The sequence below is a fragment of the Hippopotamus amphibius genome, chromosome 3, assembly GCF_030028045.1.
Source record: "Hippopotamus amphibius kiboko isolate mHipAmp2 chromosome 3, mHipAmp2.hap2, whole genome shotgun sequence".
In the NCBI taxonomy this organism is placed as follows: Eukaryota; Metazoa; Chordata; class Mammalia; order Artiodactyla; family Hippopotamidae; genus Hippopotamus; species Hippopotamus amphibius.
In genome coordinates this window covers 129364553-129433892 of record NC_080188.1, presented here as the reverse complement: position 1 = coordinate 129433892, position 69340 = coordinate 129364553, and the positions used below count along the sequence as shown (strand labels likewise).

General features: G+C 53.1%; 2 protein-coding genes across 7 annotated transcripts; one reads left to right on the top strand and one right to left on the bottom strand.

Moving 5' to 3' along the window:
• Positions 1 to 18975: 18975 nt before the first annotated feature.
• On the top strand, positions 18976 to 26768 carry LTO1 (LTO1 maturation factor of ABCE1). 2 transcript variants are annotated; one of them, XM_057725986.1, is made up of 6 exons: positions 18976 to 19122; positions 20524 to 20629; positions 21792 to 21862; positions 24714 to 24831; positions 25176 to 25282; positions 25795 to 26768. In XM_057725986.1, exons 1-5 carry the CDS (start codon positions 19073 to 19075, stop codon positions 25242 to 25244), a joined length of 414 nt encoding a protein of 137 aa, XP_057581969.1. In that variant the 5' UTR covers positions 18976 to 19072; the 3' UTR covers positions 25245 to 25282; positions 25795 to 26768. The 2 variants fall into 2 exon arrangements, with proteins under 2 accessions (XP_057581969.1, XP_057581968.1); XM_057725985.1 differs by having other exon boundaries at positions 25176 to 26768.
• Positions 26769 to 35742: 8974 nt separating this feature from the next.
• On the bottom strand, positions 35743 to 51503 carry CCND1 (cyclin D1). Of its 5 annotated transcripts, none has more exons than XR_009052521.1 (7): positions 51268 to 51502; positions 48003 to 48416; positions 46164 to 46379; positions 45426 to 45585; positions 41705 to 41853; positions 38800 to 39018; positions 35743 to 38269 (listed from the first exon to the last, which is right to left on the bottom strand). XR_009052521.1 is itself a non-coding variant. In XM_057725984.1 (7 exons), exons 2-7 carry the CDS (start codon positions 48198 to 48200, stop codon positions 38258 to 38260), a joined length of 879 nt encoding a protein of 292 aa, XP_057581967.1. In that variant the 5' UTR covers positions 48201 to 48416; positions 51268 to 51503; the 3' UTR covers positions 35743 to 38257. The 5 variants fall into 5 exon arrangements, 2 of the variants coding, with proteins under 2 accessions (XP_057581967.1, XP_057581966.1); XR_009052522.1 differs by having other exon boundaries at positions 35743 to 36223; positions 36444 to 39018; positions 51268 to 51501; XR_009052520.1 differs by having other exon boundaries at positions 35743 to 36715; positions 37964 to 39018; positions 51268 to 51501.
• Between the last annotated feature and the right edge of the window lie 17837 nt (positions 51504 to 69340).

Genomic DNA, 69340 nt, shown 5'->3' with positions numbered 1-69340 from the left:
CAGCTGTTTTAAACTCATGTACAGGTGAAACCTCCGGTAAATTTGACTTTACTGCATGTGAAAATTGTTCCAGATCTCAACTCCAAGGAGGACCATTGGTCCTCCCCACACCCCTCCAGCACAGAATTAACTGGATGCAGGCACTGCCCCCCACCCCCACCCCAGGCTCCAGGAGCAGGGGGAGCCCAGAGGCCCCCTCCAGCCTGGGTGGATCTTGAGAACTCCCTGCTGTGGGTGGTTCTGGGATGGATAAGCTGCATGGGACCCCTTGGCAACCCGCCCAGGGCAGAGCAGACAGTCCACCTGCCTCCTGCCTTACCCCCTCCACCAGCACCCTGCACGTGGCCAACACTTACCCGGGCTCAGGCTGGTTTCCCAAAAGTGAACGGCCACACTGCCACCTGCTCAGAGGAATGGCTAGTTCCAGCAGCCCTTCCTTGCCACGGTGACTGGGGTTTCCAGGGAATCCATCTCTGGTTGTGTGGATTTCACCTGCGGGCCCCTTAGAGATGGAACCCTGCAGGCCTCCCCCCACCTCCTAGCTCTCTCATCTCACTTTGGGGGCTGGGATGTTAACCTGAAAAGGGCAGAACGTTGTCTTGTGGGAGCTGCTTCCCTTTTGCCAGCCTGTGGCCCCTGATGCCCAGTCAGTCTGTGAATCCGGACTCGGCAGCCTCCCGCCTTAAGTAAAACCTGAACATTTCGTTCCAAAGCCAGGAAAAGGAAGATCAGAAAGCCCCCCATCTCGCCAGTAACTTGTAAAAGCCGCGTGGAGATCGAGTCCTTTCCCCAGTACTTGGTTTCCACTGTGATATTTATGAGTAATTTATTGTTTCATATGTACATCTCTTTATTTTCTTACTTTATTTATACCCCCAAATGGTATTTATGTATGTACACAAGGTTTTTTTTTTTCTACATTAAAGTGGAGTTTGTATCAAAACTCACTTGGAATATTTGTGCGGAGGGTGGGGGGAGGAGGCCCTGTCTGTTTTCTGTGTCTGGGACTCCTGTTTGGGGGCACATATCCCTGAATGTTCTAGGATGATGAACAGTGTCCCCAGCCTCTGCTCATGACACACCAGTAACATTTCCCTCCCCCCCCAAATCATGATGACCAAAAATGTCCAGAAATTGCTGGGTTTCCTTGGGGGACAAAATCACCCCCGATTGAAAACCACTGGCCTACACATTCAGGGTTTCTTTCGTCCAGTAACAAAGCAGGCGGTGATGTCTGTTCCTGGCTCAGTGATAACCCAGGCTGTTTTCGATGACCCTCGTGGTGTCTGTCACGTGGCTTGTGGTCTCTGCATGGCTGCTGTGTCTTCAGCTGAAACTTTTGTCTGTTCCCAAGCCAGGGACAAGGCCTCATTGCTGCCTTGGCCTCTCATCTGCAAAGTCAAAGCTTTCTTAGAACTTTCCAGCAGATTTCACCTACATCACAGGGCCACCCCCAGCTGCAGGGCAGGCTGGGAAAGCAGGTGTTAAGTAGGGCACATTGCCATTCTGGTCAAATGAGGGGGGTGGTATCCTAGCAAGGAAGAAGAGGGGATGGAGGATGGCATCCACAGGGTGACTAATTCAGGACCTACCTCCTAAATGCAAGTACAGAAATGTGGATTCAGCTGCCGAAATGTGCATTAAAAGTCACAACCAGTGGGCTGCCAGGGGTTGGGGTGGTGTGAGTGTAGAGGTGGTGCTGGGACACCTTTGTATCTCCTTGGTGGTGTTGGCATCACATCTACACATGTGATAACATGCCAGAACTACACGCACCTTTGACTGACCTCAATTCCCTGGATTTGATGTGGCACCAAGGTCACTTAAGATGTAACCATTGGGGGAAGCTGGGCGACACGGGACCTCTTTGTACTAACTTTGCAACTTACTGTGAACCTATAATTATTTTGAAATTTAAAAAATGCCCCCCCACCCACCGCAAAACCCCCAAACTAAAACAACGTGATTTCTGACAACGTAAAAACCACACGTGTTTGTTCCCCAAGCCATCCAGGATGCAGCATGGCTGAGTTTGAAGGCCGGGGAACAGACTGCTCCAGGGCTCAGCAGATTCTCCACCTATTGGCAGTTCATTCTTAGCTGAGCCTCATTTTTCTCATCTGTAAAATGGACCGAGGGTGGAATGAGACTGGAGCCGCAGCACCGTGCCTGGTGTGGACAAGTGTCTGCTTCACTCACTCAGCGGGGGTTACCGGGGGCTTAGGTGGGGCCCTTATGATGACAGATCATTGTTTAAGTCTATGAAGGCCATTTCACCGGGCACCTCCCACCCCACCAGCAAGGGGGCCCCACCCTCTAAACCACCTTTCATATTGAGGACACACCCAAGGCTCTCAGAATTGACCCCTGCCATTTGCACATCAAGAGGCCCCCTCACTCTTTAATGTCCCCGCCATCCTGGGCAGGCAGAACTGCAGGACGCTTGCTGACACAGCATCCTCTAGCCCTGTTTTACAGAGGAGGATGTGCAGGACCAGAAAGGGGAAGGCACTCATTCGAAGCTGCACAGCCCAGAGGCAGCCTGGCGGAAGGGCTGTGGGGTCAGGCCAGCCCAGCAAGGAATCCTCAGGCCATTAACCTGCTGTGTGGCCTTGAGTCAATCCTATAGCCTCTCTGGGTCTGCACCCTGGCACAGAAGGTGAGATGAACAATGTCTGCCTTGCAGCTCTGTTGGGAAAAGCAAGTAGAACTATGTCTGCAAGATCCTGGCACAGAGTGGGCTGCCAGCGACAGCAGCCCTCACCCAGGCTAGAACTCTCCACCCTGAACCATTATTTTCACTGGTTCTCAGATTTGGCTGTGGATGAAAAATGTCTCCTGCCATATCAGTAAGCAAAGGATGTTGTGGCCATCAAGCCCTCAGACACTGCAGCCGCCCCCGTACTGTGTTCCCTAAGCAGATTCAGGATGGAGAAAAGCAGGATACTGGCCCTAGATAGCTGAGATGCACATCAAAGGCGTGATTTCAATCAGCCACAGACCGTTGCATCTCCCCATTCAGAGAAATCCTGCGCTAAACTCATTAACTTGAGATGTCTGGTTTTTCTTTAACTAACAGTACTGTTTTTAAAATTAATTAATTAATTAATTGGCTGCATTGGGTCTTCCTTGCTGCGTGCGGGCTTTCTCTAGCTGCCCTGAGCGAGGGCTATTCTTTGGTGTGGTGTGCCAGCTTCTCATTGCAGTGGCTTCTCTTGTTGCGGAGCACGCGCTCTAGGCGCACGGGCTTCCATAGTTGCAGTACACAGACTCAGTAGTTGTGGCTTGAGGGCTAGGGCTCTAGAGCACAGGCTTAGTAGTTGTGACGCACGGGCTTTGTTGCTCCTCGGCATGTGGGATCTTCCCAGGCCAGGGCTCGAACCCGTGTTCCCTGCGTTGGCAGGCAGGTTCTTAACCACTGTGCCACCAGGGAAGTCCCCACAGTAATCTTTTGGTGTCTAAGGCTTTGATGTGACTACCTGGCTTTTGTGTTTTTGGGGTTTCTTTTTTTTTGGTTTGTTTTTTGTGGTTTTTTTTTTTTTTTTTTTTTGGAGCAGTCCCTCAAAGTTATCTGAGAGGCTCAAGTCCTCAGAAAGTCCAGAGAATAAAATATAATTCTCAACTTTTAGGTAGTGCATTTTTTCAGTCGACAGGCTGCCCAGTGCAATCCTCTGGGGTGGGAAAACTAGACCCCACCCCTGGAGATTCTGGTTTAACTGGAATGAGTGTGGCCTGGACATAGGGATTTTTTTTTTTTTAATTGGGGTATAGTAGATTCACAATGTTATGTTAATTTCTGCTGTACAGCAAAGTGATATTTTTTAAAATATTCTTTTCCATTTCAGTTTATCATAGGATATTGAACATAGTTCCCTGTGCTGTACAGTAGGACCTTGTTTATCCATCCTGTATAAAATAGCTTACATCTGCTAACCCCAACCTCCCATACCACTCCTCCCCCAACCTCTCCCCCTTGGCAACCACCCATCTGTTCTTGGGGACAGAGGGATTTTTTAAACTCCCCTGTGTTTCTCCTCTGCAGCCTAGGTTGAGGACCACAGGGAAACAGTTTACATCCCGTCCTCTGTGCTCTGGAGACAAACACTCTAGGGGAAAATGAAATGCTTCCCTCCCTGGAACCTCCTCCCTACAGCATAGCTGACAATGAGTAAATGCACAATTTTGTGAACTAATTCATGGTAGAGTGTTGATGGTTGATATGCTTTTTCTCCAGGTCACATTTTCACTTGACCCGGTGGCCAAAGAGTCGTGATGACTATCTCTATAGATGATGTGGGCACTCTGGCAGGAAATGGGGAAGATTATTTTTTGGAGCCTGTCTCTTAGCATCAACTGCCCTGCCCTATATCCTCCTGGGAGGGTAGCCTTGCCCTCTTGCTGCCTTTCCCTTCCTGCCTTAGATAGTGTTGTCAAATTCAGCATGCCCAGCTAAATTTGAATCTCACATAAGCAACGCTCTGTGTTTTTTTTAGTATAAGTATGTCCCATGCAATATTTGAGACATACTAAAACATTATTCATTATTCATCTGAAATTCACATATAACTGGTGTCTTGTATTTTATCTGGCAGTCGATGCTTTAGCTGCACACCACTGACCTGGGGTCAAATACGGAGGGAGGACCAGGGGCAGAAAACGGTTCATGTGGACAAGCCTGTCCAGTGGTCAGAGCCCAGAAGCAGCATTTGAAAGACCCCAGGGGCAGGGCAGCCTTGGGAAGATCCCATTCTTTCTCTGGGCTGGTTCCTGTCTGTAAAGTGAGAATCCTTACACCCACCTCAAGGCCTGTGGCACGCTGGCTCTGGGCCCAGACAGCATCAGGCATCTGTGTCTCTGTTTCTGTTTCCAGGCACCTTCCCCTCCATGATGACAAGACAGTCCCCAGTAGCTCCGGCTTTTCTTCTGTCCTCCTGCAGCCTCGGCAGGGGTGACACACAGTCCTCTCCTGTCATCAGCTCCAGCAGGAGTCCCAGAATCGGGTCTGGTGGACCCTTATCACGTCCCATCTTCATTCTGCACCAGATCTCTGCAGCCACAGGCCAAGATGCTCTGACTGGTCAGCCCTGTGTCACTTCCTCCAGCCCCCGCAGGAGTCAGCCCCGCAAAGCTCTGGGATGGAGGGGGTTGGTTCCCTAGGGGAAAACCCAGGTGGACAAGAATTCTCTCTAAATGCCTACATTCGCCATTTAGGGCTAGATTGGGTGAACTTCCCTCTTCTGGATCAGGACATGCCACCTAGAAAGGACCCCAAAGACCAGGAGGTCTAAGGGGTGGGTGAGTACAGGTCCGCCTGGGATGCAGAAGCTTCTCACCCAGTTACAGAGGGCAGGACAACCTACCCCCACACTCAGACTCCCCTCCCCCACTATCAAGGCACCAGAAAGGAGGCTCAACTTTGGGAATGGGGAGAGGATGTGTATCACTTGTAACTGGGGGGAGAGACAGAGACAGAGAAAGATGGGGAGAGACCGAGGGGGGAGGGAGAGGTGAGGGAGGAGAGAGAGAGAGAGGGGAGGGAGGGAGGGAGACTGGGGGACAGAGAGTGTTCTTAGCAGCTGTGCTGTGAGTGTCACAACACACATACATAACTCCTCACTGTCTACTGATATCGGACCCTTAACACTCTGGGTGGAGGGGAGGAAGCTTCCTTTTACCTAGATCTTTTGCTCCCCCACCCACTTCCTAAGCACAATCGTCATAAGTATCTCCTCTCCAAACATTGAGTCCTACACCAGATGTTACCATTTTTGATTCACCTATCAAATAGGATTTTAAAAAACACATGAGAAGAATAGTCTCATGTATTTACCGCTGGTGTGACCAGTCCGATGCTCTTCTCTCCTCTCTGAAGTCCCAAGCCTTCTTCTAATTTCTTTCTCTTCAGAGAACTTCCTTTAGCCATTCTCTATTGGTAAAGTTGCTGTCAACAAATTTTCTTAGTTTTCCTTCACCTGAGAATGTCTATGTTTCCTTCATTCTGGAGCTTCCTGGTCTTTGAAATTCTGTTATGGGGCAGCCCTGCTGGACTAAGACAGAACTCAGTCTTCCCTCTTTCTCTCCCTCCCTCCCTGACTCTCTCCCTTCCTTCCATTTATCCAACCATCCATCCATCCATCCATCCATCCATCCATCTGTCCCTCCCTCCATCCACCTGTCCATCCATCCATCCATCATCCATCCATCCATCCAAATTTCCTTCCCTCCTTCCTTCCATCCTCTCTCTTAACTTCCTTGATAACCTTAAGCTTCCTGTTTGCCTCTCTTCCTCCCATCTAGGGTTTAAGGCAAATGTCACCATCATCCTTCCCAGGAGCTTCTGTGTGCAGGGGGCATCTCTGGTGGGAAGTACAGGAAGCAGGTAACTACTGTAGGATATATATATATAGTACATATATCTGTGTGTGTTATGGACTGAATTGCATTCCCCTAAATTCACAACTTGACACCCTAACCCCCAGTATATCTCAGAATGTGACTGTATTTGGACCTAGGGTCTTTAAAGAGGTTAATCAAGTTAAAACGAGGTCAGTAGCAAGGGCCCCTCATTCAACATGACTGGCATCCTTATAAGAAGAGGAAGAAACACCAGGATGTACACACACACAGAGAAAAGGCCACGTGAGGACATGGAAGACACTGGCTGCCCGCCACAGAGAGAGGCCTCGGGAGGAACCAAACCTTGGACCTACAGCCTCCCGAACAAAGACCATACATTTCTGCTGTTTAAGCCCCCCATCTGTGGTTTTCAAAATTTTTATTGAAATATAGTTGATTTACAATGTTGTGCTAGTTTCAGGTGTACAGCAAAGTGATTCCGTTATACATACATACATAGCTATCTATTCTTTTTCCGATTCTTTTCCATTATAGGTTATTACACGATACTGACTTAGTTTCCACTGATCTTCTCAATAACATCATAAAGGCCATTTATGATGTGTGGGAAAAAAAAAAGATATTGAGTATAGTTCTCCGAGCTATACAGGAGGTTCTTGCTGTTTATCTATTTTATATATAGCGGTGTGTATATTTTAATCCCAAACCCCTACTTAATCCCCCTTTTCCCTTTTGGCAATCATAAGTTTGTTTTCTATGTCTGTGAGACTATTTCTGGCTTGTAAGATTCATTTGTGTCATATTTTAGATTCCACATATAAGTGATATCATATGGTTCTTGTCCTGACTTATTTCGTGTAGTGTGATCATCTCTAGGTCCATCCATGTGGCTGCAAATGGCATGATTTCATTTTTCTATGGCTGAGTAAAATAATATTCCATCATATGTACATATCACATCTTCCTTATCCATTCACCTGTTGATGGACACTTAGGTTGCTTCCATGTCTTGGCTGCTGTGAACAGTGCTGCTGTGAACATTGGGGTGCATCTGTCTTTTTGAATTAGAGTTTTCTCCAGATATACACCCTGGAGTGGGATCACTGGATCCTTTCATTATGGTACAGTTAGCAAACTAGTACATGTCTCCACATATGTTGCTGAGAATGAAGTCCGGATGAGAGAATGTAACCTGGACTTAGCCCATCTTTCCTAGCATGTAAGCCCCACGAGGCAGGTTTTAATGTTCACTCCCCACTGCACCCCTAGCCCCAGGACAGCCACAGCCTCACTGATGTGATGTCAGCCTGTGTCCCTCACAGAATCACACACTCTGGACCCGGCACTCCTGGGGAGGCAGGATCCGGGTCTTACCTAGCATCCTGCCTCCTGGAGGCGCTCACTCATGGGTGATGGAGGGAAAACCTAGGTAAGGAGGGCTCCTTTTTGGCCAGAGGAAGAAGAATTACTTCATCCTGAGGGCATGGAGGGTGGGTCACAGGGGGATTTGGAGCCCTAGGGTCCTGCGGGTTTCTTGGAAACTCCATCTGCTTTGGGGTGCAGAAGAGAATGAGGGGACATCATCCCAGGAGTTCTGTCTGCCAAACCTGCACCCCTTTCAGGCCACATGGGTGGGGGCGTGGTCTCTCTGCCGGTGGGGGGCTGATGGACAATTGGGGGGGTGGGGAAGGGGAGCCTGGTAAGGACACCTCACCAGCCACAGCTCTGACACCAGCGGCAGATCCCCTTGGTCCTTTCTAGGCCTTCACCATCCCCCCTGTAGAATGGGGATTGTTTCTGGGTGGTTGGATTCCACATGAGGTTCCTTTTAAAAGGTGTGTATTTAACTACACTGATAAAGATGCATGAGTTATTCTTGTGAAAAAGCAGATTCTATGGGCAAAGAAGAAGTCTGTCTTCCTCCTTCCCCAACCCCGCCCACCGTCCCACCCATCCTGGGCTGTGTGTGTTGCTACATACGGTTTTTAAAAATTAATTAATTAATTTATTTATTGGCTGCCTTGGGTCTTTGTTGCTGCTCGCGGGCTTTCTCTACTTGCAGAGAGTGGAGGCTACTCTTCATTGTGGTGCGTGGGCTTCTCATTGTGGTGGCTTCTCTTGTTGCAGAGCACGGGCTCTAGGCACACGGGCTTCAGTAGTTGTAGCATGTGGGCTCAATAGTTGTGGCTTGTGGGCTCTAGAACGCAGGCTCAGTAATTGTGGCGCACAGGCTTAGTTGCTCTGCGGCATGTGGAATCTTCCCAGACCAAGGATCGAACCCGGGTCCCCTGCATTGGCAGGCGGATTCTTAACCACTGTGCTACCAGGGAAGCCTCTACATAAGTTGTTGGTACCACCGCCATCCCAAGCCAGCGTTATCCCCTGTTGCACCCTCTCCTCTCCCTGCCCTCACCTCCCCCCTTCTCCCCATCCCCCTCATCCCTCCACCAGCCTCTCTGACCTTCTCAGGGTTCCTCCGACCTGACCACTCACCCTTAGGCTCTGCCTGGAGTGATCTTGCCCCTCACTCTAATGCAGACCTTCCTGACCATGCCAACTGAACTCGCCCGCCATAACCTCCACAGGATTCCATCCCATGCATGGGCTGCTCTTGGCACCATGGCCTGTGGAGGCACACAGCATGCTGACATGCTTTCCTCTTATCAGCAGGGCTCTAGAAACATCCTTGAACACGTCTCCATGCTCATCAGCAGGCATCTTCCCAGGGTGCTGTGTTCATTTCCTAGAGCTGCCATAACGAAGGACCACAAACCAGGAGATTGAAAGCACACAGATTTGTTGTCCTCCCCCAGTTCTGGAGGCCAGAGGTCTGAGACCAAGGTGTGGGCACAGCTCCGCTCCCTCCTGGGCTCTGGGGGAGGGGGGGTCCTTCCTGCCTTTTCCAGCTTCTGGGCTTGTGGCCGCGTCCCTCCAGCCTCTGCCTCATCTTCACGTGGCCTCCTCTTCTCCTCTGTGTGTCTCCTCTTGTGTGTCACGATATAACACTTGTCACTGGATTTAGGGCCGCGTGGGTAACCCAGGGTGTTCTCACCTCAAGATTCTTATACCTGCAAAGACACTTTTCCAACGAAGGTCACAGTCACAGGTTCTGGGGTTAGGACTTAAACATATCTTTTTGGGGCCATTATTCAACCCATGACAGATGGACAGACACATGTGGAATTGCTACGTTGGAAAGGGCAGGCCCATTTCAAACATTTCCAGAGGCTGCCAGACCGCATTCTCCAGGTTTCTATCCAGCGACAATTTTAACACCCACTTGGAAACAGAGTCGGACCCATCAGCACCCCCTGACCTCAATTTCCTTTAGGGGAGACTGAGAACCGGTGGTGATGGTGCCATGCCTAGAGTTCCACCCACTACGGACACCAACTCGGGCTTCCCCATACATGAGGGCGGGTGGGGCCTGGGGCAGGCTGGGGGCTGTGGGGGTCACCTCCTTCCTTGTTAGCTGTTCTGCCCACAGTCCCTGGGCCCCAGGTGGAGTGACTGATGCTGGAGCCTGGACCCCAGCACCACCCCCCGTGAGGAGTCTGAGACCTTGGGGGGTGGCCGAGCCCAGACTCAAATGGCCTGGCAGGGCAAAGCTCCAGGACAGGGGTGCACCCCTGGGGGACCTGGAAGGTGGGGCTCCGAAGCCCCTCTTCTCCCATCAGAAGTGTCACCTGTCACCTGGGCTACATTTTCTCCGGTATGTGATCTGAGGGCTCTAATCCAGCAGGAGCGGTGGGCCAGGCCCTCCCCACCCCCAACTAGTGGGGGCTGGGTTGGCAGGGGCTGAGTCTAGTTGTAACAGAGGTGGCTGCCCCTGGACCGGGCTGTGACATTTGCCTGTTAAAAGCCGCGTAGCCTTCCAGAGCCTCTGTGAGTAATGCTGATAAAGTCCATCCCCAAGGCTGCTTTTTAGAAGGACGGCGATAACCTAAGAAGAGGGGCTGACACACAGCGGGTCCTTATCGTCGCGATGGTGTCCTGGCTGGGGGAATGGATGCTCGGGGTGGGGGGGAAGAATGTTCCAGCACCCTTAGGAAGGCAGCGAGGAGGGGGTACCGAGCCCCGGCTGCAGGGCCCGAGTGTGGCGGGAGGCGGTCCGAAGCGCAATGGCGCCTCCCGGTGGCGGGTGCCCGAATTGCCCCGCGCGGCCTCAAGACCCGGAGGGGCGTGTCCCGGGCTCCCCATCCTGGGTCTCATCGGTGGTTGATCAACCACCGCCCACCCGCCCTCTTTCGCAGACAACCCCCGAGGGAGGCGGGAGATCCTCGGATCGTGGGCCCTGGGAGAGTGCGAAAGGAGAGGAGAGCTCCATCCCTTCTGCAACCCGACATTTAAAATGTATAATGTTTATGGTATTTATGGATTTAGCCTATTTCCTGAGTGCCAGATACTCATCCTCTTATCAGCCCTGCGAGGTGGGTATCAGTATTCCTCACATTGTACAGATGGGCAAACTGAAGCACAGGCGGGGGGGAATTCCACTAATGCCCAGGGGGTGAGACCCCATTTCAGATGCTGCAAAAGCTGGTTTCCTGGACCAGAACCAGCCACCGGAGCAGAGGAGGGAAGCAAAGGCTGTTGAGGGGTCTGCCCACCCTTCGTCGCCGGAGACCCCACTCTCGGCCTGACTGGGGTTCTTCTGGGTGCGGCCTTCCAGCTGGGGAGGAGTAGGGGGATGCCTGGAGGGGGAAGGGCTGCCATCAGAGGAGAGGAAGAAACCAGAGACGGGTCCCTGGCCAGAGGGGACCACAGCCCTCGGAGGCAGACATTGGAGGCCCAGAGCTGAGGCCCTTCTGAAGAAAGAAGGGGTGTCAGGCCCCTGGAGACACTCAAGAGCCTCCACACGCGGGTCATGAGTCTTACATGGCCCCTACAGGAGGGGATGGAGCAGAGCTGGGCTGTACCTTCACCCCTCACGTGGCCTTGGGAGGACCCCTCTCTCTCTGGAAGACTGGGCCAGGCCTGGGCTGGTCATGGCTTGGTCTGGGGCTCTACTTCCTCAACTACAGGCGTAGTACTGCTCTGAAGGGCTGTCTCCCATCCTGGCAAAAGATCTCTGAGCTCTGGAAAGAAAACCCTTTATCTGGTCACCCTCTCTTTCGGGATGACCCTGCAGGCCATGGGCAAACACAGCCATGGTGGCCTCTGGCCCCCTCCTCCCTCCAAGGCTGGGGGGAGGGCTGCTTCTCAGACACCCCCAGTCCCCTCATCTGTTGGGCATCTGCTCTGTGCTAGACCCTGTGCAGAGTAATCTCTGAGGTTTTGGTATCTGCTAACACTCAGATGTTCATATTGTCTTTTCAATCTTTATTTACTTTGAGAATCATGGTTTTGGAGAAACCGCTGTCTGGCCCATACTGGACTCTGCGTAAGTGGGAAATAGCTTTTCCCGGGTTAAGCCACAGAGACGGCGGGGGGTTTCTTTGTTACCACAGCCCAGCCTAGCCCAGCCTGACTAATACGAGGGTAAACAGTGGAAAGTCTCCTCTCCTACTTCCACGTCCCCCTCAGTGGAGGTCATGTGGCCACACCTCTGTGCTACTTTCTCCAAATCCTCTCTCCTCTGTCAGCATGCGGCTCCCCTGAGTCTGGCTTGGTGTTTAAGGAGGCAGGGAGTCTGGCCCTGCCTGCCCCGACTCTCCTTCCAAGAAAGGAAGTGGCAGTCGCTACCATTTTTCCTTCCTGCTCTGGGAAACGATGGTTCTGTCCCTGTGGATCCTGGAGTAGAGCTAGAAAGGTGAGTGATTAGGAGCTGGGGGGCTGGGGGAGCTGGGGGGCCCGGGGTCACACAGTCTGGCCCGCATCTCAGAGCTTGTCCTGCATGGCGCTGCCCTATGGCATTCAACCACCCAGGGGTCCCTTCTGCTTTGGGGGTGGCGGGGCAGACCTGACCCCTGCTGGCCAAGGCCCTTCTTTGAGGGTGGGTGTTCAGGGGACCCCTGCTTGTGGTCACTGGTCACAGCTCAGGCCCCCACCCCCACCCCAGGTCTCCTGCTTTGTGGCTGCCGAGGGTTCCTGGGGAGGCAGGTGGGAAATGGCCTTGGTGGGCAGGCTCCAGAGCGCCTCCTGCAGGAAAGGAGCAGAAGAGCACCCACCAGAAAGCCTGCAAGGGTCTCAACCCTTGGATTCTCCATCCCCTGCCCCAGGGGGTCAAACGTGGATGAAAGCCTGAAACATGCCTCTTTTCCCAATTGCCTTTTCACTTATGTAGGATGAATATAGAAAAACATGGAGGTTTGTTTCCTGGAAGTGAGTTGTCATTTAATGACTTCCTTTTAAGAAATTGAAATCCTTTTTCCCCCTGATTATGAAAAGCGATGTTACTTTGTGATAAAAAAAAAAAATTCAAACTCATAAAAACATATAAAGGAGAAAATAAGGATTACTCATAATCTCATCTCCTATCCTCCGGAGAGGAGCTCTGTAACTCTAAGACTTGGGTAGAATTAATCTGCACTAGGAAAGGGACCCTGTTCTTGAAGATTATTATTATTTTTTTAAAGTAGTTCTTTTTCTTAAAATTTAATTTAATTTATTTATTTTTGGCTGCATTGGGTCTTTGTTGCTGGATGTGTGCTTTCTCTAGTTGTGGAGAGTGGGCTTCTCATTGCGGCAGCCTTTCTAGTTGCGGAGCGTGGGATCTAGGTGCACAGGCTTCAGTAGTTGTGGTTCGAGGGCTCAGTCGTTGTGGCTCGAGGGCTTAGTTGCTCCTCGGCACGTGGGATCTTCCTAGACCAGCATCCGAACCAGCAGTGTCCCCTGCATTGGCAGGTGGCTTCTTAACCACTGCGCCACCAGGGAAGTCCCTAAAGTAGTTCTTTTTATTTTATTTTATTTTATTTGGCCGCATGCAGCATGCGGGATCTCAGTTCCCCAATCAGAAATCAAACCCATGCCCTCTGCAGTGGAAGCTCAGAGTCCTAACCACTGGATCGCCAGGAAAGTCCTTCCTGCAGATTATTTTTGAACATATATTAAGACCGGTCAATAGGCTTGCAGGTTTCTTCTGCAACCATGATAGAAGCAAATGACACATTTTGTTTTTACCTTGGTTTTTTTGTCCTAATAAAATGAATGTGTTTCCAGGTCAAGCGCTATAGAGCTACGGATCACATTTGGTTTGGTTAGTTTTGGAGGCTGGCCAGTATTTTATGTGAATATAAAATTTAAAAAAAAATCAACTCCAATAAGTCAGCCCTTTCTAATAAACTTTGATGAAGTTTGTTTTTCATTTTAATTATATCCACCTGGTTCTCTTTGAATTTGAACAAGAATATACAAAACATTTCTTTTTTATAAAAAATAAAAAAATAAAATAGGTAACTAATAAGAACCTACTGTATAGCACAGGGAACTCTACTCAATACTCTGTAATTGCCTATATGGGAAAAGAATCTAAAAAAGAGTGAGGGCTTCCCTGTGGTGCAATAGTTAAGAACCTGTCTGCCAATGCAGGGGACATGGGTTCGAGCCCTGAGCCGGGAGGATCCCACATGCCGTAGAGCAACTAAGGCTGTGCGCCACAGCTACTGAGCCTGTGCTCTAGAGCCCCCAGCCACAACTATTGAGCCCATGTGCCACAACTACTGAAGCCTGCACACCTAGAGCCTGTGTTACACAACAAGAGAGAAGCCACCACAATGAGAAGCCTGCACACTGCAACGAAGAGTAGCCCCCTCTCGCCACAACTAGAGAAAGCCTGTGTGCAGCAATGAAGACCCAATGCAGCCAATAAATAAATAAATAAATAAATTTAAAAAAGAGTGGTTGTATGTATATGTATAACTGATTCACTTTGCTGTACACAACTAACACAACGTTGTAAATCAACTACACTCCAATAAAAATTTTAAAAAAATTATGACAAACCTAAAAAAATTTTTTTAATTTCTATTTTTAAAAAAATTTTATTGAAGTATACTTGATTTACAATGTTGTGTTAATATCTTCTGTACAGCAAAGTGACTCAGTTATACACACATGTATTCTTTTTCATATTCTTTTCCATTAAAAACTTTTCTATTTTTAAAAGTGTGTTTATTTGTTAATATGGTAGATCCCTGGGAGTTGGTTATACCATCTCCTTTATATCTTTTGTTATAAATTAAGTATTTAATATTAGTGTTTTGAAACCACTAGAATAAGTGCAACCAAGGCAGCTTTCAGAGGAAACTAAAAATTGAAGCTTAGAAAGTGCTGTACCTTTGAAAACCTTTTTAGATAGTTTTCATTGTACCCATACTAACCATTTCTTACTCCAGTCAAGTAGATGGAGACATTTCAGTTCCTAAGATAAACGCAGGCAAATATCACGACGTTTTCTCAAAAACTAACATAACGAGGAGAGAGATTAACGCAGATTTTTCCTGCCTACTTTTTACAGGTTCAGTTGGTAATCCGGACACCAAATTTGAAGTTTAGTTAAGGATTTTGAAATAAATTATATGTGAACTTTAAAACGTAGCCTTTTTCTACTTTCAAGGCCCTCGTTTTAAAGTCTGGTGCTTATTGGAAAAGGAAGCAATTTCAGAATCCAGTATTGAAAATCCAAGATAACATAATCAAACGCTTATCCTTCAATGTGAAGACCATCTGTGTTTAAAACAATATTTTACGAACACAACTTGGGAAACAAATGTGGCAGGGATGGGTGGGGAGTATCCCTCTAAAGCTTTAATTTTCAAACTAATAGTTTGAAATGAATAATGTTGATTTTTTAAAAAGATTATACATGCTACAAACTTTTTTAAAGCTTGAAATTGATCGGTGCTCTTCAGTACAAGTCTTTATACCCGCGAGTTTTACCTTCTAATTGATCTCTCTCTTTTTTTTAAATCTCATCACATATGTTTCCCTATGCCAAGAGATGTAGCTTGTTTTATTTTCTTTCAGCTGATAAGATTTATGCTTAAGACATGTGTTTTATGTGTGTGATAATAAGACAACAGTTTCCTTATTTGGGACATGTTTGTACAATAATACAATGTGAAGTGGGCGGGGGGAAAGGATATAAACTTGTACATATATAAAGATTATTTTCCTGTGGAAATTCAAAGGAAAAAATGTCACAAAATTAGCAAAAATGAATCGGTGGCTAGAGTGGTGGGAGAGTGGATTTGTTTGCTTGTTTTGCTCTTTTTCCTACATTCCAAATGTTTTGCGATTTCATTTGCTTCCAGGAAAAAAAAAAGCTAAAAATAAAAAGACATTTAAAGGACAAAATAATACAAAGTCTGTTTCATCTTCCCAAAATATATTTTATTGGACTTTTTTATTCTTATAAAAGTAACTTGTGTTCACTGTGTGAACATGGAGTACTTAGAAAAAATATAAAAGGAAATTTAAAAACTACTGTCATTCCAAAATCTAGATATAATCACTGCTGACATTTTGGTGTACTTACTTTAGTCTTTTTAAAAGCATAATTGTTTAATGTCATTGGAATTGGAGTATATGTGAGTTTTTTCTTTCTTTTGTTCCCTTTTGTTTCAATTTTTTTGATTTTTTAATTGAAGCTTAGTTGATTTACCATATGGTGTTAGTTTCAGGTGTACCAGAGGTTTTTCCTTTTTCCTTAAACACCACGAGCCTTCTCCGTGACATTACTCTTGTTTCAAATGTTCTTCTTGGCGGTTGCTTAAGAGTCTTCAGCATGAGTGTCCTACCATACATGTACCGTCATAAGCGGGTTTCTCTTTCTGGCGTTTACAGATCACGCTATCGTGCTGCACTGGACAGCGCTGCACAAAAAAGTTTCACTTTTCTCTGTTCATTTCCTTGCGCTGAAGTCCTAGAAGTGAAATTACTAGGTGGAAGGGTAAAAACATTTAAAACGACCTTCCTATCTTTCCAAACTGCTGGACCAAAAGGTAGCTTCAACTTAGGCATCCTTGGGCATTGATAATATCTTCGTTCTAAACAAGACGATTTTTTTTTTTACGATTTTAAAAAGGTAGAAAATGCAGCTTGTTCTTTCAATTCACATTCTTTTACTAATAGTAAGTCTGTCTTTGCTCTGTTTTCGTTTGCCAGTCAGTTGTTCTTTTCTGTGAATCATGTATCCAAGTCCTTGGCCCACTTTTTTCCTTGTTAAGATGCATTTATTTCTTATCCATTTTATTTCTTATTTATTTATTTTTTACTCTCCCAGCCACACATTTAAAAAGGTGTCACAATTTACAACTTTTTATGTTGTGTATCCATTAACAAATTATTGTAGTTACAGTTATTTCTGCTACTAAAATATAGTGTATTTTACTACTTTCACTATAGCTATTTTACTACTTTGTCTGTTCATCTTCAGGCTATATCTATAAGTGATTACCCCACCACCATGACATTAGATTATTCTGAATTTAACTATACATTTACTTTGCCTGTGAGATTTATATTGTCATATTTTTTCCTGTTACTAATTAGTGCCCTTTTGTTTCACCTTAAAGAAGTCCCTTTACCATTTGTTGTAAGGCTGGTCTAGTGCTGATGAACTCCTTCAACTTTTGCTTATCTAGAAAACTTTATTTCTCCTTAAATTCTGAAGGACAGCGTTTCCAAGTAGAGTATTCCTGGTTGGCAGGTTTTGTTTTGTTTTTTTCTTTCAGCACATTGAATATTCTTATCCATTTTAATAAGTTCTTTATAAACCAGAAATATTATTCCTTTAGTTATAACATTTATGACCAATATATCCCCGGATTGTTCTTTGGTTTTTAATTTTGTTCATTACCACGTTTGGGCATGCATAAATTTGCATTGGCTTTTCCCTTCGTGATTTCCTCTGTAGGTTTTCATGTGTTAAAAATGCATCTCCATACTTACCTGAATGTTCCACCTAAATTTTTTTAAATGTCTTTTTTTTTTTGGTCTTTAATTCATTTGGAACTATTTTGATGACTAGTATGAGATGTACGTGGAACTTGACTTTTCCCAAACCACAAATTTTCCCATTTTAGTGACTGATGAATATCCTCTTTCCCCATTAATTTGTGGTGCTTTTCAGCATGTGAGAAGGTTTTACATTTCCTAGAGTCCCCTTCCAGGCCATTCCACCCTTATTTCATTCATCTGTCTCTTCTTGAACCGATATGCTACAATATTTTTATGGAGACTTTTTTTTCATATATCAAGTCCTTTGTATCATTCTCTCTTTCAAAAACATCTTAGTTATTCTTATCAATTTATTCATCCAGATGAAATTTAGAATCTGACACATTTCCCCCAGATCGTGTGGAAACTGATTGGTATTGCATTTCTTCCCATCCAGGGTGGTGGTATAGCTGCAGTTTTCTTCATATAGGTAGTGCTCAAATCTTGTTATTTCTAAGAAATTTGTTGTGACCAGGGTATCGTGGATTTCCCCAATCATCTCTGCTCAGGCTTCTACTAATTATTGTTAGAATAAGAGAAAGCAAGTGTTTATTTTTTATTTTTTTAAATTTTTTGGTGATTCTACTTGCTGAACTCTATTATGAATTCTGAGAGTATCTTAAATGCTTATTTTGGGAATTCTAGATGGACCATCACACCTACATAAAACGGCACTTTGTTGTCTTTTTCTTTTTCAATAGTTAGACTTTTTGCTCAATTTTATTGCATTGGTTAGGCCTCCTAGATGCGTTCAATGGGCACGTGATAAAGGCATTCTTGTTTTACTCCCAATTTTAATGGGAACTCTTTTGGTATTTCATATCCATGTTCTCTTGTGGTTCTCTTTTAAAAATCGTGTTCAGGAAGCATCTGTCACAGACGTGACAAATGGGAGGACTAAAGCTAGAAGCTCTTTTGTAAAGGGGGGGATGCCTCCAGCTGGAGTGAGGGCACCAGGGACTCTTAATTACAAACACTTCTCTGCTGATTCTTGACTCCCTGCGTGAATTATGAATTACTCTGCTCTGGCTTTAAAAACAAACAACCGCAAGGATAAAAACACAAAACCTTTTTATTTCCAGTTTTCAAAGAACGGATGCCAACATTTATAATGCCTTTCCCAGCGAGTGTTGGGGCGGCCAGGCTGTTTCCCTGTCACCTGCTGTTGTTTCAGATTCCCTGGGGTCGGGTCAGCCCTGCTGTTTCTTGAACAAAGGCCTGCAGTCCATGGATTTGGTGGCATTTTAGGCGGGGGTCTCAAGTCTGACGTCGTCCTGGAGGATGGCCCCTGGCTGTGGGTCGGGGTCGGCGGGGGACCGGCCCACTCTCCTCTGGGTGCTGTCTCCACCCCCGGAATTGCCCTGCCTGGGACTCTTCCCCCTCAAAACCGCATGGGCAGAGAGCCTCCTTGCCGGAGCCTCGGGGGCTGTTGGTTCTTTGCTAACTTTTCCAGTTTCTTCCCTGGTCCTTTTCGAGCCGCTTCCGGCGGTTCGGCTGCATCTGCTCGGTTTTGTGACAATGAGATTACAAGTCACCCGCACGCGGCCAGGAGGATGCTCCAGGCAGGGGACCCACCCGCCCCAGGCTGCAGCCAGGGGGCGGGGCGAAGGGGCCCTCGGGGCGGGACCATGTCCCGGCCCAGCTCCGCCCAGCTCCGCCGCCGCGGCGCACGCGCCCTGGCCCCGTGCCGGCGCGTGCTGAGCCCTCCCGCGTGCCGTCCTTACCCGGCCTGCACCGCGCAGCCGCCCCCGGAAGTGGACTTCGGCTCCCCAGAAGCTGGGCGTCTGTGCCCGAAACTCGCGGGTTCGCGGCCGTAGTGGGGCCGGCTGCAGCCATGGCCGGGAGTCAGGACCTGTTCGACGCCGTCGTGATGGCGGATGAGAGGTGGGTGGCGGGCCGGGGCCGGGGCCGGGGCCGGGCCGGGGGCCCCCCACCCGGGCAGGTCCCCTCTCAGCCTCTGGGGCCCTGAAGGCAGCTGGCGCCGGGAGGGCCCGAGATGCTGTTGCTGTTGCTTCACTCGCCGGCCTCTCGGGCGAGCGCCACGTGCCCAGCTGCTCGCGGCAGACCCGCCTCCCCCCACCCCCCTGACCCGGGTCTGCCTTACGCATCTGCTCGGCCTGATGCCTGCCTCTCTCCAGGGACGCCCCTTCCGCGGCTGGGACGGACCTTTGCCATCTGGGCCGCTGCCCGTTCTCCTTGTTCCTCAGTGGGAGGACGTACGGCAGCATTCACGGAGGCGCTCATAAATATGTCAGACGTCATCCTTTTCCCTCCTGAGCCCCTCCGGGGAGCGCCCAGGCCTGTGACAGGCGCGAGCTGCTGGCTGCTTTGTGGCTGTCTTCCAGTGCCCGGCCCACTTGAGACATCCATAGATGTCAGCTAAGAAAGAGAGCGAGCAGTGGAGAGTCAGTCGCTGGCGTTTCTGTGGAGCTCCCTGTGAATGGGACGCTGAGCTGAGCGTGGTACCCCTGTTATCAGTTTTAGCCCTACTTGGGAAGTAGATCCTACCCTTCCCTGTCTTTCAGGTGAGGAGGCAAGGTCACTCCCAGGGCCACACAGCCAGTAGGTGGGAGCTGTCCACTGGGCCTCACTGGCGGGTGGTGGGGGGGGGCGGGAGATGGAGGGATGCGGCTCTAACAAACTGCCTTCACTTTGGTGACTGCAGGTTACAAGGGTGCCAGTTCCACTGACGGGCCCTCAAAGTCAGAGCCTTTATTCTCCTGCAGGCCCCACGGTCATGGCACATTTTGTGATGACCTGATGGCATTTCTCCCTGCTCGGTCTCCTTGAGATGTGATGGAGTTTTTTGTTTGTTTTGTTTTTGTAGCAGTTGCCCCAGCAGTCTTAGCTTACAGTCTCGCAGAACTGGGGCTCGATGACCCGGCTGTGGACTAGCCACCGGGGAGATTTCAAAGAGCAGATTCCTGGGCCTTACTCCAGACTTACTGAATACGAGGGGTGAGGCCCCCTGAATTTGTATCTTTGGAATCTTCCTCTGTGTTTCTGATATCCTGCCAGGTTTGGGAATCGTCAATTTAGCCCACCATTCCTCTTTGTAGAAGAGGCAAATTGGGCTTCCAGAAGTACAACGACTTGCCAGAGGAGAGGCATAGGGAGGGGTGGAGCTGAGGTTGGAACTCAAGTTTTCTGGCCTAAATTCTGTTCTTTTTCTACGATACTAGGTCTTGACTTGCTGGGTCTGGGTAATGTGGAAGAGGAAAGTTTCTGCAGGAAGAGCGCTCTTTCTCCTGTTTATTTGCTCAAAGTTCCTCTTCTCTGTTGCAGGTTCCACGGGGAAGGGTATCAGGAAGGCTATGAAGAAGGAAGTAACCTGGGTATGATGGAAGGACGACAGCACGGCACATTGCATGGAGCTAAAATTGGATCCGAGGTAAGTGGGGACCCCCCTCCCCCCACACACACACACTTAGAAAGGAATCCGTTCCTTTTACCCTTGACAATTTGCCTTGAGGGTCAGTGTGATTGAGCCGCCACTTCAGGCCTCTTAGGGTGGCGGTAGGCTAGATAGAACGCTGATGGAGAAATAGTCCCGGGCCGGAACCTGCAGAGCATGCTGCTGTGTGGAGATGATGAAGGCGGCTGGGCTAGAGAAAGAGAAGACAAGTCCGCCCTTACCTTGCTGACGTCGAGTGTTGTGGTCCTGTCCGGTGTCTTAAGCCAGCTGAATCCCCCCCCACCAGAGAGTGAGCACCCTGTGTCATGTGAAAATATGTCATTTATATTTATGTTGAAATTCCGTAAAATCCCTGGTTTTCCTTTGCTCCTGCCCTTCGTCCTGGATGGGCCCTTACTTCTGGATAACTGGCCATGAACAGCAACATCTGAGGCCGTCAGGACTGTATTAAGTGTCTGTGGCTGCGAAACGAATCAGCACAAAACGCATGGGGTTAAGACACCCAGTGTTTATGATTTCACGTGGATTCTGAGGGTCTGTGGTCCCAGAACAGCTGAGCCAGGTGTTCTGGAGCAGCTGATCCGCGTGGTTCTGGCCTGGGGTCTCTTGATGCTGGAGTTGAGAGTCTACCATCCTGCAGTCACTTGAAGGCTTGCCAGGGCCGGAGGAGCCACTTCTCAGGTGGCTGCTCCCACGGCTGTCCTCTCCACGTGGGCCTCTCTGTAGGGCTGCTTGAGTGTCCTTGAGACATTGTGTGGGTGATGCAGGTCGGCAGGGCAGAGGTGACATTGCCTGCTAATGCCCAGATTCAGAGGTCACGTGCTGCCGCTTCCTGTGTGTTCTCCTGCTCATCAAGGCCGCCCCAGTCCAGTCAGGGGAGAGCACAGGGCATGAATACCGGGGGGCGGGGAGCTGGGGTCCAGTGGGGCCACCTCGGAGGCTGGCTGCCCCACTGGTGACTTGACCTCCAACTCCTGTAGCCTGGTGCCCAGCGGGTGCTTCCAGAACAGCAAGAGAAGAAGCAACACTGCCCTCTGTACCCTGCCCGCCCCCACCTTTTGTTTTGAGAGGTTGATATTTAGATCAAGTATGGCTGTTGGCTACTCATTTTACTCTTGAATGTTCCGTAAATTCACAGATTGGCTGCTACCAAGGGTTTGCATTTGCTTGGAGATGCCTCCTGCATGAGTGCTCCACAGAGAAAGACAGGTAAAGCCGAGCCTTCTTTCTTCTCTGGTGTCTGGACGGGGAGTCCCGGCTGTGTAGCTCGCTCTGCCCCAGTGTCAGTCTTCTCACCTTTAAGACGGAGAAATGACCAGGCCGAACCTGGATGCTGTTATGAGGTTTACAGGAAGTGGTAACTAGAAAGTGCCAGGCACGTTCCGGGTGTTGGATGAACATGTGTTGTCATGACTCCTCAGCTGTCCTCGGATCCGCCTGCCTTTTCCCCGGGGGCCTTAGGGCATTAAGTGGCTTTTAGTTACCCTGCCCGTCAAACCATATTGGAAGTGATTGTATCATCTTGTTTGTCTTTCCCCTGAGCTTCTAATAAACAGAGCACAGTAGTCTTGGTATGGTAGGGCTCAGAAATGGTTACTCCATTGTCACTGGATTTTTTAATGTAGCTGAACGGTCTGTTAATGTATTGACCCGTTTCACGTATTCCACACGTGTCAGGTGCCTGGAAGCACTAATAACCGTTAGCTGTTATTTGTAGTGTTTGTAGCCTTTTGAACCTGCTCTTACTGGGTGCCGCACGGGGACCCTCTCCCCCACCCCCACACCCTGGGCTTCACTTTTAAGCTGGGAATGCACCCTTATGTGAAAGGCCGTCCTACTGCCCCTGGGAGCCGACACTGGGCTTTGGTGGCTGTGCTGTGTCGTTCGATGCCCAGTGGCTTTGCCTGGCCTGGGAGGGGCGCCAGGAGAATGGGTAACAGAGCCGGGAAGCTGGCATTCCCCTGTCCGTGTGACTTGTCGTCTTACTTGGAATGTTCTGAATTTCTAGAATTTGGGCCACTGCCATATTCACTTGTCAGAGCAGGGATGCTCAAGACAGAGTCCGGGTGGCTCTGGGGTCGCCTGCTCTCTGACTTGTCCTGTTGCTGAGCAAGTGGGAGGTGACCAGATTCCTCCATCAGCCAAGGGCTACTTTGGGGAGATTTTCCTCTGAGGACTCAGCGACAGTGGTAGGGTAGCCGGCGATCCAGTTGGGATAGTGGTTGGCAGCCCGGGGCGCCCCTGGGTGGCGGTCAGAGCTGAGCGTGGCTCCCCACTCCCCGTCCACGAAGGCGGGCGTGGGGCACATGGTCTTGGGAGTCTCCAGCAGCCTTCCCTTCTCCCTGCACTGGCATCTGCGGCTCCTGGAGGGTGCTGCACTGGGCGTGGAGGGTCCCACACTGGGTGCTGCCAACCCACGCTCCAGGGCAGGGGGTCCCTCCCTTCCTGAAGCCATGCCCCCAGTGTGTCCATCAGAGGGGGGACCACGTGGGTTGGCTTGGGGCTGGTGGAAGCCCCATGGCCCGCCACTGCGCCATCCCCACCCCACCCGCAGTGCCCAGGGAGGGGGTCTCTTTGAAACACAACCTAAATCCCTTTATCTTAGAGCAGTGGTTTTTGGATTTTCTAGGTTTGTACAGTTTTTAAAAAAATGCTAGAAGGCGGACAGAGGGTCTTCTTCATCATGTTTCAAGTCAGGATGTTAAAAGAGACACACCTGCCATGTGTGTTATCATTCAGTGAAATAAGCGGCTTTTAACACCAGAGAGACCACGTGAGAGCGGTATCTCAGCCTGAAGGATGGGGCTTTCCCATCAGGTGACCCAGCCTGAGAGGCTCCTCTGTCCCTTCCGCAGCCTGGTGCAGCCTCACGCGGGCCGGTGCTCAGTCAGGGCTGAGCCGCTTGTCCTGCTGCCAGCCGTGCGCGGGTTGCACCGTCCTGAAGTGTGCTGGCTCTGACCGGGCAACGGGCTGGATGTGTCCGGAGTGGCATCACTGCCCGGGGAAGGAGGGCAGGCCCCGCGTTGCCTGCAGAGTTGGGAGTGGGCAGTAGGCTTCACATCGTGGCAGGTACAGCTGTTTCCCGAGCATGGGCCTCTGCCTTCCAGCTCCCTGGAAACCAAGTGCTTTGTTGCTTTAATTAACTCACTTTGACTTTTCGCAGTTTTGTCTTTTCTCTGAGAGTCGGCCATCATAGTTCTTCTAAACTGGTTTAAAAACAGCGAACGTGAGCAGGTCCTGGTCACTTTGAGTGGCTGTTGCTTCACCCTAAGGATGAGTCCTTCAGGATTCCCCGGGGACCAGATATCCAGCATGCTCCCGGCGCCGTGGTGGTCAGATGGGGTCTGGGGGCGGTGGCCTGCAGGATCGCTTGCCCATGACCCAGAGGGCACCCACCCTCCCAAAGCAAGCGAGGAGGCTGACGTTTATCTCGCCCCTGCTCTGTCGCAGGTTTTGGGCTTTTTCCTCCTGAGAGCCCGGGCAGGGGCCGTGAAGGCCCCATTTTACAGATGAGGCCCCAGAGGCTCAGAGATGGTGGGGTGGTGGGGCTGCAGGCCAAGCTCCTCGACGTCCTCGGAGAGGGAGCCGGACTCAGACACCAGACCCTGGTCTCCGCCCTGTGGACAGAGGGGGCTTATGGGTTTACCTGCTGGTAGACTCCCGGAGGCTGTGGACGTGGAGATTCCAGATTCCGGAAGATGCCCAGATCCGGGGCAGGCGTGGCTGCACCCGGCGCTCTTTCCCGTGTGGTTCTGTCTGCTCCGGGCTCAGGCCTGGGGCTCGTGGTTGGCCTGCTTGTCAGTGCTGCCTTGGCTGCTGGGCTGGGATCGAGCTGCCCCTGTGAGGTCGCCTGCGCTTGCCGTCGGGGCGCGGGCCTGGACGGACGGACGTTGCCCGGTGAATAAGGGTTGTGGGTGTCATGAGAGTTAGTCACCAACTCCTGGAGCCAGGCGTGCCCAGCGCCTCCACCTTACAGCGAGTGAGCGGGCGGCACCGGTGTCCCATAAGCTGAGCCTGTCGTCTGCAAAGGACTCAAAGTCTTTATTTCTGTGCTTTACAGCAAAAAGATGAAGGTCTTAGAATCCTTGATTGGAATGATTCAGAAATTCCCTTATGATGACCCAACTTATGATAAACTTCATGAAGACCTAGACAGAATAAGAGGGAAATTTAAGCAGGTTTGTGTCCTGTGTGTTTTTTGTTTTTGTTTTTTTTTCCCAAGATTTGTAAATCCAAATTTATTTATTGTAGTACTGTGTGTTTCTTTTTGATCGGGGTACCTTTCTCCGATGTTGTTGGGGTGGCCCCAGGGGCTCACTTTGCTACTGGTTTGGGGGCTGCCTGTGTCATTTAAATGGTCAGTGAAGCACATCACTGTGTGTCTCGATGTCAGGAAGCCGAGGACTGTCTAGGGGGCAGGTGGGAGAACTTGTGGAAGGGTGATGACCTAGGTGAGCAGAGCTGCAGTTGGAGACGGTTCTGTTCTAATTTAAAAAGCCCTGTTTTTCTTTTGTGTTCTCAGCTTTGTTCGTTGCTAAACGTTCAGCCCGACTTTAAAATCAGTGCGGAAGGTTCTGGACTTTCATTTTGAGGATGACAGACGAACAAAGACAACATTAAGGAACAGATGTTCGTATGTTAAGTGTTTACAAATGTGGTTAAAGGCAAAACAGTGGTGGAATAGTCATTGTTTTGCAGGGAGGGTTCCAGTTTGGCGGGTGAAAGGGCTTCCTTCCCCTGAGGTCTGCCTGTGTCGCCTCGGTGCGCCCGCGGAGCCCCCCCCCCCCAACAAGCCCGCCCTTTGTTGGGCCCTGTCTGCTCTGCAGTCTGAGGGTGGCCCTGGCGGAGCCCTGGCAGGGCTGCTCGTCTCTGGTCCAGGGGCCAGGCTGCTGGCTCATGGGCTCCCGCCACCTGGCAGGCCTGGCTGGATCTAGACTCAGGTTAGCTCTGGACAGGATAACCACTTCCCCTTACCCCCTGGGCTTTGGTCAGGGCTCAGAGGGACAGTTTTTTGATAACAGAGCCACAGGGTTGACATGAAGCAGGTCAGTGGGAAGGAGTGATGGGTACTGTGACATTTATTGACCTTTGAGATGCACCAGCGCTGTGACTTGCTTCCTGTGTTTTTTTGGTCCCTGCAGGAACCCACGAGGTGGGCGTTGTTGCCATTTTATAGATGAGGAAACTGAGGCCCAAGTGCCTGCCTGGTCCAAGGGCAGTGGGTGGTAGAGCTGGGCCTCTGACCCCGTCTCCTGGTGCTGGCTCTGCAATGTGCACTGGCACCCATGGGCTTGGGGTCCCTGCCCCGCTGTGCTCTGGGGAGCCCTGGGGCGTCTGGCTGAGAGGAGGAGAGACCAGCCCTGTCCCCAGGGACCGGGAATGCCCTTTGTGTGTCCCCGGGTGGGTGGGGCTCTGCAGCATGAGAAACGGTCAAGGGGAGGAGATTTTAAGGCCACTGTTCTATGTGCAGAAGCTTTGGGTCCTTACTGTATCTTTCCTTTTTGTGTGAGTTCTTCCGTCTTCTGCCCAGACTTGTCTGTATGTGGTGAGGTCCCGGCAGGCCAGGCGTTTCTCTGCCGCGCACGTCCAGGCCTCTTGGGCATTGCGGCCCCAGGCCTCTCCCCACCCACTCCTGGCCCAGGGAGCAGGTCTGGAAGCTGGGAGTAAGATGAGCCCAGGGTAGCTGTGAGTCTGCTCAAGGTTTAAAATCATTCCAGAGCGTCTGGGTAAACGGTGCTCCCCTGGTAGCTGCTGGGGGTCCCTGTGGGGTCTGGGACACTGGCCCTCACCGCGTGCCGAAGAGGGAGAAACGGCTTCTGGTTGTTGGAGGACAAGACGTGGGCTTTATCCTGCTCAGCTGTCTTATGTGTCTCGCTGTGTGTTCCGCCTGCAGCCCCACCAGCTCGCGGGGGCCAGGGCTGGGCGCACGGCCTCAGATGCGCCTTCATCACCGGGACCAGCCACACTCATCTCTGGCCGGTGGGATGGAGGGGCTTTTGTTGTGTTCCTGGGTAGATTTTTCTGTTTCCTAAGCTGCCTGTTTGGATAATGTATTATTTTTATAATTGGGGAAAAAAATAAATGGCATATTTTAAAACAAAAGGCCACCTGGGACAATTTTTGATGCGACATCTAGCAAAGTCATTCCTTCCTCCATCATATTTGGGGTTGAGCTGCCAGGGTCGCACAGGGCAGCCTTCTGTTGCATTTGTGTCCACGTGTTTCATTAATATATGTGGAGAAGACAGTGCCCTGTGATGTTCAGGAAAGGGTTGGGTCCTGCTGCCCCTGGCCAGCCACCTGCCCGTGTTCATCACTGGCCTCTCCTGCCCCAGACCTCCCCCTTCCTCTCCCTCTGCCCCTCTTTCCCTCTCTCCTCTCAGCCTCTCCCATGCCAGGTGTCACCCAGAGCAGCCGTCAGCCACTTCCTCTCCCCCATCACGCGGGGTGAAGTTGCCTCATTAGTCATCTTCAGGGCCCCTGGACACTGGACCTGACCTTTGCTGGCCTGGCTCCTTCCTGGAAGACGAGACCCGGTTTCCAGGACCCCTTGGTCACCCAGGGCAGACGCCTGGATTACGGTGCAAACAGAGCCCCCATTCCTGTCACCCCCACTCCGTCCCCGTGATGCCGCCTCCAGCTGTGGGGTCCGGAGAGCTTGCTCTTCTTCTGGCTGAGATGGTGGAGGACACCTGGGGCTTCTGGGAAAGGTTACATCACCCTTGAGAGAGATGGTATCTCTTCAGGAAGTTGTCCTTTGGGGATGTGACACCTAGAATCAAGAGAGGCAGCTTGCAAGCTGCTATGGGTGAAGCCACAGCTTGGGCATGGCAGAGCCGGGCTGGAGAGGACCTGGCCAGAGGACATCGCTGAGCAGCTGTGCGACCAGCCCCCGAGGCGCTCTGCTTGCTGACTGCGCCGTAGGAGCTGAGGATGCCGTGGTTCAAGGCCACCTCGGTAGGCTTTCCACTGTTTGCAGGCACAGGGGTCCTGCGCCACCCCCATCGCATCCCATCCCATCCCTTCCTGTCCACCTCGTCCTGTTGGATGTTAACCCTTGTTGGATTTCACCGCTTTCTGGGAGCTCATAGATTTCCCAAGGCTTTGACGTACTCACTCTTCCCTGTCGGAAACTCCTAGCATGTTCTGTGCCATGTTGTTCGTCAGCCAGGGCTGCCACAGCCAGTGCCACATGCTGGGGGCCTTCAGCAGCAGGCGTTTCTTCCTCCCGGGCTGGAGGCTGTGGGCAGGGTGTGGGCAGGGCTGAGTCCTCCCGAGGCCTCTCTCCTCAGCGTGTAGAAGGCTGTCTCCTCCCTGTGTCCTCACAGGGTCGTCCCTCTGCGTGTGTCTGTGTCCTGACCTCTTCTTATAAGGACACCAGTCCTATGGGATTAGGGCCCACCCTGGTTACCGTCTTGTACCTTAATTACCTCTTTAAAGATCACATTTCCAAATACAATCACATTCTGAGGTCCTGGGGTCAGGACTCCAGCATGAATTTGGGGGGCGGGGTTCAGCCTATAATGACCACCCTGTCTGGCTGCCTGAACTTAACTTGGGGGAGAGGAAGCCCATTTCACTTAAGAGTTGAAGTTACTTCATTTTATTTTTCTAGAACGTTCGTTATTGGGAATCAGCAGATGGGTCAGTCCTGCACCTGGACTTACCACTTTGGAGCTACGTGGTAGGTGGTGGGAGGTGGACAGCAGGCCAGAGCGCGGTCCCGGGCGCTTCCTGTGACCTCATCTCATCGTTTGCTCTGCCTGGTGGCGAGAAAGGAATGAAGTGGTTTGGAGGAAGGGATAAGTCTTATTTACCTGGTGGCTGCTCGTGGCCGCCTTGACCTTCCTCAGGTCACTGGAGGGTCCACAAAAGCCTGTGAGGTGGGGCCACAGCACCCCCCCTGCCTTCCCCCCTGCCCCCCGGCAGATGGGGGTTCGGGGTGCCCAGTTGAGTTGAGTGACGTGCCGATGGTTGCAGTAAGTGGCGGACCTCAGGCCTGACTGAGCACAGCGGGGGTCGAGCAGTTTGCCCAAATTATTCTCGGCCAGAACCGAGCCTCATTTTCCTGATAATTCACAGCCTGTCTGTGTGACCAGTCTGGCACCTAGCTGATGGAGGCAGGGACAGACGGCTTCACAGGAAGGGACCCGTGCTGGCTGCGGTAGGAGAGGCAGGCACTGCATGGGCTGTTGGCCTCCCTCAACCCTGTGCGTGGGGCTCACGGAGGGATGCATGGGGAGCCTGGAGGTGGGGTGGGGGGCGTTCAGCTCTGCCCGGGGGATGCGGGAGTGGGAAGGTGGTCAAGGAGGGCTTCCTGGAGGAGGCAACCTTAGCATGACTCACTTTGTGAGCGTTCATTTGAGCTCGGCACCACGGAGAATGTCTCTTCCACCCTCCCCGGAAACGCCACATAGTTTGGGGAGGTCAAAACCTGTAAGTTAACAGGCAAGGTGGTCCCACTTCCACAGTTATTCCAGTCCCTAGTGAGTGAAGTGAGGAACTGGTCTGCGGCCCCCGAAACGAGTCCCCAAGCTTTTCTCTGATAGGTCCCCAGTGATCCCCAGTGATCTATCAGAGGAAAGCGGGCAGCGCTGCGTTTAGTTGTCAGAGGGTGTAAGAGTCGTGCAGCTGCTGGGGGCCAGGCCCCCACAGGGACAGGGTCCCGTCCAAGCCACCAGGACCAAGAGGCTCAGCGGGGGCTTCAGTGTCCCAAGAATGACAGTCACTCCTTGCCCAGGAACGTCTCCGTAGCTCTGATGGCTGATTAAACGCCTCCCCCAGCACTGAGGCCCTTGTTGTTCTGTCCCTTTGGGGCCCTTGTGGACCCAGAACTTCGGCCCCATCTCCCTGGAGCCTGTTACCAGATCAGCTGGGCCTTGGGTCCTGGGGTTGGAGTGATACCTGAACGTTACCCTGTTTCCACCCCCTCAGGAGTGTGATGGGCCAGGGGCCCCCACACCCCCGGTAAGGGGCCATAGGACTAAAGACTTACGGGTGGGCTGTCTCCATCCTTTTGGCAAGGGCTTATTGAACTTCCGTTATTTTCAGTGGGCATGCGCCCCTGAGATCCTGGGGTGCTCCACGAAGTGCTCCCCAGCTCTGAGAGCTCAGACACATCTGTAGGGTTGAACCGTTTTCCCTCAAAGATATGACGACATCCCAGCCCCTGATACGTGTACACGCGACCGTCTTTGGAAATAGGGTTTTTGCAGCTGTGACTCAGGTGTACGTTAAGGTGGGCTGTACTAGAGTAGGGGGCCCGACATCTCACAGGGCCGTGTCCTTGAAGAGGACAATGCCGTGTGAAGACAGGTAGACAGAGGAGAGACAGCCGCGCAGGAGCAGGGGCCGAGAGGGGAGTGGGGCGGCTGTGAGCTGGGGACGCCGGGGTTGCCGGCAGACACCAGCCCTGGGGGAGAGCCCAGGCCCGGCCTCTGAGACTGTGAGGGGATACCTGTCTGTTGTTTCAGCTCCCAGCCTGTGATGACTCCCCCCTCCAGGACACTGATACAGGGTCAGGACTGTCATTTGCCCATCTGCCGAGTGAGGATGCAGGACGGGTAATGTGCAGACCCCTCTTCCTGGCCTGACGCATGGGGAGCTTCCTCCTCAAGACACTTGTCTCAGCTTCCTGGTCTCGGCCGCTCTGAGGAGCAGGTGGCACCTACACCCCAGAAAGACGCTGTTACCTCAAGGCACGGGAGCCCCCCGGCTGGCTCTGTACAGGGGTCGAGACAGGGTGTGCAGCGAAGCCTGGCTCGAACCTCTTCCCTGCTCTCAGCCCCTGCAGGGGCCCAGCCCCCGTTGTTTACATCATTAATACATGTGAAATCTAGAAAAGGTGGAAAACGCGCGTACAGTGTAATAGTTAAGAAGCTTTGAAAATGCTAGGAAACCCATATCAAATGGACTCAGACAGTCAGGGACAACGATGGGCTCCAGGAGCCAGAGGGCAGCTCCATCCAGCAGCTCGTCCAGAGACCTGGTCCCCCTCTTGCTCTCCTGCACGACCGGCCTCACACTCGGCTCCATCCCGTGGCCTCAGTGCCACAGGCGCCCCATCAGGGCAGCGGAAGGGCCATGCCAGCCCCCAGGAGTCCTAGAGAACAGAGCGGAGTGCTGACTTTTCCAGAAGCTCCAGAAAATGTCTCCCCCCAGTCTCGTTGGCTGTTAGATTTTTTTAAAAAAATAAATTTATTTATTTATTTATTTTGGCGGAGTTGGGTCTTTGCTGTGCACGGCTTTCTCTGGTTGTGGTGAGTGGGGGCTACTCTTTGTTGTGATGCACGGGCTTCTCATTGTTGTGGCTTCTCTTTTTGTGGAGCATGGGCTCTAGGCACGTGGGCTTCAGTAGTTGTGGCACATGGGTTCAATAGTTGTGGCTCGTGGGCTCTAGAGCACAGGCTCAGTAGTTGTGGTGCACGGGCTTAGTTGCTCTGCAGCATGTGGGATCTTCCTGGACCAGGGATGGAACCTGTGTCCCCTGCATTGGCAGGCGGGTCCCCGACCACTGTGCCACCAGGGAAGCCTGGCTGTTAGAGTTCACATCTGCCCTGAACCTGCCAGTCTTCCCAGGGGGCAAATGTGCTGTTGGCTTCGAGCCCATGGGCGCCTGTCCTGGAGCTGGGGATGGGGTCAGTCCCACCCGAGCCACAGGGCTGAGAACGGTAGTTCCCACGGAGTGAAGTCTGGGTGCTGTCAACACCAGATGGGGGACTCGGTGTGGGTGAGAGGGCCCAGAACTGCCGGAGGCGGGAAATAAGGCTGGCCTTGACCACCCCCGCCCCATCCTGGGGGACCAATGGGGCCTCCTCGCACACCTGGATGATGCACGGGGTGATGGCAGTTTCCCTGGCAGGACGGTGACGCTTGCTGAGTGATGTCTGTGCAGCAGGCGCTGTGCTCAGGGCTTCATGAACAAGCGAGCCCTCAGTCCTTGGTCACCCCCCGGAGGTGGTTACTGAACAGATTGCGCCCCACTTCCGCGCTGGGCACATCACAGATGTTAGGATGCCCTCCTGGAGCCTCCCTTCTTATAGACACGACTGTCCCCATTTTAGGGGTGAGAAAGTTGAGGCCCAGAAGGCAAAACCGCACAGCCTCAAAGGTGCAGAGCTGAGATCCAGCTCCTGGGTCTTTTCCTCCAAGACGTGCCCGTGTGTGACAGCGTGCTTTGCAAACAGTGACTGACCATGTCCGACACCACTGCCAGCGTGTCTGGCCGTCCTTCTCCAGGCCAGCTGACCAAGGCAGTGCCCTGACCGTAGGGACCGCCCACTTGAAGCCTTGAACGTGGGTGGACCTGACCTTAACCCCTGGGCTTCCAGGCAAAGCAGGGCTGCCCCGAGTGCATGTACTGACCATAGGGTGAAAATACTCAAATGAAGGTTTCGTGTGATCTCTGCAAGCCCATTTTTGAAGACTTTGTTCTCAGCAAGGCAGCCAAGCTGACTGTCAGGGGCGCAAGCCTGAGAGACACAAACCTGGCCACTGGCCTGGCTCGGTCAGTTTCCCGCTGTGTGATCCTGGCTCAGTTACTTCATCTCTCTGGGCCCTGGTTTACTTGTCAGCAACAGGGGTCGGCTCACTCCCACCCTCAGTCCAGATGCCGCCCTGCTGTGCTTGTTGCCACATTGTCCTCCGAGGCTGCTCGCTCCACACGGCAGAGTCCAGGAGTTGGACAGAGACCACAACCTGCAAAGCCCCAAACACTCACGGTCTGGCCCTTTGTGGAGAAGCCTGCCCAGCCTTGACCTGGAAGATGGGACTGTTGTACTTGTGACAGTAAACTTGGGCTCTGCAGGGCCCAGTCGCCAGTGTGTCCCCTGCCTGTCACCAACCCTGAGGGGCTGTTTCAAGATTTAGGGAGAAGTGGTGTGTTTGGCCCTTAGCACAACGCCTGGTCCCCAGGATGTGCTCAGTGAACTGGAGCTGTTGTCCTCCTGCGACGGGACCAGGGGAGGAACCTGCCCGCTGTGCTGGGTGGGCTTGGGGTCCAGAATTTGGGGCGACCTTCCTGCTAGACGGGTCTGCTCTAGAGGGACCGCCCTGGGGAGGTTGTCTCCCTGCCGTTAGTTGAAACTTGAAAGGGTCACCAGACGCTGCGTCTTTGATAGGCTCCGGGCGGGAGCTTCCCCATCCTCCTCTGCGCCCTGTGAGTGGCGGTGACAATGCCCCCGGATGTGGGCCTCCAGCCCTTGTCCCCGGAGCTGCCCGCCCACCGGCCGCGGCTATTGTCTGCTGGGCCTCGGTGTGGCTCAGGGCAGGGGCCGGCGGGCAGGGGGACTGTGGGAACGGATTAGAGGCCGGGGGCTTGCGTCCCCCCCTGCATAAACTCCTGATCAAAGACATTCCTGGGATGACAGAGCCCTGTGCGCTGAGGAGGCCAGCCCAGCATGTGGGACACACACCCCACTCAGCCGCCCCCAGAGCTGGGATTGGCCTCGTGGCGGGACAGCTGACCCCCACCACAGGCAGGGCCCAGCCCTGCGGCTGCCTGGCTTCCAGGAGGGACAGGCTCCGAGGGAAGGTGGGGAGCCTGGCCTGCAGCTGTGGTCACCCAGGGACCCCATAGCACCCACCTCTGCCCTGGGGCCCCTCCCGTCTGTGGCCCCGGCAGGGAACTGACTTGCCTTAGCACACAGGCTGTGTCCTGGGGCTTAGTGGGCCCCGTCAGGACAATGAGGTGCTGCCCGGTCCCTAGGGAGCCCCCCAGGCCCCAGTTCCTAACAACACGGGGTCTGTCCACTGCACCTGGGTCAGGCAGGGCCTGGCATCTGCAGCTCACAAAGCCCGTAGCCTGCACGTGGCCCCACTGCTCAGCACCCCCTGGGGGTGGGCGGGGGCAGGAGGGGGTTGGACAGAGAAGGACCAGCCAGATGGCTGTCCTCAGGGGCTCAGCCCGGGGAAGTACCACGTGTAATGGTTCCTGGACCACCCAGAGCTACCTGTCTGGGGCGGGATGGGGAACCCCTGCAGAGGGGCTTACGTGAGCCTGGGGAGAGCATGGGGAGGGACTGCAGGCACAAAACTGGAGGCTGGAAGTAGTCTGGGGTGTCCTGCAGTCCCATGGGGATAGAGGGGTGTGAGGTGGGGGGGGTAGGGAGGAGAATGGGGGCGGGGCTGGGGGAGATGGGGGTGGGGCTGGGGAGATGGGCCGGCTCCCAGGACCCCGGATGGAGTGGGTGGTGGGCCGCCTGGGGCAGGGAGACTGGCTGGGAGGCAGGGAGGCCCCAGGTGAGTGGCCATGGGCCCGAGTGAGAACAGGCGTTAGGGCTTCCGGAAGGGACAGTGGAGTTGACAGTGGAAGGCTTTGTCTCAGAAGTCCCTCGAAGGCCCGTTTTTGTCTTCATGGTGTGCACGGGGCAGCCAGGCCCCACCAGGGAACTGGGCCTCCACTGCCATCCCAGGAAGGGACGCCTGCGGTGTCATCAGTGGTTGTAGAGGTCTGGGCCCGTGGCATAACCGAGAGGAGCCTGCTGCCCCCTCCTCCTGGGGCTTCACAGCTGTAAGGATGGGCCCTGGGGGTCTCCGGGCCCCTCCTCACTTGGCCCAAACCCTCTGTGTACTTGGGGTCGTGAGTCTCAAGTGGCTTCTGGGCCCCTCCCCCGCCCTGCTTCTCCTCCACCCCCTGCGCCGCACAAGGCCTCCTCCCTGTCATGTCCTCTTCTCTTCCACTGTCCTACCTGTCAGCCCACACGTACATCTTCCACCTGAAACATTAGAAGCCATTCAACAGCCCTGCAAGCCTGGTCTGCCAATCGTCTACCTCCCTGCAGGGTGGCCCCCCAGCTTCTTCTGCCCGGATGCTCGCTGGAACTTAATACAGAGGGTTGCCCCTGCTGCCCTAGAAACTGCTCCTCAAGACACCCCAAGGCCCCTGTGGCGTCAGAGCCTCGCCAGGGTCCCTCTGTATGCCCGTGGTCTGGGGAGACAGACCATCAATGTCACTGGGCCCTGGTGCTGACACAGACCGGCGTTTCCCCGGGGCTGAGCCACTGTGGTGCAGGCCTTGGCTTTCAGGGCACTTCCTGAGGCTCCAACTCTCCCTTGGTCCCCTGCTGTATGGGACCCCCTTTCAGAGCCCCCTGCAGGCTCTGGGGGCAGGAGCCTTGCCTTACGCCACCCCACCCAGCGGGCAGGGGGCTGGCATGGGGAGGCAGCAATTCCGGCCCCTCCACACCCCACCTCCTCCCAGAAGCTACAGGCCCCATCGACCCTGTGGGTCCCCCGGGCAGGCTGGTACACAGCAGGCATGTCATAAGGGCTGTGGTGAGCCGACCTGACAAATGGTGATGTCCTTGGTACGTGACCGGGCCTCCTCCTGGCTTCTGAGTGCTCGCCGAACGCTCAGCCGAGGAGGTGAGGGCACCTTGGGGACCCCCAGGCTCTGGGAAGGGGCCCCGGCCCCGCAGAGCCGGGACCAAGACGCAGCCAGTTTGCAGGAATCTGAAGCCCAGAGGCAGACATCACAGGTGTCCACCAGGCCTCCCAGGTCGCCGGGTCCACGTGAAAGGCCACTGGGCCGGGACTTACGTTGCCCCCCTGAGCTCGGGGCACCTCGGGGCCACGATTCACCCAGAGCAAACAGCAGTTTGTGCCAGAAGAGGGTTAAGGAATGCTGACTTGACTCACTTTCCTCTCTACAAGTAACCTGGGAGGGCAAACTGGCCAGACACGGGCAGGGCGGCGGCTGACCAACAGGGGTCACCAGGGCCAGAGCTGTCGTCTGAGGTGGTCGGGGCCGCCTGCAGGTGCATCCCCGAACTCCGGGGGGTCCACACGGCCCCCTCCCACCGCAGACCCCTGGTCTGGTTTCCCTCCTGGCTGGGAGGGCATCACACCCTCCTTCTGCATCACCAGGGGACCGTTGGCCTTGTCTGGTGGCATTTTTGGTTGTCATGACTGGGGTCAGTCCTGTCATCTAGTAGGTGGAGGCCAGGGGTGCAGCCCCCCACGACAGAGGATGAGCTGGCCCCGGTGGGGCCCTTTTGCCTGCCTGCCACCCCCATCCAAGGAACTTGGGGCGCACGGCCCTAGCTCCCTGCCCACCCCAGGAATCAGACAAGCAGGCACCACACTGGGGTTTTACCAATTTTATTTCTAGACGTTTCACGTTTGTCTTGTTTCCTGCTGGAAACGTGCCGGTTACATGTCTGTACTGGGAAACACCCTGGTGTGCAACCGAAAACACACACAGACCCCCAAGTGCCTGCCCGCCCGGACCCCCAGCCCTGCCAGTCACGGGACACACGCCCTGTGCTCCCGGACCCGCCACCGGCCTTTGGCCTCAGAGCACACACGTTCACCCCCCACCACGGACAGACAGTCCCTCACGGACCCCGTTTGGTTCAGACAGAGACGCCGCTGAGGTAAGCGGAAGCAGTGTTCCTGCAGGGGCGGGGCGGCGGGTTTGCACCTGCCGGTGGCCTGGAAGCATGTGGGCGGCCCCAGCGCTGGGATGGTGCAAGTCCTTTTGGTTCTGCAGCGTGCTAGGCGGCTCTCGGGCACACAGCACTGTTAGCTGGCTTCGTTGAGATCTGAAGTCTCTTTAAAGGAGCATTTTTGCTGTAATAACCAGAACAACAAACAGAACACTAATAACAGATACAACACACCCCAAACTGTGACACAGGCCAGAAGCGATTCCAATCAGGCCCAATGACCGCATCCTACAGCACAGCACCACAGTGGCACACAAAGACATACTTGTTACAATAATAATAATAATAATAACAATGGAACTTTCATAGCTATACGCAAAGAACGATACGGCTGTAAAACCTACGATGATGGTGAATCCCAGGTCAGACGGAGAGTCCAGCGTGACAGGCACAGGGCAAAGGAAATGAACACGGCCTGTCTCCAGAGGCGCCTGGGGTGGGGCTTGTGAGCGTGGCCCAGTTTGGGGGGTGAGCCCCACCAGGCCCCTTCTGGGATCTCGTCCGCGTGTCTGTCTGTCTGTCTGTCTGCCGAAGCAGGAGGCCGTGGGTCAGACAGAGCCTGACCGCCTGGTCTGCAAATGGCTAAGTGAAGCTTGAGGTATTGTGAAACAGGAACCTTTTTGGAATAGAGCAGTAATCACATTTCGTCAAAATTGATCACATAAAAAAAAAAAAACTACCAAAAAAAAAAAAAGGCATCTGTAATACATTTTTTCTATGAGAAAATTCAAACTAGAACATGGCAGTACATAACATTGTAAAACAAAAATCTGATCCTCCAATAGCAGCAAAACAATGTGAAAGAGAAGAGAAGCAATGTGAATCTGTTTCCAAACTGTACTGGGAAGTCATCGGTAGCAGCGAATAAAGAAAACGGAGCCGCAGCCTGTCCCTCACGTGGTCCCCGCCCACCTCCCATCCGCACACTTCCTCCCTCACATCCTCACTCCCTTCAACACTCCCTACAGAATAATTACAAAAAAGGTACATAGCCAAGATGTGCAAATTATCTATCGGTTGCTAAATTTCTTTTTTGAAAGGAGGGTTTGGGGATTAGACTGTACTGGAAGTGAACTTGGAACTGAACTTGTTTCCAGCATCCTAATTGTCCTTGTAACTCTGACGCCTCTCCAACTGGATCACTCTGGGAAACGCCAGACACGCCAAATCCATGTCTTTGTTTTTTTTCTCAGTAATTTTTTCCCCTCTCCTACAAAAGGACCTGACTTTAACAAACTGTCCTACACCTGCAACATCTAAGGTAGAAAAGTGTGTGTGTGTGTGTGTATGTGTGTGTGTGTGTGTAAATCAAGGGGAGATTGCATTACTTTAAAATCATACTGGCCTTACGAACATCCTCTGCAATAAATATTCTTTTTAGCCTTAACTATAAATTATATATTTTAGTGTTTAAAACCGTCCGTTGCAAAACATCTAAAGATAACTCTGAAACTGCTGGTTCTCTAGGTAAACCTTTAAGGCCCCTACTTTCAAACACCAGTTGGCACTGAAGGATTCCTAAACTTCAACTCCTCTACAGAAAAGGAAAGGAACACATCATCCTGGCAATGTGAGAATGAAGGCACATTTTCTTCTCCTGGACCAGAACCTAGCCCTCCAAAACATTGTCCCCCTTTCGCTAACACCACAGTGACAAACACCTGCTTTGCATTCCTGTCTGCACCCAAGTACTGGAATATTCCCAAACCATTCCATTTAAGAAACTGTTCCCCACCCCCTCCACACACAACATAAACAGCGATGTCACCTAGAGACTGAAAGTGCTTTGAGATGGAATGGTTTTGGAATATCGAGAAGGAAACAAAAACAAAACAAAACAAAACAAAACAGCGGTAGATTTCACCTGGATGTGAGCAGGCTGCAGGTCTGTTGGGTGAAAAACCAGCATCTCATAAACAGGTAACTACAAAAATATGAAGATTATAAAAATAGAATATATTAGGTCACTATTGTGGTTTCTCTTTCTAGTAGTGGACGCTAGGAGTCGGAGGTGGCCTTCCGTCACTCGACGCAGGCCAGTGCCCGACAGACCTCTCAGGTGGTCCGTCCACAGGCAGAAAGAGGATGAGGCCTTGAAGATGCCGAACTCTACGCTACCCTAGCCGAGAGGTTACATCAGCCATGGACAAGGTGAAGATTACACGCCTACCTACGAAATAAAATAAACAAATGACTTATAAAGTGACTACATGCAAGCAAGATACAGGATGCCTAGAACCGCTTTAAAGCTGTGCCCTTAGGGAAAGCACACGAGTACGTTGCTCTATCTAAAACCCTCTTCTACTTTAAAAATGGGTTGTGGACTTCTATTTTTAAAAAATGTTTTTATGCTTTTTTTTTTTTGCTTTGCTTTAAACACATAAAGAATCAAATCTAATCATCTCCTGCAGACTCATTCCTTGTGTTAATGTCTATCCTTAAAACACCGAGACACAGACACATGAATATAAAAACTAACTGATGATGGGGTATAAAATCCTCTATTTTTGTAGCACAACCCTCCTCCCCCTCCAGCTCAGGGTTATGCAAATACTATTTTTTTCCTCTCTTTTTTTTTAAAAGATAGGTTTCTCGGGTGTGTTTTTTTTTCTTTTGCTTAAGTCAGAGATGGAAGGGAGAAAAAGCAAAGGAAAACACCAAGACACTGAGGAGCGCGCCGCCCTCCCTCGGTGGCCGGACCTGAGCGGCTCTGTCCGGGGAGCCCAGGCCGGCCCCGCCCCCTCCGCGGTGCCCTCAAATGTTCACGTCGCGCACGTCGGTGGGCGTGCAGGCCAGGTCCACCTCCTCCTCCTCCTCCTCCTCCTCCGCGGCCTTGGGGTCCAGGTTCTGCTGCTGGGCTTGGCGCAGGCTGGACTCCAGGAGGGCTTCGATCTGCTCCTGGCAGGCACGGAGGCAGTCCTGGACGAGACGGGGTGGGCACGGGCCTCAGAAAAGGGGTCCGCAGCAAGCAGCCCCTTCCGCAGCAACGCTAACCCCCAAGCCCGGGAAGCTGCTGCGCAGACCCCAGGATCGACTGTGTGGACCCTGTTTGGCCACCAGCTGCCCTCCGGCCTGAAAACCCCACATCAACCAGGCAGGGGCGAGCCCACTCAAGACCCAAGGGCTCCAGTGGACACAGACGCCTCTGCCCACCTGTCCCGAGGCCCCTGCCCGCCCGGCCCTCACTGGGATTCCTCCCCAGGGCTCTGATCTCTGGCCCCCGGATCCCACCAGCCCCACCGCTGCCCTCAGTGAATTCAGTACCATCTGATCCTGGCTGGGGAGGCCCTCTGAGCCTCGCTTTCTGGACTTAACCTCTGCCGTGTCAGCCCTCGCGGTGAACCCAGGCTTCCGTGATGAAGGGCCGTCAGAAGCGTTAGGCCGTGCCTGACAGAGGATGAATGCTGGGCGGCCCCAGGGGGACCAGGCCCTTTATCCCTGTCCTCTCCCGCTGGGGCCTGCGTCCTGGGAGATGCTCCAGCCGTGCCCAGCTCCCGCCCGCCGCCGACTTCCTCCCACAGCGACCAGCCCTCACACACGTTCAATGGGGAGGAGGAACCGCCAAGGCCAGGGGCCTCTCCTGGTCCTACTGCTGGCAAATCTCCCAGCAGCTCGAAGGTGCTGCCTGCAGCTGGCGGCCAGGGCTCCCGGTCTGAATAGAGAGGCTGTCCCCCCTCCTGGGATGCCACATGGGGCTTCTGTTCTAGAACCAGGAAAAGACTCCTGGGCAGCATGGGACACAGACCCATGCCTCCCCCACAGGAATGAGGTCCAGCATGGGGAAAGCGCCGCTAACTTCTGCTGAGATGGGGCTGGAAACGGTGTACCCCGCCCCAAAGAAGTGAGGAGAGCTTCTGAGTGAATCCCTGGAGATCTCCCACGGGTACAGGGCTTGCGGGGCAAATATTCATCACGGCAAAGGAGGAAGACAGGGAAGGTGCAAATGGCCCCATTTTACAGAGAAGGAAACTGAGGCCCAGACAGGGTGGTGTGGAACCTGAGACTCTTGACGGCCCCTCAGGCTCGGATCCAGACACCTACCACAGCCTCCTGAGGCCTGAGACCGCCCCCCACCGAACCCACCGAAGGCAGCTCCCAGGGGATGGCCCACTCGCCTCTGTAATTCTGGGAGCCCCACAGTAGAGCAGAGAGCAGAGGGGTAGAGAGAGGGCCTCCCCACTCTGAAGGGCCCCCCGCATGCTCCAGCTCCACGGCCCACACTTCCTCCTCCCAGCAGCCCACTTGGCTCTGCAGCCTCGTCCCGTGAAGAGCAGACTGTGACCACGGGGACCAGCTCTAGGGAAGGGCAGATGTGGCCACGCCCTGGGGCCTCCACCACCCAGAATTTTCTGCGTCTGAGGTCAGCGATGTTTGTCACCCAGTCACCAGGCTCACGAATTTCAGCCTCAACTGATTCTAGGCGCCCCCCCCCCAGCCCCAAGGCATTTCGTTTCAGATCTAATTAAAATAATCTCTATGCAAATAAGGGACCATGCAGCGATTTCCTACCCCTGCCTGTGGACAGCGCTGTTTGGGGTGTTTCTAGCTGGGGGCTGAGGCTGAACCCCGCCTCCGCAGTCAGGTGAGGATGTCTCCCCCTCCCAGGGGGCCACCAAGCTGCCTGTGCCTACACACAGGAATGCTTCCTCCTCTGGGGGACCCACAGGCTGGTGGCCAAGCACCGCTGGCAGAAGACAGGCAGGCGTCCATCTCACACCCTAGCTTTCCTCCCTGGGCACTTGAGGGTGACCACCAGAAGGCGGCCCGAGCCAGAGCTGGCTGTGGACCGGGGTCAAGGAGGTCACTTGGTCCCACACGGGACACTAGCAGGGCCAGCGGTGACCCTCCACTCCCGCCTCCAACCTCGCTGGTCTAATTTGGTAAATGCCACAAACCCTTTGTAATTGCCATTTGAATTCCTTAAGAAAAGAAAAGAATGGGGAATAAGACAATGGCATTTTTCAGAAGAAAGATACAATGGACTCCGGCTTTCACAGCAGCAGCCTCTCAAAGGCGGCTGTAAAAACAAGTTGTCTGTACCAGGCCCATTGTGGACGGGAGACCTCACAGGGGCCCTTGTAAAGTGTCGATTTATAGGACGTTCGCACTGTCGCCCGGACAAAGCTCGACCCGGCCCCACCCCACACACCATTAGGGCACGGGTCATGGACCCGGCCTGCCTTGGGGCCCCTCTTCCTGGACGGCTCCCCCCGCCACCCAAGGGGCTCAGGCTCCTAGGAGCCCCTGGGGCCACCAGAAACCTGGGAGGACCCTCCCGCCCCACGGCAAGTTCCAGGAAGTGTTTCTCCTCCCAATGGAGTCCCCCGAGAGAGGCAGGTGGAATGGCTCCCAGGCTGCGCATGCTAGGGCCACGGCCAGGTCCTGTGCCTCCGGACGCAGGCAGCTGCCTGTCCCCACGGTGGCCCCCGTCCCTGCCATGTCCCGCCAGACAACTGCAGCTGGAGACCCCCAGGCCCTAGACGCTTCTAGTGCCTGGTTGCCAGGAAGGCCCCCCAGCCAGCGTGACAGCAGGACCCCCAGGCCCTAGACGCTTTCAGTGCCTGGTGCCGGGCAGGCCCCAGCCAGCGCAGGAGCGGTCACTTACCGGGTCACACCTGATCACCTTGGAGAGGAACCGGGTCAGGCGGTGATAGGACAGGAAGCTGTTGGTGCTTCCCAGGTGCAGGCCCTGCACTGCGGCCACCACGCTCCCGGCAGCCACCATGGAGGGCGGGTTGGAAATGAACTTCACATCTGTGGAGGGGGAGAGAGGCAGAGGGACTGTGAGTGGGGACGTGGCAGGGTCCCTGTGACCTGGGCCCCTCTGAGCCTCTGTCCTGCAAACAGCCTATGTCAAGGGGGTGGTCAGGAAGTGGGTGCTGTGAGAGCAGAAGCCGGGCTGGACTCTCTAAACGTGAGCTTGTTCAGAGAGTCCAGCCCGGCAGAAAAGCAAACCAAGAGGACAGCTGCTGGAAGAAAGAACAGTGGGGGGTGGGCAGAGACGCAGTGGTATCTGGGGAGCGGGTCATCGCTCACCCCCTCCTCTTAGCAAGTAAACAAAAGCTCCAAGAAAGGAAAGGTGGGGGAAACCCCACAAGGAAGCAGACATGTCCCCTACAACACTGACCCCAAGGACCTGTGCTGCCAGGTCCCGGGGGGAACGGCCATTGTCCACGCGGGAAGGTGGGCCCAGGGCACACCCCCCGCCCTCAGATGCCTACCCCCACTTTATCTGCCTACAGGGACGCGGCAGGGGTGTAGCATTACTTCATCTGTCCGTCCTCCGCGGCTTTCCCCAAACTGCAGGGAAACCCTCCACCTCTGAGCGGGTGCAGGAAGGGGGTGGGGAGCCCGGTTCCCTTGGTGGCACCCAGCCAGGGTCACCTCCCGGCAGCTCACTGATGTGGGAACCTCTGGTTTCCCTCCCAGCGGCGCACTCATTATGGGAGGTGGGAAAGCCGCAAGGACACTGGAGAGGCGACCCGGCGCCTGTGGGCTGCCTTTCTGAGCTCCCAACGAGGAATCTTATTGACAGGGAGGCCACTGATTTCAGCATCTCAATCAGGGGTCCTCTTGGCCTGGAGCCGGGCCCTGGAAGGGCCAAGTGTGGCACCTCCATCAGTGTTCACAGTCTCCTCCTGGACGGTGAGCTGAGTGGGAGGGGGCTGGGCACAAAGCGGGTGTAGCCCCTGGGGCTGGGGCACACCCCTCTCCCCGCTACGGCCTGAGAATAAACCAGCAGGGCCTCGTTCAAGGGAGGGTGGGGATGGGAAGAAAGAAAAGCAGCCACTCCAAAAGGGGTGACAAAGGTCCTGCTGGGTGGTCCGACCACTTAAAAAACAAACCACCTCACATGGTGCACCCCGTCTCCCCTTCAAAAGGGAGCAATTCCACCCAGTCCGGGAGCCAGAAGCCAGGGGTGAGAGGTTTTCATGGAGGTCAATGAGAACTGCACAGAAATCACTGCTCCAGAGCACAGGCTCTGACCGGCTGCACCCCAAGACGCCCATCACCGGGAAGGAATGACCAGCGCGGGCTGTGCGTGTCCACCTCGGGGGGCTTATCTGCTGAGATGAGGAGGGCACAGATTTCAACTTGGAAGCTCCAATAGCTGTTCCTATTCACTGCCCGGCTGCAAAGAGCCCAGCAGGCCATGGCCAGGGTGGGCATCGGAGCTGCGTGGCTCCACTGACCCCACTCGGGCCCATTCATTCAGCTTGGTTACGTGCCAGCCTCGAAGAGCACTGGTAACTCACCGGCAGCAGCACAAGACACGCTCCCCCGCGTGCACACGTTACAAGCAGAGCAAAATCCAACCCTGTGTATGGGCAACGTGCCCCCCGCCCCGCCCCACACACCTAGGGAAGCTAGGTCTGCAGGGCACACGGACCAGGGCGACCAGAGTCCCCCCTCCCAGCACCTTTAAAAGGGACCCTTGCTATGTGGAGGGCAAAATATCCCCTGGGACTTTCACTCATGCCTCCGCTTCACAAAATCTGTTTGTGTTTAGGCTGTAATATGTCACTCTCATCTTGAGAGGCCCGCTTGTGACTAAGGACACAGCTGCGTGTCAGTTACATTCCCAGTGCAGGGGGTGCGCCGTGTGACTCTCCCCTCCCTCCCCCGGCCTGCCTGTCCCCCACCGGGCCCCAACCCTGAAGCCAGTGCATGGGAAAAGCTGGGTCACGCCCGGCCATCCCTCCACCGTCACCCCAGGTGTGCCCAAGCCAGGGATGCTGGCTGGGCCCAGTCTCAGCCGCTGGATCCGGCCCCAAGCACATTCATGGCTTCTGCGCCACCAGCACCCCATGTGGGCTACACACCCCGCTTCCCAGGGGTCCTGGGAGAGGGGGAGCTCCTGGCTGCCCCAGCCATCCTGGGGGGAGGGCGTGCAAGGGCCAGTGCTGGTGTTATCTGCGGGAAGCTTTGCTGTTTCTCTGAACCACTTTCAGCTCCATAAAAGGCCGCCTGGAAGTCTCCGGAGGCTTCTCTTTGCAGAGGCGTCCCAGCCAGAGAATGCCTCCCTGCCCGCTTGCCGGGCTGGCCCCTGGAGGCCGAGGGGACGCGGGTGCAGGAAAGCCTGGGGAGGGGGGGCCCTGACCCCTCAGATCCATCAGGGCCAAGATGTTTTCGGCCTCTCATCTGCCCCCCACCCCACGGCTCGCTTGCAAGGACTCAGAAGAGGAGTTGACGCCTTGAGCAGGCGGGGGTGGGGTGGGGGCGTCCAGTAGAATCTCCCCAACCCAGAACTCAGCCACCAGAGCGCCAAGACATCAAGAGTGACACGAGATGGCAGGCTGGGGGTGGGGGGGCTTCTACTCCTTCTGGGGAGGGGGGTGAAAGATGCCAACTCCCCCCTTTGGCACCATGTAGCCTTCGGGTCACCCCGAGGGAGCCCCAAACAGACTTGACAGCGGAGCCCTGGCCAGGGGTAGAGGCGCCCACAGCAGTGCTGGGCAGGATGGGAGCAAGGGTCCTCCGGCCAGGGTCCCAAGGTGTCCTGGGCCCAGCTCATGGGATCGGAGGGGAGGGAAGAGATCGCAGGGGCTCAGGGGCAGGGATGGAGAAGCAGGAGGCAGCGCCGTGTGCCTCCCTGGGTTCTGAGTGACTGGCCGCCTGGGGGCTGGGGACAGGGCCGTGTCAGGGAGGGGCCCCCAGGGACGGTCCAGAGCGGTGCGGGTTGCGGGGGAGGGCATTCTGCTGCCAACCACAGCAGCCCGAGCCCAGGCCGCTCGGAAGCCACTCCCAGGGCAGTGAGCTGAGCCGGCCTGCGGCGCCCCCGGCGGGGCCTCAGGCGGCCAAGCGCCTCTGCTGGCCGCCCCCGCACGAGGGCCGCTGCTGGCCGCCTAGAGCACGTGGTCCAGGCGCTGCCGGCCGGCGCTCCCCACCCCTGTAGGCGCCCCTGGCAGGTGGCCCAGCCCGGGAGAGGCCAGGAGGGGGCCCCCGCAGCTCAGGCTCCTTGAGGACACGGGAAAAAGCTGGGGGGAGGCAGGAGGCAGGCTGGACGGCCAAGATAAACCCCTTTCAGCATGGAGTGACCCCCGCCTGGCGTGGGGAGCAAAAGCCACAGCAGCTAGACACAGACAGGTCACCCCACCCACCCCCATCCCCCAGGCACTGCCAGGGTGGCGGCGGCGACCAGCCTCAGCCGCCGGGGGTCCAGGGGCCCACGCCCCCCTCCCTGGAGCCCCAACAATTAGCCCAGCCCCCTGCTCCCCAGAGGGCAACAGGAGCTCTTGTGAGAAGCAGGGAGGGGCCTGGGGACCATCTCCTTGGATGGCAGGAAGCTCCTCCAGGGGCACTCAGAGGCCGGGCCAGCCCTCTACCTGTGGCGCAGAGAGCGACGAAGGTCTGCGCGTGTTTGCGGATGATCTGCTTGTTCTCCTCGGCCACCGGCATCTTGGAGAGAAAGTGTTCGATGAAGTCGTGCGGGGTCATGGCCGCCAGGTTCCACTTGAGCTTGTTCACCAGGACCAGCTCCATTTGCTGCGGAAAACGGGGGAACACGAGCGTCAAGAGGCGCAGGAGCGGATCCCAATGGAACAGGATGGGGCGCGGGAGATGGGATGCAGGGAGGGGGGCGTTGGAGGGTCCGGGAAGTTGGGGTGGGGGGGGAAGGGGGTGAGGACAACAACGCGCGATGCCACCCTCCAAACAGAGAAGGTGCCCCTGCGCCAGGCTCCCGCTCCTGCTGAAGCCCACCCTCCGCGGGTGGAGACCACCCGACGCCGCCCACACCTGGACCCTCTGAGGTCCGGTGGCGCGCGCGGGCCTCGCGTCGCCGCGGACGCTAGAGGGCGCGCGCCGCCCACGTTTCCCGGCCCGGTGGAGGGCGGCGGGGGGGGCACGCAGGGAAAGTGAGAGGTGGGGCGGCGGGGGCGGCCAGCCCTCTCCTCGAGCAGGAGCCCCCACCGGGGTGGCCGCCCTCCCTGGGGGCACAGGGTCTCTCGGCGGTCCGCCGGGGCCCCCTGCTCTCTACACCTCCCCCACCCCGGGGGTCCCCGGGGGCGGTGGCGGGTGGGGGTGGGGGTGGGGGTGGGGGGACCGGGTGGTCCCAGGGTTACCAGCAGCTCGTCGGGCCGGATGGAGTTGTCAGTGTAGATGCACAGCTTCTCGGCCGTCAGGGGAATGGTCTCCTTCATCTTCGAGGCCACGAACATGCAGGTGGCCCCCAGCAGCTGCAGGCGGCTCTTCTTCACGGGCTCCAGCGACAGGAAGCGGTCCAGGTAGTTCATTGCCAGCGGGAAGACCTCCTCCTCGCACTTCTGCTCCTCGCAGACCTGCCGGGGCACCGGGAGCCGTGATCGCCGCCGCCGCCGCTGCCGCTGCCGCCGCCGGGAGCGCCCGGCCCCCCTCGGCGGAGCCCTCCCTCCCGCCCCCCACCCGCCTCACGCCGGGGCTGCGGGGCCGCGAGCGCGCGGAGGGGGGTCCGGGCCCGGGGGGTGGGATGGGGTGGGGGGCGGCCGGAGCTGCAGCCGCCGCGCCCCCTTCCCCGAGAGTCCCCCAGGACCCACCCACCCCGAAACTGAAAGGGAAAGTCCCCGCGAGGCTGGCACAGTGGGGGCGGGAGCGGGCACGGCCGGGCGGCGCGTGGCGCGCGCGCGGGCTGCGGACCCCGGGGACCCCGGCCCGCGGGGGTGCTTCGGGACCCGCCGGGGCTGGGGGTCGGCACCACATGGGGTGCAGGGCCGCGGGGCGGGCCGCCGGGCCGGGCGCCGCGCTCGTAGCGCCTGCGAGACACAAAGGTGGCGTCCCAGGCCGCCGCGCCGCATTTCCCCAGACGTCATCTTTTCAAAAAATATTTAAAAATATAAAAAAATTTACTAGGTACATAAAAAACCCCTTAAAATGACCCTCGGACGGCCCTTTACCCAGGCCGGGGGTCGGGAGCTGCTTGCAGGCTCAGGGGAGAGCCCCAGGAATTCAAACTCGGGGGCCCCCCTTCCCCCTGGGCGCGGGCGCCGTTTCCCTCTCGCAAGGGCACCACGCCGCACTTTCAAAAATTATTTTAAAATACTTGCGGTGCCCCCAGAAGCCCAGGGAAGGCCTGAAAACGTGCCCCTGGCCCCCGACTCGCTCCAGATAGGTCCCCCAAGCGGAGACCCCTGCAGATGAGGGGCTATCCCTAGCGTCTTGGGGGCCACGCGACCTTGCAGCCCGGCGTGCTCTCCGGCCCAAGCTGGCCGTGCGGGGCGCCCCGGGACTCACTGCTTGAACAAAGGGGCCCCCTTTCCCGAGCGGGGTCCCCCCACAACCGCCCGAGCTCTGTCCCCGCGCCCCTCCCGCCGGTTCCCGGTGGCCGCGCGGCCCCTCGCGGCGGCCCCAAGCGCCTCGCCGGCCGCTCCCCGCCCCCACCCTGCCCCCAATTATTAATAAACACTTTTGCTTTGCAATAAAAGAACAAAGATGGCGCATAATACTGGCACGAACGGCCCTTGCATACGTGTCCATGGATATTAATTTAAAAATCAAATCTGTACCCCCTCCCCCTGGAGCTGGAGGCTCAGCGGCCGCGCGGCCGGGAGAGGAGGCGCAGCGGGGCTCGGGCGCAGGCGGGGGCTGAGCGGTGGCGGTCCAGGCGGGGTCCACAAAGGGCGCCCAGCCTGCGGGCCCGCACCCTGAAGCCAACTGGGGTGCCCCAGCAGTGGCTTTCCCCCAAGGTACCCCTCCTCAACCGCCCCCCCACCCCGCGAAGGGAATATCTAATGACCCCACCCCCACCCTCTCCTCGTTCAAAAAATACCTAGAATATCTATATATTTTGGAACTACGATTCCTAGCAACACTCTGGCAAACTTCAAAGTTGGGGTGGGAGAGAAGGGAGGGAGACGAGTGGCACAGAAAAGTGGGTTTGCGCAACAAGTCGCAGGAAAGTGCTAAGAGAGCCGCCCGGAGCCCCGCACCTCCAGCATCCAGGTGGCCACGATCTTCCGCATGGACGGCAGGATCTCCTTCTGCACACACTTGAAGTAGGACACGGAGGGCGCGCAGGTCTCCTCCGCCTTGAGCATGGCTCGCAGCACCCGGTCGTTGAGGAGGTTGGCATCGGGGTACGCCCGGCGGATGGTTTCCATCTCGCAGCACAGGAGCTGGTGCGCCATGGCTGGGGCTCTGCTGGGCGGCCTGGGGCGGCGGTGGGTCCGGGGCTGGGTGCGCGCTCTGCTCTGGCTCCTGCTGCCCCGCGCTCCCTCGAGCTCTTCTGCGCCTCGCCGGAGCGCGCGGACGCTGCTGCTCGCTGCTACTGCGCCGACAGCCCTCTGGAGGCTCTAGGACTTTGCAACTTCCAACAAAACTCCCCTGTAGTCCGTGTGACGTTACTGTTGTTAAGCAGAGATCAAAGCCGGGCAGAGAATGGGAGCGGGAAGGGGGGGGTGGGGGCGGGCGCAGGGGGAGGGGGCGCGGGCGCAGAGCGCCGGGGAGCGGCGAGGGGCAGAGCCCAAAAGCCATCCCGGAGGCGCCGCGCCTGCACCGCGCAGTGTTGCCCCCGAAGCCGGGTTTTCATAGAAATGCAAATCGTCCCGAGGCTGCCTTTCTCCCCGCCGGGGAAGTGGGGTGCAGGGGGGCCTGTCCTCCCCGAGTCGGTCCCTCAAGACTTCGGGGGGGTGTGGGTGGGTGAAGGGGGCTCTGCAGAGGGGGACAACTAGGAGGGCGGGCAGGCCACACGCAGCCGGGGAGGACCGCATGGAGCGGGGACTCTGGGGTTCGGTGTCACCCTATATCTGAGCCGGGAGAATGGGCGCATTTCCGAGAACGCCACGAGGGCACCCACGGGCAGAGAAGCAGCCAAGGAATCTTAGTGTCTACACCTTCTTTCATTTTCATTAACACGTGTAAATTTCAGGACCCATTAACATTCTGGGACGCAGGGCTGAGCCGGCAACCCTGGTGGAGGCTTCATTCCGGCACGCAGGGGGGTCGATGCAAATGCCCGAGGGGGTAACCATAAACGTGAAAGGGCGTTCAGCCTAGCATGCGCTCGCTCCAAAAATAAAATAAAATAAATGCCCGAAAATTCCAGCAGCAGCCCAAGATGGTGGCCAGCATTTCCTTCATCGTGTCCTCTTCGCCTGGGGGACCTGCGGGCTGTCTTCCTAAACTTAGCCAGTCCGTTCTTGCGGGGGTCCCCAAACCCCTCCACCCCGGCCCTGTCCCGGCAATTTAACAGCTAGAAAAGCACCCTAAGAGGAAGGCTGTAAAATAGTGGTCTCTGCCCTGTCTCACTTTTTAAAATTAAAAATTAAGTTAAATCGCTGCAAATATTAGTCGCCTCTCCGCCTGGGACAAGACCACCGGAAGCTTCCTAATTGGTTTTGTTAGGGGTGTGGACCTCTCTTCACCTTTAGAATTTGCCCTGGGGCTGCCTTCGTGAGCCTGAGGGGCAGGGCGAGGGCGGGCAACAATAAGAACGATTACAAGGAAAAGAAATGGGTGTATTGATCTGATGATTTTAAACAAAACCTATATATGTTCGTGGCTATACGAGAGTCCCCAACGTTATCGCAAACATAAGACATATAAAAGAATACATAAAGTTTTTTAAATTAAAGATTCGGTCTCCTTGATGCTTAGTTTATAATAAAAGAACGTTTTACCCAGTCTTAACATTTTTTTTTACAGTTTTCACTCTACCTGCCCCAAATTTAAGAAAACTGTTCATTAACTTCCCTCTGAATATAGTTTATTGTCATCGAACCACCATCTACCCTAACGTTAAAGGTTCAAAGAAAACGGATTAAAAAACCCTCTCCCCTTCGCAAGGGCGCACGCAACAGGACAAGACCCCCCCCCCTTTTCAGGGCTGATTCTTCCCGCGCCCCCTCCCCCGACGAGAATTAGGGTTACTAATATTCCGGGTCCAGGAGGGTAATTACGCCCGGCTCACGCCTCGGGAGCGGTGGGTGGCCCGACCAAGCAGCACCCACCGCCGCGTAACCCCCTCCCTGGGCACCCACACTCGCGCTGGCCCCTGCAAGCCGGAGCCTCGCAGAATCAGCTCGTGCACGAGGGCCGCCGGGCTGCTTTTTCATTCATAAAATCCCGACCCGGCGGCCGGCCGGATGATTTATGGGGCTGCGCGATACCACCGGGCTGCTTCTGTCCCGGGGGGCGAGGGGGCCCAAGCCCCGCGTGCGCCCGGGCCGGGCCCGAGGCAGGCTGGCGAAGGCGAGGGGCAGCGGGTCACCAAGAGGATCGCCCACCCCGGAGGAACGGGCCCCGGGTCCCGGAGGGAGCGTCCCCCTAACCCGGGAGAAAGACAGAGGAAACTGGAATTAGCATGAGCCAATGGGGGCGCGGCGCTGTTACTAGGCGGACCAGGCAGATCTCGCCGAGGAACTTCGTTGATTTCTCCGCTCAGGGACGGGCGCAAAAGTGCAAGCCCGGCGGCCGAGCGTGAAGAGCCGTCCAGGATCCCGCGGGGGAGGCGCTGGAATTTGGGGCCCGGCGGGGAGCGCCAGCAGCCCAGCCCCCACCCCGGGGAGCCCAGATCCGCGTTCCCCGGAGACCCGGGAGGAGGGGGGGGCGGGGAGGGGGCAACAGCCTCGGGCCCTTGAGCGCAGCTGCTTCTAGGAGAGCAGGGGACGCATTTTGATTTGATTTTTTTTTTTTTTCAGAGAGAAAAGCAACTTAAAAAAAAAAACTTTACTGTTTAAGTTTTAATTTTGCACGGCCTTTAAAAAACCCACCACGAAGCAGGAACTGCACGTTCTGGGCTCATTTAAAAGTCCTCTGCACTATTTCTCGGTGACCCTTTGGAACAAAGGGCCAGTGGCCCAATCGGAAAGCAAACCACGTTGGCTGGAGAGAAAACCCAGAAGTCACGTATATCACTTTCTCGCTTTCCTCGGCCCCGGTCCCCCGCCGAGGGGACCGCGGCCAGGGAGGAACGCCGGCCCCGAGAGGGCGAATTCCGCGGCAGGCGCGTTTGCCACCGTCCCTGGCTGTGGGAACCTTCATTCAAAGCGGGGGCAGGGAGCGCGTTCATTCAGGAACCCGCGCACCGCGGCGCCGTCCTCGGGACGCACAGCCGCCCGGCCGGGGGCTCCGGGGAGGAGACGCAGGGCCTAGGGGAGACCCTCCACGGGCGTCGACCTCCGACACCCGTCCTCCCCCGAGAGGACGGGGCGAGCGGGAGGGCGCACGCGGGCGGGGTCACCTGCAGCCGCATACCTGGCGGTGACTTGAAAGGACTTGGCTCCAGCTCCGCGAGTTTTCCATTGTTAAGCCCTTAAGTCGTTCTGGAAGACGCTTCCGAAAGTAGATCGCGGGGTTCCGGGGGGGCGCTCGGACTCCACGTCCCCCACTCCGCTCGCTTTCGGGGCGCGTATGGCGGTCCACGTGCAGAGGTAGCTCCGCCCGGGCCACCCGGCGCGGACCCCCCCACCCCACCCCCCTCGCGCCCCAAAGCTGTGAACGGGCCCCATCAAAGTCTAGCCCCGGGCCCACCCGGGACACTCACGCGCTGGGAACAGGGGCAACCTTACCGCCCACCGCCCCAAGCCTCGGACGTAGGTTTCCGCTTCTGATCAATTAATTTCAGCCACAAGCAGACTACCCCCCCTCCCCTGCGCCCCGGTCTTCGGTCCGGCAGGCTGCGGGGACGGGACACCCTTCCCCCAGCTCTTAAGACCCGTGGGCTAGGTGTGCGCGGGCGTTAAAAGCAAACCCCAACAGGTGTGTGGGGGGGGCGGGGGGGGCTGGCTCCCACAACGCCTCCGGGATCCTAAGGGAGAAGGTGCACTCTTGGGGATGAAAGAAGATTCTAACTCCTTGACCCCCGCCCCTCAAAACGCATCGCCTGCTGCCCTGCGCAATATGAACCCCCCAAATCCACTAGGAATTGCCTGGCCTCTTGGCTTAGGCCCCTGGGCGGTCTCTAACCAAGGGCCCCGGAGTGGGCGCCCAGGCTGATTAGATAGATAACCACCTCCAACCAAGGCGAAGGAATCGGGTAGGACGGGGTGGGGGGGTAATGCCCTAGGCGGCCATACCTCTCCCGCGTCTCGCGTGGCCCAGCTTACCCGTGGCTGAGCAGACCCCCCGCCTCTGCCCAGAGCCCCGCGGGGCCTCGGGACCCTTCCGCGAGGAGGACCCTCGCTAAGACCCTCGTTGGCTGCCGCTGCACCCCCTCCAGGTCTTGTCACTCGCCTCCCCCAGCCCCCAGCCTCGCCCTTTCCGGGAGAGTGTCTGCGGGGAGGACCCCGCATCCTCGTGCCTTCCAGCCCGCTTCTTTGTGCCTTTGAAAATGCCGGAAAACATTTCCATCCTTCGAATTGGCCCTGGGTTGGGGTGCGGGGACAGCCGGGGTCTTGGAGAGGGGCAGCCTATGAATTCCAGGGCTCCCCACTCTTCCCAAGGGGTGGGGGAAGTCCAGGTGCGGGGAGAGGGGTTGCCAACTTAACGCCCTGCACTCCTTCCCTCGGGTCCCTCGGGCTCGCGCCGTCGGGGCTGGCGGCGGGACACGGGTTTGAACCCGCTGGGGAGTTCTGGGCGCGCGGGGTCGCAGGGACTCGATAGGCCGCGCTCTGTCCCCACGCCCCGCCGGGGTGCCCGCGCTGGGATCGCCTGCGCTGGGAGTCCGGGGAGACAGGGCTGGGGGCTCGGGTGCGGGCTGTCCCCCTCCCCGCCGGGGGAGAGAGGGGACGCGAGAGCGCGCGCGCGCGCGCCGCGGAAACCTGGGCCTGGGCTCGCGAGCCGCGCGGGGCCGCGCCGCGCATTCCGCGCATTCCCGCGCGGCCTAGGTTCCGCCGCCACGTGGTCGCTCCGCGCGCCGCGCTTACCGTAAAGCTCAGAGGAGACGAGCACCCCCACCGCCGAACGTCGGAGCGTGTGCGGACCTCCCGGGGTGCGCCCGCCAGGCCTGCTCCCTCCTGATGCACAGATACAGGCTGTTTTTTCACGTGGGAAGGAGAATCCTGCTGGAGTGATGACAACATTCATTTGTAAAGACAAGGCAGGAGGGGTGCTCGGGCCCCACAGGGATCTCAGTGGGGTGACTGTCCATCTCAGGAACGTGACCGAACCGGACCGATGACCGTTCTGCCTTCCCGGCAGTGACAGCGTAGAGGAGGAGCTGCAGCCGGCTGAGGCTTTCTTCTCCTTTCTCTGATTATTCCAGATCTGTCGGTGGCTCAGTCCCATACCCTGTGAGACTGTGAAATGGATCCATGACGTCCTTAGGAAACGTAGGAAACGGCCACAAAGCTGCCTGTACTATTAAAAAAAAAATCCTGAGCGGTCTTTTTCTGAGGATCAGGATAATAACCTACTTTTGGAGAAGTCGTGCAAATCCAAACCGCTTTTTCAAGATGCCAGGAAGTTTGCAAGTGTATCTGTGCGGCTGCACAAGAGTATCGCACACAGACCTGCACCTGCGGGTAGCCAGGCAACCTTGGGCAAATCCCTCCCCCATCGGTGAAAGGGGGTATGACTGTGTCCCCCCCCCCCCCGCCCAAGGCCTTGGAGACGAGTACTTACGGTAATGCGTGCGCGGCGGTAGCACCGGGCCTGGCATATGTCAAGGCCTATTAGATTTATTCATTCATTATTTGTTCTTGCGCAGAATGAAGGCCATGTGATGCAGGCTGTATGTGGAATTAATTAAACATTTCAGTTTATATTCAGAAAGAGGATTTAAAAATGGCTTCATAGACTATACATTCACTTTTATTTGCTGACTTCTCCTGAGCTATCTGTGGACATGAGATTTAAATCCTAGAACATGCATTTAAATAAATAAATTAAAAAAAGTTTAACCATGTTCATCTTTCCTTCTTCCTTCTCAACATGCAAAAGGAGTAAAACTGTTGATTAAAAAGGCATTATTTGGGGGCTTCCCTGGTGGCGCAGTGGTCAAGTATCCGCCTGCCAGTGCAGGGGACACGGTTTGATCCCTGGTCCTGGAAGATCCCACGTGCGGGAGCAACTAAGGCCGAGCGCCACAACTACTGAGCCCACGCACCGGTGCACGTAGAGCCCGCGCTCCCGCAGCAAGGGAAGCCACCGCAATGAGAAGCCTGCTCACCGCAATGAGAAGCCCGTGCACCGCAATGAAGAGTAGCCCCCAGTCGCCACAACTAGAGAAAGCCCGTGCCCAGCAACGAAGACCCAACGCAACCTAAATAAATAAATAAAAGTGTTTTTTTTTTTATTTTAAGGCATTATTTTAAGGGCACAGTGTCAAAGCAAGGATGAGGGTCAGAAACAGAAGGAAGGATTTCTGGGGCGTCAAGGAGCAGGGACAGCCTGAGGTCCTGCCCAGGTCTCTGGATGGGTAGGGCCCAGAATCCGTCGTCTCATTCACAAAAAGGAGGAGGTGATTACAAGTGAAACTGACCAAATGTGCGGGTCAGTGACTCTAGCCGAAGCAAAGAGGCAGAAGTGTCAAGAAGCCACTGAGCCCAAAGCCACTGATGGCGTCAGTCCATGGCCAGGGCACAGGCTGCCCTCGGGGTCCCTGCAGGAAGGGAAGGGCAGGGGGAAGTAGGTTTAAACATTTAGCTACAGCTGGAGCTTGTTGGGAGGGCTCCTGGACCACTAGTCTGGAGGGCATTCTGGTGCCCCCAGGACTCTGGTCATGCATTCTTTGCTCCTTTGGACCAAGTTGTCTAATCACCATTCTACCCCAGAGAGAAAGCTGGAAGCATCAGCTAGGAAGCTTCCAGGCAAAATGCAGCCTTAGTGCCTGCAGCTTGGCCAACAAGCAAATAAACATTCCGTGAGCTCTTGTGGAGTGAGATGGGTGCTCCTCCCTCCGATGTGAGCCTCGTTCCTTCTTTGGCCTTGGCGAGTGAGGTGATGTATGAGTTTCCCAAGGCTGCTGTAACAGAGGACCACAAACTGGAGGGCTTAAGACAACAGAAATGGATTCTCTCACAGTTCTGGAGGCCAGAGTCCAAGATCAAGGTGTTGGCAGCAGAGCGCTGCCCCCTCTGCAGGATCCTGGGGAGAACCCTTCTTGCCTCTTCCAGCTTCTGGGTCTCCCATGTCCCTTGCCTTGTGGCTGTACCATTCCAGCGTGTGCCCTTGTCTTCAGAGGACTGTCTCTTTTCTGTGTGTCTTGTCCTCTTCCGTCTCTTATAAGGACCCTGTCATCAGATTTAGGGTCCACCTGGATAGTCCAAGAAGATCCTCAACTTGATTTGCAAAGACCTTATTTTCAAAAAATGTCGAATTCACAGACTCTGGTGGTCAGGAGGTGACCATGCCTCTTGGGGGCCACTATTCAGCCCACTACAGGTAGGGAGAGGGAGAAAGATGGGATGGGTCTTAAAGCTTAAACCAGGCAGCCAAATCCTTGTATTTGATAAGGTCTTGGTCTGTGTGAGGACTTGTTAGATATGTAGGAGCAGGGGAACAGGGCCCAAACATGACAGTTATGGTTTCTGTTTTCCAGGGCTTTCCACTGGGTACCTGAGAAATAACGTGTGGAAGTGTTTTTTTTTTTTCTTTCTAAATGCGAGTTCATGGCCAGGTAGGCAGGTACCTTGTGCAGGCAACCACTGTCCCTGTCCTGTTCACTCCTTTCCAGAGGTAGACAGGGAAAAGTCACAAGCAGCACGATTGCAATTAGAATTTTAAGGAGAGGTAAAGAGAAAGGCTTCACCCAAGACTGAAGAAGGCAAAGAAAGGGGAGAGGATGTTCTAGATGTTTGAACAGCATGAGTGAAACCCTGAAAGGAGAAAGTGCAGGGTATGCACTTGACTGAAAAGCGAAGAGCCTCCGAGTCCTTTAAAGCAGGCTGGGGGAAAATGCAGATACAGTCATCCTCAGTACCCATGGGGGACCAGTTCTAAAACTCCCTTGGATGCCACAATCCGTAGGTGCTCAAGTCCCTTATTTATAATGGCATAGTGTCTGCATGTAACCTACACACATCCTCCTGTATACTTTGAATCGTCTCTAGATGACATTTAATAGCGATGACACTGTCAGTGCTGTGTAATAGTTGCCACTGCGCAGCAAATTCAAGCTTTTCTTTTTTGGAACTTTCTGGAATTTTAATTTTTTTGGAATTTTTTTGACCCATGGTTGATTGAATCCACGATGGGGAACCCATGGATACGAGGGCCAGCTGTAAGGATAGTGCTTTTGTTTGCTTGTTTGTTTGCTTTTGTGTTTTCTTGGCTTGCGGGGTCTTCGTTCCATGACCAGGGATTGAACCCGCGTCCTTGGCAGTGAAAATGCAGAGTCCTAACCGCTGGACCGCCAGAGAATTCCTTGTAAGGATAGTGGTGACCTCGCAGGGTTTTCACGGAGACTACACTAGTTAGGGCGGGTAAATCCGGGCCATTATTAGCCAAGACTCGCAATAAATTTGAAAACTGTAGGCATGAAAAGAAGCCCCTTAATTAAGTCACGACTAACTCATCTCCCCATTTTTTTAAATCAAAAGCTTCTGTAACTGCCAATAAGATCAATCAATGTGAGATAAGCAAAGTTGTTACACCGAGTTGATATCCTTCCAGACATAGAGGGAAATACATGGGATTTTCTTTTGGTTGCCTTGTCCTGGGCAAATGTACTCTTTTCTCTGTGATTTTGGAGGTACTGAAAACAGGAAGTCTCGGGATCTTTTGTAGCTTCCCAGGTTGGGATTACAACAGGAGGAAGGGAGCCACTGAGGGTCACAGAGGGCAGAGAGCAGGGCCGGGGGCCATGAGGGTGAGGTCAGAGCAGCTCTCTGGGAATCTGGGGCTTTTCTAGAGGAGACCTGGGAGACCCCTCCTGGGTCCCTTCCAGGCCTCACCCACCCCTTCTTCCTGCCTTTTGGTTACTGGATGATGAGGCCAAGCTCAGAATCCATCCACCAGCAAATTCCCATGCAAGTGTCAAGGTCATAGAAAGAGGCTGTTCGGAAAGAGGAGATGAAAGATAAGGATGGTGGTAGGGAAGGTGTGATTCTGATGCAGGGGAGAGGGAGAGGAGCAGGGAGTCAAGTGATCAGGAAGGTGGGAGCAGAAAGGAAAGTTAGGAACCCATCCCACAGGCCTCTTCCTCTACACCTGCCTAGCATCTTTACAGGTCATCTTCACAGCAACCTCCAAGGACAGCCACTTCATCCCCATTTTACAGATGAGTAAAGCAAGGCCCACAGCGTCATGAGCTATGGCAGAGCTGGGATGCTTCTGGCTCTGTCTGACTCTAAAATGCAGGGGAAAAGGGTGAATTATGAAGCCCCTAGAAATGGCAGGGTTTACCATTTTTTAAAAACAGCTTCATTGAGATATAACTTACATACAGTGAAATTCACCCATTTAAAGTGTATGTCAGTGATTTTTAGTATAGTTGCAGCCCTGTGCACCCATTGCCACTATTTAATTTTAAAACATTTTCATCACCCCTGAAGAAACCCTAAACCCATTGACAGACACACCCTTTTCCTCCACCCCCTCATCTCCTCTCCCCAGCCCCAGGAAACCAGTAATTTGTTCTCTGTCTCTATGGAGTTACCTATTTTGGATGTTTCCTATAAATGGAATCCTCTGATATGGGGTCTTTTATGTCTTTCATTTAGCGTCACGTTTTCAAGGTTCATCTATGTTTTGTAGCACATGTCAGTACTTCATTCCTTTTTATGGCTGAGTAATATTCCACTGAATGGATGTACCATATTTTATTTATCCATCTGGGTTGCTTCCATGTTTGGACTGTGAGAATAATTTTGTTCTGAACATTTGTGTTTTCACCTATCTGTGTAGCAGGGATCGTGTTTACTGTGCAATCAGGTGGAGGGCCACTCTTAGGGGTTTTTGCTCTCTGGGACCAAGGAAGAGGCCTGGACACATCCAAAGAGGGTTTCTCAGTGGTTTCAAGCTTCCTGCCTTGCCCTTCTTTTTTTTTTTTTTATTTTTTTTTATTTTGTATTGAAGTAGAGTTGATTTACAGTGTTGTGTCAATCTCTGCTGTACAGCAAAGTGACTCAGTTATACACATATAGACATTCTTTTTTTTGTATTCTTTTCCATTACAGTTTATCATAGGATGTTGAATATATTTCCCTATGCTATACAGTAGGACCTGTTGTTTAACCACCCTATATATAATAGTTTACATCTAATAACCCCAAACTCCCACTCCTCTCCCTTCCCCCTCACCCTTGGCAACCACAAGTCTGTTCTCTATGAGTCTGCTTCTGTTTTGTAGGTAGGTTCATTTGTGCCAAATTTTAGATTCCACATATAAGTGATATCATATGGTGTTTGTCTTTCTCTTGCTGATTTACTTCACTTAGTGCGATAATCTCTAGGTCCATCCATGTTGCTGCAAATGGCATTATTTCATTCCTTTCTATGGCTGAGTGATATTCCACTGTATATATGTGTCACGGCTTTATCCATTCATCCGTCGATGGACATTTAGGTTGTTTCCATGTTTTCTGCCTTGCCCTTCTTTCTCTTGTCCTCCCTCTTTCATCGTTTTTCCTATACTGTCTACAGGTAGATCCTAAAGTCTAGAACCATAAGCAAATATGCATCAGAAATGGTTTTTTTTGCATGACATTAAGAAACTCGATAGGATGAACACGTCCTAATTAGCCAAGCATAGGTCCACGCACTGTGAAGACGGAGGTGAGGGTGAGCATTCCCCAAGACCTCGGATAGGCATCCGGGTGTGTCAGCTCTGACTTTTACTGAATAAACCCTCACCTTTAGCATCACAGGAGTAACCCAGGGGGTTCAACCTGTCAAAAGAGAGAATAATCCTAGACACGCTTCCAGACTTGGGAGGGAGGAAGGGGAAAAGTCTGGAAGCACGTCCAAGATTATTCTCTCTTTTGACTGGTAGGTCTGGGCCTGCAGAGTCCTCAGGGCAGCTGACTCACCTTGGAGCAGAAGGCTTATCACCACACCCCCTGTGGTGAGGGAGCTGGTGTGCGTCCACGGAGTGGCCCTCTGCTATGTCTCTTCCGCCACAGGCAGTAATGAGCTGAACTGGGGACTGGTGATGGACAGGATCAGAGGAGGCAGAAAATCCCTTCTGTAGGGCTGGCAGGGCGTCCAAGCTCAGGGGCAGCAATGGCTGAGGTCACAGGGTCCGGTGACAGAGTCTGGGCCACGGCAGTTATGCTGCAGGTCTGAGAACAGTATGGGCCCCTCCTGAGACAGGATCAGGGCATGGTCTGGTTGGGATTCATGCTGCCTTACCTCTCCCATTCCTGCCTATCTTCTCCACCTGGTTTTCCTTTCCTGCTTAAATCCACCAGCGCAGATTTCGGTTGCTTAACACCAAAAACTAGGATGAGGAGGGCACCACGCTTGAGCACATTTGCAACTTGCACGAAGACCTATGACATCACTGCCAAATATGAAACTTACAAGAGTCACCCTAGAAACGAGCTCATGTCCAATAATAGGGGATTGTAGATTATGGCCTATTCAGAGGATGAAATAGAGCAAGATACAAACGTACAGGTACTGCATTAGCACAACTGTAGGACATATGCAGCTGGTTTGAAGGACTTATGACAAAATGGAAGGAGCTGAGCCTTGGGGGGTGATAGGGGTGATTTTTCCCTTTCCATCTATAGTCTATCATGTGCTTTCCATATACTGTATCCTCTTATGAACAAATGTTGATGTTATCTTAAAGCCAGAAAAAAGAATCCAGCCAGAAACAACTCTAAAAGATACCCAGGCATTTTCCAGCCTCCCTGCTGTCCTTGGGACACCTGAGCCAGACCCCCTGTGGTTCCTCAGGCAGTAGCCACACGGGGTTCTCCACATTATGGAAAAGCATCCCAGGTACCAGTTCAGGAGGAGCCTAAATTCTCACATGACTCCAGCAGACAAAGGGGTGGGAGGCTGGTGTTTTAGGTAGAGTTTAATGGGTCTCAGGGTAGACAATGCTCGTAAACACGTAGCCAGAGCGAACATCACTGGGTAGTGACCACTTCAGAGAGGAGGAGGCCCAGACTCTGCCTCCTAAGACGTAGGGCATGGGCTGAAAGCCGGAGGAAATGCAAAAAGGAACCGACAGATAGAGACTAACATGCAAAATTATCCCTCCTCTGTGACCAGCTGGGCTGGTCCTGAGAGTGTGAAGGAGAAGCAGGCGGCAGCTGTCTTCCTAATGTGGACTTGGACCGTGTTATCTCTGAGAATTCATGTGGTCCTCGGGAGACACATGTTGTAGACTGCTGTCTACTAGGACAAATAAAGACACCTTGAAGGGGGCTAGGCCTAGAGTGTCCCACCCCTGGATTCCTGGCAAGGGGCATTGAATAGACAGAATCACACAAGGAGAGACTGCAAGGGGAGGAGGCCATGGGACAGGTATCACTGTGTCCTCTGAGATCCATTCCCTACAGAAATGGAATTTTTAACTCTGCACCTACCATTCACCTAAAGACTACATTTCCCAGTCTCCCTTGCTGCTGGGTATGGCCTTGTGACTAGTCCTAGCCAATAGGCTGTGAGTAAGAGTGATGAGTGAAATTTCTGGGTTGGGACATTAAAAGGCAAAGGCATATAGCAAGATTGCAGGATACAAGGTTAACATACAGGTGTCAGTCATGCTTACCTACATGCCAGCAATGAACAAGTAGCATTTGAAATTAGAAACACAATATTGTTGGGGACTTCCCTGGTGGTCCAGTGGTTAAGACTCCACACTCCCAATTCAGGGGGCCTGGGTTCGATCCCTGGTTACGGAACTAGATCCCGCATGCTGCAACTGAGACCCAGTGCAGCCAAATAAATAAATAAATAAATAATAAACAACCAAAAAAATACAGTATTGTTTACATTAGCACCTCCCCCCACCATAAAATACTTAGGTGTAACTCAAAATTTGTACAAGATCTATCTGAGGACACCCACAAAACTCGAACAAAATCAAAGAACAAAATAAATAAATTCCATGTTCAGATAGGAAGACTCAATCTTGTCAAGATGTCAGTCCTTCCCAACTTGGTGTATGGATTCAATGCTATCCGATCAAAATCCCAACAAGTTATTTTGTGGATATTGACAAACTGATTCTAAGGTTTCTATGAAGAGGCAAAAGCCAACACAATATTAAAGGAGAACAAAGTCAGAGGACTGACACTACATGACTCCGAGACTTACTGTAAAGCTGCATTGCCGAGTGGAACCACTGCTGTAGGTAAGATGCTCTCTGATGCTATAATCATCACCTGGCTTGACTGTTACACTGCTCTGCACGTAACTACTCCCCTTTCCCACTCACCTTGCGGGCCGCACCTGAGGACGCTATCTCGTGATGCCACTCCAAGCTCAGGTACCCTCAGTGGCTCCCCAAGGCCCCCTGAAGACATTCTCAGATCACTAGCCTGGCATTCTAAGACCCTCTTTGCCTAAGTCAGCTTCTCCTCCCCTACCCCGCATTCCTCCTATACAACCTTCACACGTGCACCACTCCCCTATTTCTGCCCTTGGCATTGAGCCTCCTTTGCAATGGTGTCCCCCACCCCTCCAAGTGCATTACAGCTTGGCCTTCATGCAAGACCCAAATGATGTGCAACCCCTTCACAAAACCTGCTCTGTGGTCAACCGCATGGCCGCCTCCGACCGCGTGCACCTCTCACACAGAGGGGGCCACCCACATTGCTGTGCTACAGTGTTGTTTCCCTTAGAGTCTATGACCACCCGACCCCTCCCACCACCATCCTGGACTTTCCAGGAGCTCAGGAGAAAAAGAGACCCCAGGCTGGCCTCCCAGGGAAACCGTCTCTTTGAAAGTCTTTAGAGTTTGGAAAACTTACTTTGTTTTGATGCAGAGGTGGCATGCAGGGAGGTAGGGGGTCTGTCCACAAAGGTAGCTCTTTGGCAATCATGCAGACACCCAGAGCTCATAGCTTTCAAGCGCCTCGTGATCACATGCGCAGACTATAAAGCACCAAGGCCACGTGAGCGCTGAGCTCGCAGGAGACCCGCGGGATGGAGGCTGGACTGGCGGCCCTCCAGGGCTCTGGGCTTGGCATTTTGCTGTTGCTGTTGTTATTCTGTTTGCCATAGGACTCTGGCTCGCAATGCATAAAACCTCCTCAAAAGAACACGAACGGGAAAATTAGAGGGAGACGGCTGAGGAGCTTTGCAAAATTGGAAAAATGAGCGTGTTCCCCGTTGCAGAGTGCCTGGCCCATCCCCTGGGTCCTGATTAAGGGGAACTGGTGTTTGTGGAGGCCTTGAGCGAGAGGCCTCTGATTGGGAGACAATTTTGTGGCTTTGGCCTGTAATTTGCATTTGGGGGATCAGACACAGTTAATGTGATAAACTTGCAAACCTCCGCTGGTGACCAGACATGGAGTACGGCCCCCACGGGTAGCCATCACGGCTGGTGGCACACGTGCTTGGCTCCTGCGGCTGGGACTGGCTGGGAAGGCAGAGCCTCCATAGGCCCTGGAGACCGGCCCTTCCACAGCTGCCTTTGGAGATCTGGAAATACAAGTCATTGGTCTTGTTTGCTATCTTGCTCTAAACGCACGCTGCTGGCTGGCTTCATTTTTGCTGGACGTGGTTCTTTGAGATTGCCCATGTCCCAGACTGTGAACTTTTGGAGGCAGGAGGGGAAGCATAAAACATACCCTGTTTGGGGACTGTGCACACTGAGGGGCTTTGCAATGATATGTTGGACCAAGGAGTGGGGAGTGAATGGAATGAAGGTGAAAAGATGTGTCTTCGGCTTGAAGAGTTGACGGCTTTTGGGTCATTTCAGGTTGGTGTTTGTCCCAAGAGGTCTTACTGATGGCCAAGGTCATTTGAATGTTGCTGGGAACACATGCGTTCTTTTTGGCTAGGGACCGCTTTGGTACCTTTCTCTTGCTTCCTGAATCACCAAGATCGGGCTACTGAGAAGACAGACAAACTCTGTGTGTGTGTGTGTGTGTGTGTGTGTGTGTGTGTGTGTGTGTGTCGGTGTGTGTGTGTTACATGTGGGGAAATTGGGAGGCATGGGATGGAAGTGGTTGGATGGGGTGAGGGATGGATGGATGGGAGGGGGAGATGGAGTGAGGGTTGGGGGCGGGGTAGAGGAATCGCTATGCACAGCTGTGGGTCCCCACCCTGTCTGTCCCTGTGGGGTCCCCAGGGCTACGTTCACCACTGTTGTCTTCATGAACATATGTTACATGTGGGTGAGTCTTCCAACCCCCCACCCCCACCAGTGACCAAAGTAGGGTGAATTCCCTCTTTCCCTCCACATGGCTGGGAGAAGATTGGACATTTTCAGACAGAAGTGCTTTCTAGGAAACTGAAGGCAAAGAAATCAGCAGAATATGAGACGTGAGTGAGTTTACACAGTGCTAATTTCCCATCCTGAATGAGACGTGAGTGAGTTTATACAGTGCTAATTTCTGATCCTAACTCGGCTGAAGATCTAATCAGGGGTCAGCTGGCTGAGCTGACACCATCGATGGGGAAGCAGGCTTCTGTTTCTTCCCCTTTCTGAAGGTTAACGAAGATAGGCATGCATCTAGCGCCAAGTATACTTTCCGGTTTGCCTGCAGCGGGGCATGTGATTTCTGATAACATCTTTGGACAAGATGATAATGGAGTCTGGTTGGTTCTCCCAATGAAACAAGGACCCCTGAGCAATGGCAACTGAGGAAGTAGGGCTCTAGCGACAGACCACAGGGCTCTAGTCCTGTTCAACTCTTTCTCAATGATTTCAATTAGAAGTTGAAAAAGACTGCTTATCTACCTGGCAGACAGGAGGCAACTCACACTCAAAGGAATTCTATTAAATACAGCTGAACTGGACAACCTTTTCTATGATGAGTAAATTCAGGTTCTTTCAAAGTTTTTACTTTTATAAATAACATCTTCATACAAAATACTTCTCTTATTTTCAGTCTGATTTCCAGTAGCCTAGTGCTCTGTGGGATATTAATAAAGTTACCATAAAAAAGATTCCGAGGGCCGATTATTTGGGTACATGCTACATCCTCTGGGAGATGTGCAGCGCATACTTGTGTGTAAAGGCACTGAAAAGTCCTGCAGTGCAGAAACATGTTTGTTTGGCAGGGTTCCAGAAATTTTCCTGGGAGATACTGCCTCAGAGCATATTTTCCAATGTGATATAAAAGAATATACACAATTGGTCTCTTTTTCTTAATAAGACACAAAGGGATGTCAGGATACTCGCCAGACACAAGCAGATTGTGGCAGCCCCACCAGCAAGGTAGAAAGATATTTTCCCTTTGCACCTCTGACACAGAGGCTTATCATTTTGGTTCTTTCAGCTGGATTCACAGGGGGTATAATAATACTTTTCTGTTGTTTAGATTTTTTTTTTAATTGTTAGTGAAGAAGCTTTGCCTTTTCCCATGTGACAATGTGTTACCTGAATTTTCTGGCATATAAATTTAATTTTTTTCTTCTCTGATCACTTATTAAATTGAAACTGGATACCGATCTTGTGTATTTTAGACCTACGCATCATATACAGGGAGTGTTAACTTTTTATTTTTTTATTACACATTTTCCCAATGCTGTTGCTTTTTTAAAAATTTTAAAATTTTACCATGCATATGATTATGAGAGAGGTTTAAATTTTTTTTTTTTTTGGCTGAGTTGGGTCTTTGTTGCTTCACTTGGGCTTTCTCTAGTTGTGGAGAGCAGGGGCTACTCTGTTGTGGTGCACGGGCTTCTCATTGTGGTGGCTTCTCTTGTTGCAGAGCACAGGCTCTAGGCATGTGGGCTTTAGTAGTTGCAGCATGCAGGCTCAGTAGTTATGGCTTGTGGGCTCTAGAGCACAGGCTCAGTAGTTGTGGTGCACAGGCTTAGTTGCTCCATGGCATGTGGGATCTTCCCGGACCAGGGACCGAACCCATGTCCCCTGCATTGGCAGGCAGATTCTTTTTTTTTTTTTTTTTAATAAATTTATTTATTTATTTCTGTTATTGGCTGTGTTGGGTCTTTTTTTGCTGTGCACGGGCTTTCTTTAGTTGTGGTGAGTGGGGGCTACTCTTCATTGTGGTGGGAGGGCTCCTCACTGCCGTGGCTTCTCTTGTTTCAGAGCATGGTCTCTAGGTGCATGGGCTTCAATAGTTGCAGCACATGGGCTCAATAGTTGTGGCGCACGGGCTTAGTTGCTCCGTGGCATGTGGGATCTTCCTGGAGCAGGGATCAAACCCGTGTCCGCTGCATTGGCAGGCAGATTCTTAACCACTGCACCACCTAGGAAGCCTGACAGGCGGATTCTTAACCACTGCACCACCAGGGAAGTCTCAGGTTTAAATTTTTAAAAAGTACATTCAACCCTCTCCATCTTGTCTCCAATGAGATGTTTCCATTTCTTTAGTCAGAATTTGTTTCCTTTACATGGATGGGAAAAAATGCTATTCTATTTTCTTTTAGCTTATTAAAACAAATCTGAAAAAAAAGTGTGTTTTCTCCTCATACAAACAATACGTATTTGTTATGGAAAATAGAAATAAACAAACACAAGAAAAAATAAACACTGCAATCTCACCCCCAGGTAGGGTTGATAATATTTTTTTGTAGATCTTTTTGGACTTTTCTGTGTTTATCTGCAAGTTTAAATTTTTTTAACTTTAATTTTTTAAAGGGTGCACACCCTTGCACACACATGTAGGTACCTGCATGCAAGTGCACAGTCCCACATATGCTCTTCCACCGGGATTTTGGAATTTCACAATCAATTTATCACATTGCTAAGAGTACCAGTAAAGAACCTTTGGCCTTTACCAAATTTGATGGTGTGCAGGAACCGGCTCTGCAGGAAGAAAAGCCCGGATTCGTGGTTCTTGCTGATCCCTGTGGTATAAACACTCCCAGCGTGGCCGACGTGGCTGATTCCAAGCTCTCCTCCGCGATGTGGCACGAGGCTTGTGAATTTCCTGAATGTTTAACTTTTGGCTGTAGCCCTGGATAGTCATCTTTATTCTGTTTCTTCTTCCTCAAGAGCAGAATAAAGTTCTGCTTTTTTGGCTTCTTTTTTTTTCCTCCTGTTAGGGTCTTATCATGTGTTTTGTAGTCCCAAGTAAGTGGAAACGCAATTATTTGATTTTTAAAATCGCTCTTGAAATCTCTTTTATCGTACATGCATTTTCTGGTTGCTGGATACTCATATAAGACAGTTGGTAAACATTGTTTTCTCATGTACCATAACTTCCAGAGTTAATTTACTAGCACTTCTGGGGGCTTTCCTGGGTTTATACTCATAGCCACAGCACAGCTGATGCTGATATGTCTTCTATTTCTACATTTATATGTTATTTCTTTTCCTTATTAAATAGCTTTCACCAATATTTCCAGTTTTACTTTAAAATAGGATTGATCACTGGATGGGACGCATCACAAAATGATTCTGATTTTTAATACTCATGACATTACTTAAGTAATATCGGCTTCTGGTTTTAAATCCACAGCTTTCATCATATTTAGAATAAAAATTTGTTTCGTTACATGAATTTTTATTTTATTTTATTATTATTATTTAAAAATTTTTGACTGCATTGGGTCTTTGTTGCTGCACGTGGGCCTTCTCCAGCTGTGGAGAGTGGGGGCTACTCTTTGCTGCGGTGCACGGGCTTTATGTGCATGGGCTTCAGTAGTTGCAGCATGCAGCCTCAGTAGTTATGGCTTGCTGGCTCTAGAGCACAAGCTCAGTAGTTGTGGTGCACGGGCTTAGTTGCTCCACGGCATGTGGGATCTTCCTGAACCAGAGATCGAACCTGTGTCCCCTGCATTGGCAGGCAGATTCTTAACCACTGTGCCACCAGGGAAGCCCCTATATGAATGTTTAGGTAGCAATTTTTTTTCAAATGGCTCCTTGACTTCTATTGAGATAATTAAATCACATTTTAGTGTTTCTTGTGCTAATATGATAAATCATTTTCTCACTTTATCTCCACCAACTTATTCATGGGAGAAACCATACTTGGTTGCTGTAGGCACTTTTTTTTTTAAGTGCTGAGACTGTCCGCTCATATTTGGGATTTTAAAAATACACTTTTTATTTCTGAATAATATAGATAGCAAGGGAGTTCCCATATATCCCTCATGAAGTATCCCTGTTATTAACGTCTTGTCTTACATAACTATAGCATGTGCATCAAAGCCAAGAAACAGACATTGGGAAATTGCTGTTAACTAAACTCCAGGCTTCACTGGATTTTGCTAGTTTTCCTTAGTGTTTGGATTCTGGGTCTATGATTATGATTGAGGCTAGCCTATATGTTTTCACTGTTCTTTTCAGTTTGATTCAAAACTCTATTTTTGTCATGCTTATATAGTGTACTATATACATATATATGTATATATATAATTGAAGCATAGTTTATTTACAATGTTGTATTAGTTTCTGGTGTACAACAAAGTGATTCAGTTATATATATATATATATTGTTTTTCATATTATTTTCCACTATAGTTTATTTCAAGATATTGGATATAGCTCCCTGTGCTGTACAGTAGGACCTTGTTTACCTGTTTTATATACAGTAGTTTGTATCTGCTAATCCCAAGCTCCTAATTTATCTCCCACCCCATATATATATTTATAATAGTCTATTGAATGGAAGAACTATTTATTCCTGGAAGGATACAAATTTTCCATGATTCAGGCAGGTGGCCAAACATGTACAGAAGGTTGCATATTGTGATGATAATTTTTGTTGCTGCTGTTCTAGAAGAATTCAAAGGAACGAGAGCTCTCCTTCCCTTCCCTACGTCTCCTTCCAGAGGGCAAGCAAATCCTCGAGACTGGGCGCTGGGGGCCTCTCTGCCCACAGGGGAGGGTTGACTCACTCTGGGTTTAGGACAGTGTTGACATGGCTCAAGGGCAAGGGAGCTGGGGTTTGCATCAGGGGCTGGAAACAGCAGTCAGAATATTAGAATGCAGGCAGCTGGAGCTGGTAGGCAAGACAGGGCTGTATTTAAAGCAGGGGTGGGGCATTCCAAGTGTGGGGAAGATCCTTGCCCTGTTTCCCCATGGCATCCAGAGAAGTGGCAGATAGGGACTTCCCTGGTGGCGCAGTGGTTAAGAATCCACCTGCCAATGCAGGGGACACGGGTTCCATCCCTGCTCCAGGAAGATCCCACATGCTGCAGAGCAACTAAGCCCGTGCCCCACAACTAATGAGCCTGAGCTCTAGAGCCTGCGAGCCATGACTACTGAGCCCATGTGCCACAACTACTGAAGCCCGCATGCCTAGAGCCTGTGCTCCGCAACAAGAGAAGCCACCGCAATGAGAAATGTGTGCATCGCAAGGAGTAGTGGCCCCCTCTCGCCGCAACTAGAGAAAGCCTGCATGCAGCAACGAAGACCCAGCAGAGTCCATAAATAAATAAATTAATAATTAAAAAAAAAGCTCACACCTGGCAGGGTGGCACCTGGATGCCAGGGTGGGGAATGGAGGAGGTGGGGTTTGGATATGGACTCAGGGCAAAGGATCCCCGTGCCCACAGCTGGTACAGCAGGGTGAAGCTTTATCTTCAAATGGCCAAGGAGGGCAGCTCATCAGCGACCCAGATGGCCCAAGGACCGGTGGCCTCTCTCATCCCAGAACTGTATAACCTTCCCAAACTCTCTCCTGTGTGACGCGGATAAAGCTAACTCACATCTCCCTAGGGCTTCAATGTATGAATTTCTGGGGGACGCAAACATTCAGTCCATAGCCCTCCTCTTAGGCTCAAATGGTTTATTGCTACAAAAGGGTCTTTCCTTGTTCCATCTTCTCATTTTGCCTTAAGGGTGGGGGAGAGATGTGGAGGTGGGCTTCTGCCTCATCACAGGGGTTCACAGGGTTAGGTCTCCAATCAAAGGCCTTCTGGGGCCCTTGGGAGTGTGGTTATTGTTAAATGGCTTCTGCAGACTCGCCTTCAGGAATCTTAGGGTTGAATTGCAGCAGCTGCCCTTTGGGAAACTGGCTTGCCCATCTGTAAATTTGGAGATGGATCCTCCCCTGCACAGGGAAAAATCGTAATTCAAGAATTGAAAACAATGTGGTTAACAGTAATTTAGAAGGCTTTTCACTGAACACGGTTTAAAACAAGAAAGGAAAAGAAAAAAAAAAGGAAAGAAAAAACCGCCTGTATGAATCTGTTTTAAAAACCTCAGGGGACATCGTTGCTTTAAAATACTACCATTGCGTGTAACTTAATTCAGTAAAATTTTTATTAACTTGATTTCCTCCCCCTGGCCCCCACCCCCTTGCTTTTGCACTCAATAAAAACATCTCAACAATTTTTGCAAATGTTCCCAAATCAAGCCTTTTATCTCCATGGCGTCAATTCCACCTGCCAATTTGCAAAG

What these genes read in the sequence shown, in the direction of transcription:
- LTO1 (XM_057725986.1), top strand. Translation starts at nt 19,073, where the DNA reads ATGGCCGGGAGTCAGGACCTGTTCGACGCCGTCGTGATGGCGGATGAG. An exon ending in TGCTCCACAGAGAAAGACAG is followed by an intron (nt 21,863 to 24,713) that starts GTAAAGCCGAGC and finishes TGTGCTTTACAG; the next exon opens with CAAAAAGATGAAGGTCTTAG. An exon ending in TAAGAGGGAAATTTAAGCAG is followed by an intron (nt 24,832 to 25,175) that starts GTTTGTGTCCTG and finishes TTGTGTTCTCAG; the next exon opens with CTTTGTTCGTTGCTAAACGT.
- CCND1 (XM_057725983.1), bottom strand. Translation starts at nt 48,200, where the DNA reads ATGGCGCACCAGCTCCTGTGCTGCGAGATGGAAACCATCCGCCGGGCG. An exon ending in TGGCCACCTGGATGCTGGAG is followed by an intron (nt 46,380 to 48,002) that starts GTGCGGGGCTCC and finishes GTGCCCCGGCAG; the next exon opens with GTCTGCGAGGAGCAGAAGTG. An exon ending in AGGTGATCAGGTGTGACCCG is followed by an intron (nt 39,019 to 41,704) that starts GTAAGTGACCGC and finishes CGTCTCGTCCAG; the next exon opens with GACTGCCTCCGTGCCTGCCA.